This window comes from Perca flavescens, chromosome 22, assembly GCF_004354835.1.
Source record: "Perca flavescens isolate YP-PL-M2 chromosome 22, PFLA_1.0, whole genome shotgun sequence".
NCBI lineage: Eukaryota > Metazoa > Chordata > Actinopteri > Perciformes > Percidae > Perca > Perca flavescens.
This window is the reverse complement of record NC_041352.1, coordinates 25094049-25156203: the sequence shown is the minus strand read 5'-3', so window position 1 is coordinate 25156203 and position 62155 is coordinate 25094049. Positions and strand designations below refer to the sequence as shown.

The window sequence follows — 62155 nt, the reverse complement described above, 5'->3', positions numbered from 1 at the left end:
TATGCCTGTAGCCACAGATTGCAGAATAAGGTTTAACATGTAGAACATAGGGTAGCTCCTAAAACATAACATGGAGTTGTTAACTCAGTTGCCATACTAAAATAGTCCTTGCATGAGTATTTAAACATGCGGCAAGAGCAGGTTGGTCTACTTTTGCTTACTTACATATCCTAATTTGCAGTTGAAGTTACGAATGCAGGACTTTTGCATTTAATCTAGGATTTTGCCATTATGATAGTGTTGTTAGTTAAAAAATATACTTTAAATCTGAAGTAAGACACCAAACTACAAACGTTCTGGAAGTATAGTTTATTACCACATAAGCAGTACATATATTTTACCTCATCATTTCACTAAATATATTTAAATATAGTTTGTTTCTTTGTGGGTTATGACAAAGGCACTCACCAATGCGTGTAACAAGGAACAGTCATTAGGTGGGATTTTGTGCAAATCTTATAATAGTACATGTGTAACAAACATGCACATACATTGAAGATCACACAATATGTCTCTGGGAAATTTAACCACACTCTCATATGCACTCAGGATCAAAATAAACAGCTTCAAAGGATTGTCAATGGCAGTATTAACCTTGAACCTCAACACCTCAGTAGGTTAGTCAAGTCATTTGGCAATTTGAACACATGGAATATAGTAATATACACTACTACAGTAGTACTACACAGTCAGCTGAGCCTCTCGAGGGCTTGAAGAACGATGCTGTGAAATAAGCCTGTCTGCCCACTGCTCTCCTGAGTAATTAGAATCCGTCCATCAGGTCGAGGGTCTGTGGACAAGGACCAACTCTCCTTGAAGCAGACTAAACTCTGAGTCTGTCTGGGCTAAATGTGTTGTCGTCACTCTGTGTCTGGAAAACAAAAAACAAAAGATGCCATAGGTTTTGTCCAGTACGTCAAATCAAGCAGCCCTACTGATAAGCAATGTGCTTTTTATTTTCAAGACAAACAGACAATTCCAACGCGTACCTGCTGGGGCTAAACTGAGCTGACACGGCTGATAGCGGCGGCTGTGACAACATTGGTTTTTATGGGTTAGAATTTAGATCTGAGGTGGCAGTTTTCGTTTGCCTTTTCTGAGAATAGGAGCTTTTCCTTCTTTGAGAATGATCCCGGCCCGTCTCTTTAGCGTGGCGATGGGGCCCACACTTCTAAAGCAGGGGGCCAGGGCGGGAGTTGGAGGAACATGATTTCCTGACGACCAGGAGGAGGTCCGAGGTCTTGGAGGAGGGGAGTCTTCATCTGTGAAGAACCGCACTGACTTTGCTCGCTATGGGAACAGTGATCATAAAAATAGTGTAAAAACAATGCACACAGAGTACTTAACTTCAGACAAATGCATGCTAATGCCTCTCGCAAAAATCATCAGTATGACATTACCTTCTCTGTATTATTCTTGTGTGAGTCAGGTCTGACTAGAATAGAGTGAGGCCCATTGGGAGGCTGTCTGTCTTGCTGAAACGTTGCCTCATGTGAAGCAGTGAAGTCCCTGTCCTTAAAGACTGCAGCAGCAGAGGGCGCTGCTGGCTCAGTCATCCAGCCCGTGGTCTGCCAGAGTTGGACAGGATGCTGCTGTATTTCTTTCTCTGCAGGGCAGGTGAGTAGCCGGATGCCTGAACTTGTGCAAAGTGCTGTGAGTTGGACAGGGTGTTCAGATTGGAAGTATGGGAGAAATGGTTTGAGCCTGAAAAAAATTTAATAGGCATTTATTGACAACATAGTAAACTCTCTAATTTAATCAAGCAATTAGAAGGTAGATGTGGTTTTAGCACTCACCTCTATGAGGGTTAAAGATCGCCTTACAGTGTCCCAACCTTGTGAACCCCCATAAAGGGACGGTTTCCCAGCGCCAGTGGATGACATTGCATGCTGTGCTCCATTTGGCACAGATGGGACCTGTCCTGTTGAGTATATCGCTCCATCAGAGTTTACCCTATCAAGAGCAAGGACCACAGCAGGATTCTTAGCAGCTGTGGGTTTCTTTCCACCACTGTGTTGTACTGTGTGGACCCATTAGCTGCTTTGGTCTCCAGAAGTCTGGCCGAGGTTCTGCAGTGAGGCAATGAGACACTTTAGTACATACTGAAGTACCTACTTAATATTAGGGCTGTAGCGATACACTAATCTCACAATACGATACGATACACGATATTCAGCTCACGATACGATATATACCACGATATTCAGCCAACGATACGATTCGATTTGATTTATTCGATACACTTACATCATTTTCTGAAAGATTTAAAGCGGACCGGTGATTTTGGTGACATCTTGTGAGTGTTCCATTTACTTGGATTTAATTAATTGAACTGAAAACATCAATTACACAATATATGTCTCTGACTGGACAGAGAGTCTATAGCAGGGATCATCAACTACATTTTTTTCAGAATTTTCTAAGCACTCTGGCGGCCGAACTTTCAAATAAAGAAAATAAAATGAATTTATACCCTGTCGCTATTCTTGTTCGAAATTTTCACTTTCTTACTGAATTAATGCTACTATTTTTTAACATGTATTAGTGTGAGCAAACTCCTAAAAACATGGAAACTCCATAATGATAACTCTTTAACTAGAAAAGATCTCAGACTAGGAGGCAGTTCACTGAGGAGTGATGGTTAAAGTCTGTGATTATGGAAACATTATTGTAGTATGCAGCATCCTGATTGGTGGAAAATGCTTGCAGAAAGAAAGGCTGTTGTCAGGTATACATGAAAGCCTGTCAAAGAGTCTGAAGTAAAAGTTGAAGTGGAAAAGCCAGAAGCCCAGCTTTAATGATGAATGGACTGATAAGCAGGCTATGCACTCCTCCTGTGAATTTGTCAAAATGTCCAGATTCCCGCAACCTAAGATGAACAGTTAGACTACAAACCGACAGCTTTTGTTTTAGCTTGTTTGTAAAAATTATATGTGCAGAGTAGAGCTGTGTTTACGTAAAACAGCGGGTGGACTGAGCAGATTGAAATATCGCTTTCTACATGTTTATGCCGGTCTACACAGGTTAGTGCATTGATAAGTATTGACTTTCTACTCACGAAGGTTTAATTGTAGCCTATTTACAGAAAAGAGACAAGCGTGAGTTCATCTGCCCCAGCGGCCGTTGGTAACTCTGTATCGTTCCCAGTCAGGTGCTCGTGTTTTAACCTTTAACAAACACACATCTCGGCTCAGGCAAAACGCACACACATCTCGGCTCAGCTGTGTGAGTGTTTTTAACGCACACGCATCTCGGCTCATGCTGTGTGTGTGTTTTAACGGACACACATCTCGGCTCAGCCATGTGTGTGAGCTAGGTCATCGCTGTAGAGAATCCCGGCATGTGAATAGAGATGTAAATACAGGGGCTGGGTTTTTGCTCTGAATGCTTGAAATGATAAATAACAGAACACATTTTTCCTCTTTACATTTTGTGAATTCATGATTATTCTGCGGGCCAGACTAAAAGCTTTAGCGGCCGGGCCGCCAGTTGGCGTTGGCTGCTCTACAGCGACACTAGCGGCTGGCTGACCAAATCGCTCTTCCTGCAAACGTGAACGGGGTAAACACGGGGGATTTGAATGGGACTTATGTATCAATACTATGCATAAAAATCTATACTTTCTTGGTGGAAAAATATCGATTTATATCGCAGAATCGATAAAATTGCTCAGCCTTACTTAATATCACTGTTAAGTTTCTACAAACCACACACCAGCCTCAGTGTTTTATTTCTGCTTTGTGATTCATTTAAATGTGTGCATGATGACATGTTGTCCTGCCCACACTAAATTACTGTCCAAATCCAAATGTCATTTAGCTCCCTTTCTGCAGTCAGGGATCACAGCCTCTCACCTGAGCACAGGCGTGATGTAGTTGCTGGGCAGAATGCCCACTTTGCCTGTTCTGAGCGATAACCCACGCAGCCAGCCTTCTTTGAACTTTCCCGTACACTCCCACCATCTCTCCTTTCCTGAGCTCCAGCTCCTCAGGCCGCCGTGGTTTGTAGGAGTACAGGACGGCACACCCTGAGGAGTCACACAGGGGTTTGTATATGTTAGCCTACTACCACACTTTGTACAATATATATTATTGTGCTGCCTTTTTATGGGTATTTGAGTGCTTCTTGTGTCTTTTTCTATTCATATCTTGCACCTTCGATCTGACATTATCATATCATCAATATAATGTCGAAACAGTGACTCACACACTGATGGAGAGCTGCTGTGTGGAGTTTTTGCTGTCTGCAGAGGCAGAGGACATTTGGGGGTTTACCAGAGCCATAGCAATGTTGGGTGGAGTCTCACTGGTCATCTTCTTCTCACTCTGTAATGGATGGAAATCATTATATGGAATGCAAATGGTGATGCACTTATTATTTAATTACCATTATTTAAGAATTTCTTGTATTTCTGTTTGCAAACACGCTTGCCTCAAATTTCCCCTTTAAATGGATACTTCACTGATTAGCATTAAGCTTTCTATCAGTAGAAACCCGGTAGTATTTTCGAATGACCGAGCTTCCCTCTCTCATGTCCCCCTAAGACTAAATTTCTCTGTATTGTGGGTCTGGAAAAAAAGCCTCTGATGACGAAAAATCGTTTTTTGTCAAGAGGCTATGGCCTACAACCAGCTAGTTCCACATGTTTTCAACCCGCCCATAGGGGGTGGGACTGTCACTACCGATGCAAGTCGAGTGTCAGCCATCTTGAAGCTGAGCTAAACAGGCTCTCTCTTTTCAGCAGCAAACTTTTACAACAATTATGTGCATTCAAACTACCGCACATGTGTACAGATCGGAGAATATGCAGGAAACTTTATTACAGACGGAATATTCAACACAATACGCGAGCTTCGCCTTCTACGGAGACCAGCACCTCAGCCTGCGGTGTCACTCGATGCCGCTTAGCCGGGAAGGGGACATCAGCGGTGTGCGTGGCGGAAACGCAGACCCGAGGGCAGGAGTTCGGAGCTGGGTGGAAAGCTAACGCTAGCCGCCACCTGTCCCATCCATCCTGCTTGCAAGTGTCCGCTCATTCATCAACAAACTGGATTACATCCAACTTCAACGAAACTCCCAACGAGTTCAGAGACTGCTGTGTTTTGTTTTTGTGGAAAAATGGCTGAACAACAGTGTGCGGACAGCCTGATCGCACAGAATTCCGTGAAATGATCACGAATTGTTAACAGCGCGTTACGTGGTGGTGATGCAGAATGTGTGAAAAAATGTAATGTAAAGTCAATAAGAAGATGACGTAGCATTAAGAGCGACTACGGTAGCGAGTAGTATGTAAGGCCTAAATTCCGCGTAAGGAGGTTGGCTGGGGTGGTGGATGGGTCAAACACAGGACTTTCACTTTCGTCCCACATGTCAAGTTTCCTAAAGTCGCTTTCTTCTTTTCCGTCCTGTTGTTCCCGTGTGTCACGGAACCGTAAGCCCACCCATGACCTTTTCCTGAACCCAACCGTCCTGTTCTTCCCACATGTCATGGAAACGTAAGCCCACCCATGATCTCTTCCTTAACTTAAGGGGCCATGTTTATTTAATGGAATTCTTCTGTAGGCCCATCACAGAATTTTCGGCGATCCGTGTTCATTTCACGTAATTCTTCCGTGGGCCCATCACGGAATGTTTGTGATTCCGTGAAACTGCCACAGATTATAAGTTAAGGGGCTGTGTTCATTTCACGGAATTCTGTGAGATCGGGTTGGTACCAGACTCCGCTATCCAGCTACCAGGTCTGTTAGCCTTCCGAGCAGATGCTGCTCTGTCGGGTAAGAGACTTGTGGAGGTGGGCTGTGTTAACTGGACACGGACTGGTGCAGAAATGGGGTACTTTTATCCAACTACTGCTAACCGCTGGTCAAGTTTCCATCCATCCATCTTCGTCCGGCTTATCGGGGTCGGGTCACAGGGTCAACAGTTCAGCAAGGGTTAAAGTTCCCTTTCCCGCCACATAACCAGCTCCAACTGTGGGATCGGCGTTCCCAGGCCAGGTTGGGGATATAATCCTCCACCTAGTCCTGGGTCTTCCCGAGGCCTACTCCCAGCTGGATGTTCCTGAACACCTCCCTAGGGGCGCCTAGGGGCATCCTTACCAGATGCCCAAACCACCTCAACTGGCTCCTTTTGACGCAAAGGAGCAGCGGCTCTCTCCGAGCTCCTCACGGATGACCACATCCACACCCGACTACACCTCGATATCCTGTCCATAAATATTACAAACAGGATAGCCCTGGCAGAGGCCAACCCTCACCTGAAACGAGTCTGACTTACTGCCGAGAACCCGACAGCTCACTTTATCACAGAGATTGGATGGTCTCTGAAGGGAGCCCTCACCTCATACTCCGCGAGGCCCCCCACAGTATCTCCTAAGGACCCAGTCATGCCTTTTTCCAGATCCACAAAATACACGTGAGACCGGTTAAGATACCCCAGGCTCCCTCAGATCCTTGCGAGTGAAGAGCTGGTCTGTTGTTCCACGACTAGGACGGAATCTGCATTGTTCCTCTTCAACCCGAGGTTCGACTATCGGGCTCTAACCCTCCTTTCCAGCACCTTCGAGTAGACTTTTACCAGGAGGCTGAGAAGTGATACCCTGTAATTGGCACACACCCTCTGGTCCCCCCTTTTGAACAGGGGAACCACCCTGTCTGCCACTCCTTAGGTACTGTCCCAAACTTCACGCAATGTTGAAGAGGCATGGTCAAGTTTGTGACCGTTAAAATGCCAACCATTCTACATTACACGCAAATTCACGGCTGTGTTTAGTGCTAATGCTACCAATGCTAGCTGAACTTTACAGAGCCTATAATGTGGGCACTAAATGTAGCCTGTTTCGGTAATGTCGCTTTATATATAATGTCGTTTTTATATATTTTAAATGTGTAACACCACTTGAGTCACGGTGAAACGTTGTTTTGTGTATATCAGTCCTTCAGAAAAAATGCGGTTTTTTATTATGCGGCCAATGTTTTCTTAAAAATGCAATGGAATATGTGATATTTATGCAATTTTATGCAATGAAATTATGGAACTTGCAAAAAATTGCAGAACTTGCAAAATTGTGGGAACTTGCAAAAACTGCAGTTTTGATGAAAAAAGAGAAAAAAAAAGTGATTCCCCAACACCCTGCTTTTTGATGATGTTCACATCGGCGTAATTACTAAGGAATTGTCCCCGACTAAGATTACACATTAGAATCAGAATTGTCAAATCTTTCTATAGTCGACTGATAGTGAATCTGTCTGTGTGTGTGTGTGTGTGTGTGTGGTGTGTGTGTGTGTGTGGAATGGGTTGGGAGGGGCCGACACTAGTCAGCAGGAGGGTAACATGTAAACCTAGGTACTACTACTACTACTACTACTACTACTACTAGATGAACTGCTGTCAGTCTGATACTGTGGGTGGATCTATAAAAGACTAACATATTTTAAGTCCCAACATATGATATTGCTATTAAGTAAATTAAAAGCGCCATTATATATGAAAGAGGAACGTCTTTATTGGTAATAAACTTACCCGCTTTAAGTGGAAAGCCATGTTTGTTGTTGACGTGGTAGGACATGAGCTGTTGGCAATAACTTGCATTTTACTTTTTTGGATCATCTTTACCATTTGAAAGTGCATCCACACTTTAGATTTTCTTTTTTAAACATTGTTAAGTAATGTTAATCTCTAAGCCTGATGCTCCTCGTCTGTCGCGATCAGGGAAAGTGAAACTTAAATCTCTCACAGGGGTGGTTGTATTTACACACACATACGTAATTTTCTTTTATCGAACTCTTCTTTCTTTCTTTTCACGTTTTTTTTTACAGCATTATCATAATTAAAAGGCTGTATATAACTTAATACAACCAGACAAAACCAGTAGTTCTGTGTGAAATTAGACATTGAGCACCCCATATTGCCAAAATGGTATGATCTCGTTCATAATAACACCCGCGGAGATTCGACTGTGAGATTGTTGGTCAATCAGGCTCCGCAGATCGATGCATCGAATCTTAAACTATTCGGGGTCACCCCTAGTAATTACGCCATTTCATAACGTTCCCATGACAACAGGGGAAATGGCTGTTCTTGTGTGAAGTAAACGCAACATTTTTCAACTTTCTGCTAGATATATGTGACTTTGCAATATTTTGAATTCTGCAATTTATCGCGACGAAAGTGCGGTGTATTTGAAAAAAATGCAGCCCCGTGACAAATATGTAGACTTGATATGTAGGCTGATTATTGAATTATGCAATCGCGCAATCGTGGTTTTTCTGGAGGGACTGGTATATGGTTGAAATGACACAAAACACACTTGAGTTGACTTGACTACCACTGTCTATGTCTGTAACCGTAGGCGTGGCTTGGGGAGGGACTCGTAGGGAGCGGTTATGCATTCTAGGAGTTGTTGTCTTTCATCCACATGACGCAAAAATACATTTCTGGCTTTTCTATAGGTCTAGAAGGCACCAACTTCTAAAAATAAATAAATTTCTACTACATAAATGAACCAATTTATAAATATATATTAATCTTTCCAGCGGTGAAATATGCCTTTAAGGGACAAATAGAAAAAAAGTATTTTATATTAAATAATTTGGCACAGCCATGCTTTGAATGCTAATCTCAACATGATAACATGCTTATAATGCTAGTATGTGTAGGTTTAACAAGTATGTTTCCATGATCACTGTCTTTACTTTTTACCAAAATGAATGGCAATCCATTCAATAGTTGTAAAGAACTTTACTAAAGCCTAAATTGTCAAACTGCTTGGGGCGCTAGCAAAAAGTCAGGGGGATCAGTAAAGTCATTAGCATTCAGCATCTCATAGTTGAGATATTTCAGTCTCGACCAAAGTGGTGTAGTGACCAGAGATGTCTGTACTGAAAAGACAGTAACTTCAAAAGATATTCACTGATTTATTTAACGTAGACTGCTGGAAGCCCATACTAACTTCAGATAAACTTTTGGAATATATTTCTGCATCGCTACTAGGATTGTGATTTTTTTTCCCCAATCAGGAAAGAAAATGTAATGGCCAGTATGAAAGGGAGGAATGATTACAGCAAGCAAAAACTATTTCAAAAGGAAATATGTGTATTGTTTTAAGACAAAGTAAACATCATTTCATTTTCATCTTTTAAAGGTTAAATGGCATGGTACCCCACTTATGAGGTTTTTTAACACACATGTGTTCCCCAGCCTGCTCTATGTCCCCAGTGGCTTGAAATGGTGATAAAAACCAAGCCCTGGGTATCCTGGTCTGCCTTTAAGAAAATGAAAGCTCAGATGGACTGATCTGGAATCTTGCTCACTTATGAGGTCATAAGGACAAGGTTACCTCCCCTTCTCTGCTTTGCCCGCCCAGAGAATTTAGCCCAGTCTGTGAATCAGTGACTAGCAGGGGTGACACTGAGGTGTCTCACAACTGTTAACATCACAGTATGAAACTTAATCCCTAATTACTTAATTGTCAAACTGAAATGGGTCTTTTAGTGAGATCTTCATTGTTTACTTTGTATATTCTCCTCTGTTCAAACACACCCCACATACATCATGTTTTCTTATATTGTTACAGAGAGGCAGAGATAACTTTACCCCTGCCTCTTATCTCCACAGTGACGTCTACAGAGTGTTGCTGCTATTTATAGCACTACCACTCAACCTATGTAAAGCATTAATGGTGGCCAGTAGGCCCAAGGTTCACTATACAGCATGCCTGGATCCTGCAGCTATGCCACCAGGCCTCACCTGAGACCACTTTGCCTTGGGAGACCCTACCAGGAGCATTGAAGCTCAGACAACACAGCCCTCAGGTTCACAGAGACACACAAACCTCTCCACCAACATAAGGTGATGGTTCACGGAGAGGCCATGGGACCTTTTAATAAATCCAGTGTTGTGCCGATGCTCAGACAAGCAGAAGCCCCGCTGTCTACCTGGTCAAACTTTAGAACTCAGACCACAAGAATGAGTCTCGTGTTTATTGATTTGCGCGTCGCTCCCGAAGGGAAAAGTTCAACGCAATTCAACTCTTTGCGGCGGACGTGTGCATGTGGACGAAACACGACGCGACCGTTTCGCTGGGTTGCGCCCCGCTTGTCGCCATCGCCTGTCAAACCCCAGAAAGCACGAGCGTTAATCGCAGCCCTAATTCAAGCGTACAGTACAGGCCAAAAGTTTGGACACACCTTCTCATTCAATGTGTTTCTTTATTACCATGTGTGTTTCTGTCTGTGGGCTGTGTTGTTTTGTGTGTGTGTGTGTGTGTGTGTGTGTGTGTGTGTCTGTGTCTGTGTGTATGTGTGTGTCTTCAGGAAGAAGGCTGAGATTCCCTGTCCGGAGGTGGTGCTGCTGAAGAAACACATCCTGGTGATGTCGTTCATCGGCGAAGACCACGCCCCTGCTCCCAAACTCAAAGACGCCACGCTGAGCTCCGAGGACATGAAGAGCGCCTTCTACCAGGCCCTACATGTACGTAAAGCAAGCACGTCGGGGACATAGACTAATGTGTATGTAACATGTGAGGGTTTTTAGATTGTTTCTAAGATTTATATCCGTAGTCTCGAGGGCTGGGACGATATGCTTTTGTCCCGATTCGATTCTTGTCACCATTTTATATTGTGATGATTGTGAAGTTTTGAGATTTTCTTTTTCTTCTTTAACTTAGAAAAGTCCAGCACGCGGACCATTACGCAAGCAATAATTTATTTAGAAAAATACATCGTTTTCGGTCTTAGACCTTCATCGTACATTTAATAAAATCTGAATTTACCTGACCATTATAGTTTGTAAAACTACTGTGTGTGTGTGTGTGTGTGTGTGTGTGTGTGTGTGTGTGTGTGTGTGTGTGTGTGTGTGTGTAGCTGATGCAGCAGTTGTATCAGGAGTGTAATCTGGTTCATGCTGATCTCAGCGAATACAACATGCTGTGGCACAAAGGAAAGGTACGACATCTTTCTTTTCTTTAAACAGTTAACTGCTTTCTGTTCTTCATCCTGTCTTTATCCATCAACTCTTTCATTCCTTCAACGTTCCTTTAAGGCACACACTTCTTCTTTCCTCTTTGCACTAACGTGTGTGTGTGTGTGTGTCTGTGTGTGTGTGTGTGTGTGTGTGTGTGTCTTTTGTGTGTGTGTCTCTTTGTGTGTGTGTGTGTGTGTGTGTGTGTCTCTCTGTGTGTCTTTGTGTGTGTGTGTGTGTGTGTGTGTGTGTGTGCGTGTGCGCGTGCTGTAGGTGTGGTTGATTGACGTGAGTCAGTCCATCGAGCCCACCCATCCTCACGCCTTGGAGTTCCTCTTCAGAGACTGCAGGAACGTTTCCACGGTAACGGCTAGTTTTATCTTACACATGCAGCTTTAAATTAAAGATGGCTGGATGGACTTTATTTATCTCAAACTGGGACATTTACAAGTTACAAGGACATACACACATACTCACTCACATACAGAAAATACAAGAAAGATACAACAAAAATTAAAAGATAACATAATTGTGTGTGTGTGTGTGTGTGTGTCACAGTTCTTCCAGAAGAGAGGAGTGATGGAGGCTATGAGTGCGTACGAGCTTTTCAACGCTGTGAGCGGACTGAATATCCCCATTGGTGAAGAGGATGAGGCCGAGTTTATGGCTGAGGTAACACACACACAGTCGGTTGTAAAAGCCACAAACTTAGCAGAAAATAAAGCTTGACGAGAGCCTATTATACTCCATCTATCTCCATATTTGTAGTCTCGAGGTCTCCTACAATAGATTTAAATGCTTCGATGTTCAACAAACATAGTTTCTCATATGTTGGTGCAATGTTAACTAGCCGTCAGGAAGTAGATTATATATATATTATATAGCCAGTCTTTGTGTCCATGCAACAAAACAAAAAAAGTTTAACTTTGATAGTTAGTGTTAGGAAAGCTATGAACTCAATGAAAATATATTTTTTTAAGAAACACCTATAGCACCAGTTAAACTCTCTCTCTCGCTCTCTCTCTGTCTCTTTGTCTCTCTCTGTCTCTCTCTCCCTCTGTCTCTTTCTTCCTCTCTCTGTCTCTCTCTCTCCCTCTGCCCCCCCTCGCTCTCTGTCTCTCCATCTCACTCTCTCTGTCTCTCTCTCTCTCTCTTCCTCTCTCTCTCTGTCTCTTCCTCTCTCCCTGTCTCTCTCTCCCTCTGTCTCTTTCTTCCTCTCTCTCTCTGTCTCTCTCTCTCCCTCTGCCCCCCCTCTCTCTCTGTCTCTCTTTGTCTCTCTCTCTGTCTCTCTCCCTCTCTTGCTCTCTTTCTCTCTATCTGTCTCTCTCTCTCTGTCTCTTCCTCTCTCCCTTTCTCTCTATCTCCCTCTGTCTCTTTTCTTCCTCTCTCTCTCTGTCTCTCTCTCTCTCCCCCCCCCTCCTCCCTCCCTGTGTGTGACAGATTGTGGCGTTGGAGAAGAGGAACGAGGACCACGTGCAGCGCCGTGGAAAGAAAAGCTTCCCGGTAGCCTCCCGAGACGGTGACCCTCCTTTAATACCCGACGCCGATGACTAACGCCCGCCCGGCGCGCTCTCTCTTCACGATCCCACCGTGTTGAAAATGCTGTAAAAAAAATAAAAATAAAGGAGGAGACGAATAACGGAGGAGGAGGAGCCCTGGAGGACCCGGCACCTCACTCCCCCCTCCTCTCCAACCATCCAACCATCCAATCACCTGCCTCCTTTAAACAGGCTGGACGGAGCGCCTCCTCCTGGCTGCAGGAGGGAGGAGAGTCCTGAGAGGCACCATGAGGGTTTCCTCGAGTCCTCTTGCTAATATCGGCCCACACGGTATCCATTACCGTGTGTGTTTTTGTAAGAAGAAATCGCAGTAAAAACGGGCAAAAGCTTCTCGCACAGGACCCTCCTTTTATCCGGCTGGATGAAAGCTACACTCTTAGGGGTTTATTTTAAATCCTAAAATTTGTGAAGAAGCCACTGATGTCAGGCTGAAATTAGGGGGAAAATGAGGGTGAAAAGATGCAGAAGACAACAAAGACGTTATCTCTTTTTTTTTTTCTTCTTTTTTTTAGTGTGTTAAGAGAAAATTATTTTGATTCGATTTATTTTGGATTGGACAAACGACATAATCCAAAGGATAGCATGTTAAAGTGTAAACACTTATTTCCAACATGGTCCTTGGTGTTAAAACATGCAACACATAACGAAGACCTATTTCACGTCAAACACAATAACATATAATACAGATCATCCAAGGTATCAAAGCATTCTAAAATCAAAGAATAAATATATTTGGTTTAATAATTTCATCCTGTAGCTTCAGCGTGGTGTAAGACCACACAAAATCAGATTTTGAAGCTACATACTGAGAAAGGTAACAGATTAGCAGGATTATTAATGGAACCCACGCAACTTCTAGGCAGGGCTCGTCCTTCAGTAGCATTCACATTCTACTATTAGCCAGGCGTCCATGCTTACGCTAGGTAACGGAGCCCGATTAGTTCAGGTCCTACCCCCTGACCACTCTGGCTATCCTTACCCTTAACCAGCCAATCGGGCTGCTCCGTACGACGAGGCTTGCCTAGGAGTTACGTGGGATCCATAATAATGCGGATTTGACAGTTTTCACAGAACCACCTGCGCCCATCTGTGGCCCATGGGCGTGCTGCTCTTTCAGGGAGGTGTGTTCAGGTGCTTTCTGGGCGTGCTGCTCTTTCAGGGAGGTGTGTTCAGGTGCTTTCTGGGCGTGCTGCTCTTTCAGGGAGGTGTGTTCAGGTGCTTTCTGGGCGTGCTGGTCTTACAGGGAGGTGTGTTCAGGTGCATTCTGGGCGTGCTGCTCTTACAGGGCGGTGTGTTCAGGTGCATTCTGGGCGTTCTGGTCTTACAGGGAGGTGTGTTCAGGTGCATTCTGGGAGTATTGCTATCTTGAGGCAGCAGGAAGAGATTGCACCATTGTCCAACAAAAAACTAAAGTCAGTAATGCAGCATTTCATTGTTATTTTAACAGAGCATTAGTAAAATGCTCCTAGGCTCGTGTACAGCAGACACACACTATGCTTGTTACACACACAGGGACACACACACAGGGACGCACAGCAGCACACACACACACATACACACACATGCCGAAGATTACAAATAAAAATATTAGGGTGCAAATCCTCCATCATAACAGCAACGCTCCAAGGTCCAAACGCGCCTGGCTTTTAAAGGGAATGGGAGCTGATCTCTGATTGGTTGATTGCATGTTACGCCCAAAACACACCTCTGATTAATGAAGACACTAAGTACAACCCTTTAGGACCAGGCACCCAGCACACAGACCCTTTTCTCCACCGTTAAACTAGCAAAAGTGGGTTTGGACACGCCCTAAACACACCTGCGCCTGGTGCTTCATGCCGTGTGCTTAGATCGTTAAAATAAATAGGGCCCACAATGTTTACAGAAGTAAAAAATAATTTGTGTATCCGCCCTGAGATTGGTTGTTCTGTGACCAATACTGCACTCTTCAACCAAGTATTATGAAAAACAGATAAGACATGTTCTTTTTTTTTTTTTTGATTTAAGGTTAACTCCCCAGCCCTAACTATCAGATGTCAAGTCTATTTTTCTTCAATTTTTTTTTATTAATTCTCATCTTTTCGCCGTTCTACTTAAATCCATATAGGCCAATAAGATAAACATTTTTAAACTAACCGCTGAAAAGAGAAGAGGAAAAAGTTGGCGATCACACCTGAAAGCTGAGAAAGTTTACTTTCTGTCTTTTCTGTTTGTCTCTCTGTCTTATTTAAGGGTCAAATGTGGGAGGGGGGGGTCAAAGGTCACAGTTTGATTTTGGTGTGGTGAGTTTGTGGAAGCGAAAGCTAACGGGGTTATTAAAGTTAACGCTTGAGATTGAAGCGCAAAAGAAACAAATGCAAGTCAATGACAAGTAATCTCTGCATGGTGTCATGTAATGTAGAAGATGTTTGCCGTGATGAAAGATGATAAAAGTAGCTCTTAGATTGTGTAACTTTAATTCAGAAAATCTGGTGTTTTGGTGGATTTATTCTAAAGAATCGTTGTGAAACGGTCTATAGACCAGTGCTGACATTAAAAGGTTAAAATGGAAACTTTTTGTCTTTTTCGATTTGTTTTATGAAAAATATTCATAATTTATACTTTTATTAATCCCACAAGGGAAATTACAATGTTTTCACTCTGTTGTAATCATTATACACATTACACACAGGTCTGAATTATACACACTCGCTCAGTACCTATACACACACTAATGGAGAGATGTCAGAGTGAGGCGGGGGTTGCCCATGGGAAGGTGCCTTGCTCAAGAGCACCTTGGCAGTGCCCAGGAGGTGAACTGGCACCTCTTCAGTTCCCAACCCAACTCCCTACAGACTGAGCTACTGCCATGCCTCAAAATTATGATATTTGATAAGTTCAAGGTCCCATGGTTAGAAAATTTTCCCTTTGAGGTTTTTTAACATTAATATGAGTTCCCTCCAGCCTGCCTATGGTCCCCCAGTGGCTAGAAATGGTGATAGGTGTAAACCGAGCCCTGGGTATCCTGCTCGGTCTTTGATAAAATGAAAGCTCAGACGGACCAATCAGGAATCTTCTCCTTATGAGGTCATAAGGAGCAAGGTTACCTCCCCTTTCTCTGGTTTGCCCACCCAGAGAATTTGGCCCACCCATGAGAGAGAGAGAGAGAGAGACATCATGGCTTTCAAATGAACGAAGTGGCAGTTGGTCAAGACCACACACCGCCGCCCCCCCTCCACCGTGCCCCCCCCCCTTTCCTCCTGAATAGCTACAGACACAGAAATGACACATCCTAAGGAGAGCTCATTGTCGGACTGGCTCTAGTGGCTGTAATTCTGCACCAAGGCTGAATTTTGGGAAAGAGACTTCAGATACAGTATTAGGGGACCACTAAGGTCTATATAAAAGAGACTTCAGATACAGTATTAGGGGACCACTAAGGTCTATATAAAAGAGACTTGAGATACAGTATTAGGGGACCACTAAGGTCTATATAAAAGAGACTTCAGATACAGTATTAGGGGACCACTAAGGTCTATATAAAAGAGACTTGAGATACAGTATTAGGGGACCACTAAGGTCTATATAAAAGAGACTTCAGATACAGTATTAGGGGACCACTAAGGTCTATATAAAAGAGACTTCAGATACAGTATTAGGGGACAACTAAGGTCTATATAAAAGAGACTTCAGATACAGTATTAGGGGACCACTAAGGTCTATATAAAAGAGACTTCAGATACAGTATTAGGGGACCACTAAGGTCTATATAAAAGAGACTTGAGATACAGTATTAGGGGACCACTAAGGTCTATATAAAAGAGACTTCAGATACAGTATTAGGGGACAACTAAGGTCTATATAAAAGAGACTTCAGATACAGTACTAGGGGACCACTAAGGTCTATATAAAAGAGACTTCAGATACAGTATTAGGGGACCACTAAGGTCTATATAAAAGAGACTTCAGATACAGTATTAGGGGACAACTAAGGTCTATATAAAAGAGACTTCAGATACAGTATTAGGGGACCACTAAGGTCTATAAAAGCATCCAAAAGCAGCACGTCATGGGACCTTTAAACACTCAAAGGTTTGCCATATAGCACAAAGTTACTTAATGGTTTCTCTCATTTAAGGCCAGATACGGCAGACATGAACCGGTTATTTTAGGGATTTTGTGCTCTTTATCTTCTGTAACATGTCTTCTTTAAGAATAGTGCAAATAAATGTAAATGGACTGTATTTATTTGGCCACCTGCTCATCAGATCAACATTCAGACACTGTTCACACACCGATGGTGCAGCATCGGGAGCAACTCTGGGTTCAGTGTCTTGCCCAAGGGCACTTCAACATGGGACTGCAGGGCCAGGGATCGAACCACCAACCTTGGCAGGCAACCGCTCTGCCACTGAGCCACAGCTGCCCCAGAAACCATGTTATAGGATATAAGTATATATGATTATGAAGTTATAGGATGCAGAGGTTTAAAGTAGATACAATTTCTGAATTTAACAATCCATATCTTTACATATTCAAACTATTGTTCGGTCCAGATCTTTAGAAAATTGGATTTTGCTCAAAAAATGCACCAAACCACTAAAGCCGTAACACCACAGTCAAACTTTTTTTTTTTTTTTATTCACTGGCTCAATTTAGAGATGTTGGGCTCTTTATCTTCCCTAAAACGTGTTCTTTCAGACTAGTAGATTTATTTTACTTCACTTTGTCTGTTTGCACCTGTAGATTTCTTCTAAACTGACCAAAAGTTAGCATCAGATAATACCTCATTTGCATATTTAAACATAACTTTTCAGAAAACTTTTAACACAGAAAGTAATCTTCTTAATGTCAGTAATCCGCTGGGGAATTTTCATGTTGATAACTATTAGTTTAATATTGTTCATCTGTTAGTTTCTTTAAAATGTCGGAGTTTTGCTATCCATATAGGCTATTTAAAGGTTTTGGTCTCAGACTCTCTACTTCAGTAACACTTACAGACACTAAACTTTGATATATATTCTATATTCTGAAGCTTTTTACACAGGCTTTGTTCAGATATATCATTCACAGCCTCATAAATACAACATTTTAGGGAGGTTGTGCCATGCTCCCACCTTTGGCTGAGTCTCTAATCTGTCAGAGGGAGAACGAAGTTGTCACATGACTCCCAGCAGCAAAAACAAGAAGACTTCCGACCTTCCTTTCAGAATAAAAGAGTAATATCCAAAAATATAAACTGTCACCAAACTTTTAATGTTGTATAATAATTAAATTAATCAGATATTTAAGAGCCTTATTATCTGGATTATCATGGACAAAAATATATATTTGATTTGATTTTTTATTTTATTTATCTTGAACAATCAACCGTATTTTGTGAAAGAGAAAACTAAATAAAAACACAAACATAAACAAATCAATCAGACTTTACCAAAGAACAAACAAAAGGATAAGTTCTGCCCCTACCTCACAATATCATATTATTACAGAAAAAGTCAAAAACATATGCTTATACAGCAGGGGTGTCAAACTCAACTTCCCACCAAGGGCCAGACATGTTTAGTTTATTGATAGGCTTTGTGTCATATAGTGTTTTCACTTACAGACATAAACTCCTAAAGAAGTCAGGAGAAAGTTCCTCGGCCATCATAGAAAAGAAAAGCCCAAAAAACGTCGAAAAAAAATAAAAAAATTTCGACAACAGTGACAAAAACCTTGGAAAAAATGGCAAAACGTCAGAAAAGAATTAAAGTGGCAAAAGTGGAAAAAGTGACAAAAGTTTAAAAGAAATCCAAAAATTTCAGCAAAACATTGGAAAAAAGTGGCAAAAACTAGGTGGGCGAAAATGTTTTGTGAACCTAAATTGATATGCGGGCCAGATCATAATCTGCGAGGGGCCGGTTTTGGCCCACGGGCCTTGAGTTTGACACACGTGTTATACAGCATACAACGTTGTACGTAAACAACACTTAGAACCATTTGTTGTGGGGGGGGGGTTATAATAATTAAAACTGGGCCTTTACTGAATTGTTTGTTGTTTTTTGGACGCTTTCAATGTTTTTAGCACTTTTTCCGTAATTATTCGCCTGTTTGAAAAAAAATCTGACAATTTCTTTTACGTTTTTCTCGCCTTTCTGGAGGTTTGTTTTTGAAGTTTTTGTTGCTTATTTTGGGAAGTTTTTCTCACCTTTTTCAAGGTTTATTAATTGTATATTTTTTAACGTTTCTGTTTTGTCACTTTTTTTGATTTTCAATACATGCATTCATGTCCCAAGACCTACCTAGATAGCTGGAGCGGAGTCTACTGTGTAGCTACTTCGCTCTTACTCTGAAGACCCAAACCGGAAACAGGAAGTGTAATAGCCGGCTGAGAAGTGAACTGTCCCCGCTCTGCTGCTGCGGAGTCTGTCAGGACTCTGGACTGAGAATAAATCCCATATACTAATATTAAATAGTAACAGTGACAGTGACAGTGTGAGGATGAGCGAGGAACATTACCTGGAGCTGTGTGAGAACCCGGTGCAGTTTGAACATGCCTCCAGCGTCAACAACGTCTTCTTCGACGAGGCTAACAAACAGGTGAGCTAAGCTAGTTAGCATCGATGTGGCTAACTGTAGCTAAACTGAAAGAACTACTCATTAAGTAAGAAAGTATCTAAAACTTGCTCCACGTGGACGAACGAATATTATATTATGGAATAATATAATATTTCTTATGTTACTTTGAAAGGAGTCATTCTGCCTAATGAGTACTTTTACTTCTGTTACTTACTACTAAGTACAGTATGTGTGTGTGTCTCTATGTTTGTGTGTGTGTGTGTGTGTGTGTGTGTGTGTGTGTGTGTGTGTGTGTGTGTGTGTGTCTGTGTGTGTCTCTTTGTGTTTGTGTCTCTGTGTGTGTGTGTGTGTGTGTGTGTGTGTCTGTCTCTGTGTGTGTATGTGTGTGTGTGTTTCTGTGTGTCTGTCACACATTCTTTGATAATCCATTAATTTACTAAGTAAATTTTGCTTGTGTGTCTGTCTGTCTATGTCTGTGTGTGTGTGTGTGTGTGTGTGTGTGTGTGTGTGTTTGTGTGTGTCACATTTTTTTGATAATCCATTAATTTACTACGAAGTACATTTTGCTGATGATACTTTTCCTAAGTAACATTTTTAATACACTTTTACTCGTAATGGAGTACTTGTAGACTGTGTAATTGTTATTGCTTTTTGTATTGTTATGTAGTTATGTTGTGTAATATGCTCTTAGACCTTTTATTATTGTCATGGTTGGTGGTTTTTGCTTCCCTTTAGGGGTGGGGGAAAAAATCGATACAGCATAGTATCGCGATATTTTTCGTGGCAATACGGTATCGATACACAGATGCCAAGTATCGATCTTTTATGACATATGTGTTGGTCAGTCTGTCTGCTTGACAATCACATTTTGCAGCAATACAATTTAAGTGAGATGACCAAACAGCGAAATTTATCTTTTTAGATAAAACAGATGTTGACAAAATTGTCCTTATCGGGACATCATTTGAAATTGGGGAAAATCTGAAGTTGGAAAAAAAGGTAATCTTTGTTGTCGGTCTGGCTCAGGTTAAAATCTTTGTGAAACATGAACACACACAAACAATAAACGCCCCAGAACTTTCTTTTATTCTCCAGTTTGACAGTCAGTTATAACGGAAAAATAACATAAATAAACTACTTTAACGTAGATTTTCTTTAGGGCTTTATTACGTGGTATCAGATCGGTGCATAAACTCCAGTACTTCCTGATACCGATACCAGCGTTTTAGGCAGTATCGAAAAGAGAGGACGAAATGAGGTAGCCAAGAGATCAAAGAAGACTCTCCTGACCCCCTATTTAAGAAGGAAAGGGCTGAAGGAGGGACAGAAGGAGGGACAGAAGGAGGGACAGAAGGAGGGACAGAAGGAGGGACAGAACGACTTCCGGTTCAAGCGAAGATATATCAAATAAGAGATTTTGCATCTGCTCGGGAAAGGGAAGTTTGGGGTCCCCCTTGCTGGAGCTGCTGCCCCTGCAACCCGAGCCCGGAGAAGAATAGAAACGATAAAGATAACTTTTTCCCTTTTTTATTCTGTCGATGCTGATGTGGTTTTCTGATTTTTTTTGTTTTTTTTCTGGCTGCAGGTGTTTGCCGTGCGTTCAGGTGGAGCCACGGGGGTGGTGGTCAAAGGTCCGGACGACAAGAGCAGTGTTTCCTTCAGGTACATCAGCCTGTGTAGTAGGTCTGGGCGATATGGAGGAAATCAAATACCAAGATGTTTTTGATCAAATACCTCCATATTGATACCGCAACGATATTGTAGTGTTGACAATTGGTGCTTTCACAAAATATTTACACAATGAGATTTTGATAACTAATCATCAGTAATGTGGATATAATGACTAAGTGGGTAAGGCAAATAATAGAACAGCTATAACAGTCTGGTAAGTTCAGAAAAGTACATCACTACTGTAATGCAGCCTTTAAAACCAGGAAAAGACAACACTTAAGCCATATTACGATATCCAAAATCTAAGACAATATCTAGTCTCATATCACGATATATCGATAGATTGCCCAGTTCTACTCTGTAGGGAATTAGTGATGTTGTTGACCTTTTTATTATTGGCAATTTTGAATCTGCATCCGAGGTGTTAAATGTGAAAACAATAATCCCGTATATTGTGTGTGTGTGTGTGTGTGTGTGTGTGTGTGTGTGTGTGTGTGTGTGTGTGTGTGTGTGTGTGTGTGTGTGTGTGTGTGTGTGTGTGTGTGTGTGTGCTCGTTTTCCTTCTCAGAATGGACGATAAAGGAGAAGTGAAGTGTATCAAGTTCTCCATCGGAAATAAGATCTTGGCGGTTCAGAGGACTTCGAAATCTGTGGTGAGAACTAGACACTGACACTGTCTGGTCAGTAGCGATGTAACAATACACTCAACTCATGGTTTGATATGATTTTACGTTCACAATACGATTTTCTCAGGATTGTTTATAACAGAAAGAGCTGCAGACAAATGACTGAAACATATTCCTTTCTTTTTATAAAAAACAGATGTGCCCTTTTATCAAAAGTGACACTGAAATTGTATTTTATCTTAAATAATAATAATAATAATAATAATAATTAAAAAAATATTTAAAGGTGCAATATGTAATATTGTGTGTAATACTGGCAGCTAGCGGTTAAAATAGTTACTGCACTACCAATTCAAAATACTGGAGAGTCGTCTCCCCCGCCCCCTCCTGCCCAGACTCGAAGTTCACGGAGGTTGCCAGGCTTAGACCGCAGCATTCACAACAATGTAGCTAGACGCTTTTCTCACATAGCCAGACGTTACTCCACAGCACAGCAGAGTAGCTAACGTTACATGCTAGTCTCACATAGCCAGACGTTACTCCACAGCACAGCAGAGTAGCTAACGTTAGATGCTAGTCTCACATAGCCAGACGTTACTCCACAGCACAGCGGAGTAGCTAACGTTAGATGCTAGTCTCACATAGCCAGACGTTACTCCACAGCACAGCGGAGTAGCTAACGTTAGATGCTAGTCTCACATAGCCAGACATTACTCCACAGCACAGCCGAGTAGCTAACAGTAGATGCTGGCTATATTGACAGTCATAAAAGCCCGTGCTCACGTGGAGCTCTGTAACCAACTGACAGACACACTTTTTCGTCTTAAAATTACAGTATGAACCGCTAAAAACACAACAACCTCACCGTCCTCTCCACACGCCAGTCAGGCACACTTCCTCGGCTTAGAATTACAATACGAAACGCTAAAAATACCACTACCTTGCCGACGGAACACACTTCATTGGCTTAGAATTACGGCAACAATCGCTAAACACACTGCAAACTCATAGTCCTCTCTTTCCGATTTACAGCCCCCCTCTCGTGGCTTAAAATAACTCATCGTTGTCGACCGCTGAAGAGGCTACACGCTGTAAACAGCCATGGGCTGCCCGGTAACGTTAACAGTTAGCAGGGTTAGCATGGCGGCGTTAGCCAGGACCAGTCGGGATCACTTTACTCGGGTACTCTAGCTATATAATTCAATGTGAGTACACAAATGTTGAAATGACAAATAATGCCCATCCCTAGTAGCTGTGATAAATTAGCCTGAAGCTAATGCTTACCGGTTCAGGAGAAAATAAGCCAACTCTGCGTCCTTGTGGGCTCTAAGCTGTCTCAATCTTTCAAATACATCTCCAATATTTACCAGGGGGTTGTTACGTCTCTGGTCACGCAACTGTTAGAAACATGATGTTTTCTTTTTTTTATGTCATGTAGAATCTATCTCCGTTGATCCTGTTTGTTTGTTTGCTGCTTTCATGGCTGTACTACCGTTACAGCTGTAGCGCGCTGGGTTTACGTTTTTACAGGTATATCTGGCAACCCGGCCTGGCTGTCAAACTGGGCCGTTGATAACAACACACAGATCAAAACATAAACATAAATCACGTCACGGAATGTAAAGTTCAAAAAGAAAAAATACTGAAATTAGCATTGTTGTCAGAAAAGATAGTATTTCAGTTTAACATGTTTCCTTAATATCTGATGAGGCATTGGTGTCATTTTTGGATTTATTACAGTACAAATATTACATATTGGACCTTTAAGATACATTTTTTATTATTTTTCCAATTTAAACTTACCAAACAGACAAACACACTTGTGTTTTATCCCAGAACTCATGCACCTGTTCACACTCCCAGACCTCGTGTAGGAAAGGTCCAGTTTGTTCAGGTTGACAGAACGTGCAATAGGGAGAAGGACTGACTTTAGAGACGTATCTCTTCTGAGGAGTCCAGTATGTCCTAGGACATATGTTGAAGTGGATCTGCTGGTGATTTGGGTTCTTGGAACAGTAGGAAATGTTGTCCCAAAACTGTCTCCCAATTAATTTTGTTCCCCTCCGAGCTCAACTCTCAGCGCTCCCATTTCTTTGGTAACAAATCCCACATTAAAAATAACAAAATAAAAGTAACGAAAATCTCTTCATATAAATAAACTTAGAACAAGTGGTGACGTCTAAAGTAGATTACGCCCTAGGCCGTTTGACTCACAAGGTAACTGTACATTTGGGAACTGCAGTGCTAGTTGTATTTTACGAATGGAGGAATAAATCATTGCAATACAATCTTGAGCGCGGCACAGTGTGTTTATGCGTCTCTCAGCGGTTAGTCCCTCGCGGTCCTTCGTGTTTTTTTCTGTAAATAGGCTCCAGTTAAACCTTCGTGAGTAGAAAGTCAATACTTATCAATGCACTCACCTGTGTAGACCGGCATCAACATGTAGAAAGCGATATTTCAATCTGCTCAGTCCACCGCGCTGTTTTACGCAAACACAGCTCTACTCTGCAAATAGCGAATTTTTACAAACAAGCTAAAACAAAAGCTGTCAGTTTGTAGTCTAACTGTTTATCTTAGGTTGCCGGGAATCTGGACATTTTGACAAATTCTTGTAAACCTCACTGCTGGCTGAACAAACCAAACTCTCCGCTAGATCGGACAATCTGGAGCTACTTAATATGCACGTGAATGACGCGATCGTTATGTTCAGTGATGATGATGATGGTTGTATTATTTTGCAACAACATCGTTTCATTGCAAATGAGGCATAGGCCTACATGACGAGTGCATAGCCTGCTTATCAGTCCATTCATCATTAAAGCTGGGCTTTTGGCTTTTCCACTTCAACTTTTTGCTTCAGCGTCTTTGACAGTGACATGTTTACCTGACAACAGCCATTTGTTTCTGCAAGCATTTTCCACCAATCAGGATGCTGGATACTACAATAATGTTTCCATAATCACAGACTTTAACCATCACTCCTCAGTGAACTGCCTCGTAGTCTGAGATAGGGCTGGGCGATATATCGATATTAATATCGATATCGTGATATGAGACTAGATATCGTCTTAGATTTTGGATATCGTAATATCGTGATATGACATAAGTGTCTTTTCCTGGTTTTAAAGGCTGCATTACAGTGAAGTGATGTACTTTTCTGAACTTACCAGACTGTTCTAGCTGTTCTATTATTAATGATTATTTATCTAAAATCTAAGTGTGAAGATATTTTGCGAGAGCACCAACTGTCAACTCTAGAATATATCGCCGCAATATCGATATTGAGGTATTTGGTCAAGAATATCGTGATATCTGGTTTTCTCTATATCGCCCAGCCCTATATAAGAAAATATGGGATGTAGAAATAAGCGCTGAAAATGTGTAGAAGAAAAATTTAACAATTTAAAACGTTGGAAAAAAACTAAAACAAACTGAAAAAAAAGGCGTCGAAAAGGTTGACGGGAAGACAACACAAGGGTTAATCAGAATTTATGTTTACATTTTATTGTTATTTGAACATTTGAGCATTGAACCAGGTGAAGAAACCTTTTTATTATTTATTCATTTGATTTTGCAACTGTTCACTGAAATAGCCAGTTTCTATGAAACTACATGTGACCTGTCATATTTGGCTTTGACTTTGACAGAACATTTGCTCTCACTTTGCGGAAAAAATATCGGGATATATATCGTATATCGATATTCAGCTAAGATATATCGGGATATGATTTTCGGTCCATATCGCCCAGCCCTAGTCTGAGATCTTTTTCTAGTTAAAGAGCCAGTTATCATTAGGGAGTTTCCATGTTTTTTAGGAGTTTGCCCACACTAATACATGTAAAAAAAAAAAAAAAAATAGCATTAATTCAGTAACAAAGTGAAAAAGAATAGGCGTATTAGGTATAAATTCATTTTATTTTATTTTATTTGAAAGTCTGGCTGCCAGAGTGCTTAGAAAAATTCTGAAAAAAATGTAGTTGATGATCCCTGCTGTAGACTCTCTGTCCAGTCAGAGACATATATTGTGTAATTGATGTTTTCAGTTCAATTAATTAAATCCAAGTAAATGGAACACTCACAAGATGTCACCAAAATCACTCGGTCCCCTTTAAATCTTTCAGAAAATGATGTAAGTGTATCGAATCGTATCGTTGGCTGAATATCGTGATATATATCGTATCGTGAGCTGTGTATCGTATCGTGAGATTAGTGTATCGCTACAGCCCTAGGCAGCACTTTGTTGGACTGCTTACAGCCGCAACATTTGGTCTGAACTGGGCTTTACTGTTATGCGTTATAAAGCTAAGACATACAGTGTGTGTGGTTAATTGTGCAGCTTTAATCTTGTGCTGTTGTCCGGAGAAAAACTCTGACCTGAACTATTGATTTTATGTTCTCTGCAGGACTTCATCAACTTCATACCCGACTATCCACACATAGAGTTCACCCAGGAATGCAAGGTATGCTTCAGTGTCTTTTGTCTCTTTATTTTGAAAAAGTATTTCCACCCTTTTTCCTCTTGATTCTAATTTCTACATAAATTGATTGAGATGTGAGGAGAAATGTAGAAGTTTAAGAGTGACAACTGATTAAGAATATGAGTAAAGTTGAGCTCTGTGATGCCACTCGAAAGGCTTTTTTTATTCTGTAAATTAACGGTATTTTGTGTGTTTTGTCCCGCAGACGAAGAACGCGATTGTTTTGGGTTTCTGTTGGACCAACTGGAATGAGATTGTCTTCATCACAGACCAGGGAATAGAGTTCTACCAGGTAACTTTTATTAATTAGTGTGTTTAACCCTCCTGTTGTCCTCAGTTCAAATTTGACCCATTTTCAAAAAATGTTTTAACCAAATTAAAAAATAATAACGTGTATTGTTCCGTACATCGCTCGTCACAAAAAAAGATCTGTTCACTACTTTCATTGAATTTGGCTGTTTTTACTCAATTTTATAGCATTTGAAAAACAAAAATTGATAAAAGGACGTTGAAAAAATCGACAAACATGTAGGAAAATGCTTAAAAATCACGTAAAACACCACAGAAACGTCAAAGGCGCAGAAAAAGAATCAACAAGAACATCGTAAAAAGTGAAAAAAAACATGGAAAAAGATTCAAAAACATAGAGAAAATGTGACAAAAAATGTCAAAGTGACACAAACGTGGAAAAAAATGACAAAAACATCAGGGGGAAAACGACAAAAACGTTTGAAAAATGTTTTTCGAAAAAGAGAACGTTTTTAAATTTGTTACATTTTGACCCTGTTGGTCCAAAAAGTTCCTCAGAACACACCAACAAGACGAGAAGAGACGTAATACGTCTCCATAGCAGCAGGCGGCGCTACTCTGTATTGTTGCCCAAGAAATGAAAACCGGCAGCTGATTGGACGAACGCGTCACATGGGGTTCGTTTTCTCTGGAAATTCAAAGCCAGACTGTCATGGCGGCTCGTTCAGAATACGATATCTCATCTTGGACTAAAATAGTTCACCGAAAAAACGTGTTTCTGAGAACATTTTAAGAGCGAAATAGGCCGTGTAGGCTGTTGCTGAATCTGTCTTCATTTCAGATCGACAAAGGTTCAGTTTAACAGATCTTCATCAGATTTTGAGAGATTCTACTAGGGCTGTAACCTGACTCCGCCAGATGGATCGCTTCGCATTTGCTCGGCATATCCATCTGGGAACTTTCCGTTGGAGAACTTTTGGGAAGGGGCGGAAATACTGGTTAGCTGATTGGATGAACCATCTGTCTATCACCTATGTTGGTGATAGACGGGCCAAATCAACCAATCAGATCCACGGTTTATGAAAAATACAACCACAAGCCCGCCCCTGCTGCTGCAGGCAAAGCATAGCTCGTTAGCTCAGCATGCAAACATGTCGGTAAAGGAGATTTGCCGTTTGTGTAACGAGAATTTAGGAATAAAAGGCAACATTTCAGGTTCCCGGACCATATTCCAAAAGAAGGATCCAAGAGAAAAAAAGCATTAGCGAGCGGCTAACAGAATTAGGGCTACCGCCGTCTGAAAATCCTGGTTAGCTGATTGGATAAACCATCTGTCTATCACCACCTAAACCCACCTCAAAACCAACGCTGATTGGCCCGGTCGTTTGGCTAACGGCTCCAAATTTTCTCTGCCTCAAGATGCCAGACTGATCTGCGAGTGGAAAACTGGAGCTCGCCAGATCAGGACGGTCTCACGAGGCTACTAGGGCTGCACAATTAATCGAATTTTAATCACAATCACGATTTTGGCTTCCCAAGATCAAATTTGCGTGATTGAGCGATACTTAAAATGCGTGATTATCATTTTGGCCATAATCATGCAGCCCTAGATTCTAGTCACCTCATCCTGCTTCCCATTTCCTGGTGAGTCCCGACTGCCCCCCCCTCCGACTGAACATGTCAGGTCGGCCAAAATGAACGCCGACAGCCCCCAGACTGACGACGGCACGGGACACACCGAGCAGACTCGAGTCACCGACCTCGCCAGACTGTCAGACGGCCGATAATCTCCTTGGTGTGTCAGCACCTTTTTAAAATGTGAATATTTTCTGGTGGTTAACGATCTGAGGACAGCAACGGTTTGGTTCTCTGGAGGGGGGGGTTGTGTGTTGTGCGTCACGGGGTCAACAGTAATTCTACAGAGTTGTGTTTGGTTTGTCTCTTCTCTCAGGTGTTTCCAGACAAACGCAGTCTGAAGCTGCTGAAGAGTCAGAGCATCAACGTGAACTGGTACCAGTACTGTCCCGAGACCACCGTCATCCTGCTGTCCACCACCGTGCAGGGAAACATCCTGCAGCCCTTCGCCTTCAGGGTGAGCACTAGGGCTGCCTCCTCTTAGTCGATTAGTCGACTAATCGGTCGTTTTTGGTCTTAGTGAATCCTTTGAAACCTTGGATGATCTGTATTATATGTTATTGTGTGTGACGTGAAATAGGTCTTCGTTATCTGTTGCACGTTTTAACACCAAGGACCATGTTGGAAATAAGTGTTTAGCACACACGCATTATCTAACGCTACGTTATTTTGAGATGTTTTCACCCTTGTGTTGCCCTCCCAGGTGCCCCGCCACACAAAACTGTTTTTACTTGCGTTTTTTTGAAATATGTTAGGTCCAAATGTGTATGTGCTGCCTCATCTGTCAGCTCTAGCCACTGAACAGAAATAAGCAGAGAAATCAGACCAATCACAAAAGCTGGTCAGTCTGACATCATGGTGCCTGAGCTCATTACTATTCATGAGCTCGCCCAGTTGGGCTGTGTAGAAACTTTGAAAAACGGGTCGAGTTTGACCCCGAAGGACAACAGGAGAGGGTACATGTTTAGATTTGATATTGTACGCACACATTCTTTCTTTTATAATCTTCTCTATCTCTAGTCAAACAGAAAAAAAACATTTATTTATCCAACAAAACCTTAAAATAATCTGACTTAGAAGATCCTTTTGTTGTTTTTTAAGAATGGAACCATGTGCAAGATGTCCAAGTTTGAGATCGAGCTGCCGGTCGTCCCCAAACCTGCCAAACTCAGCCTGTCGGAGAGGGACATCGCCATGGCAACCATGTAAGTCAGAAATTCTCAAACTTTCTTTTCTTTTATTTAAAGATTTATTTTTTTATTCAAACTGCAGCTTTGTTTAAAACATCAACACGACGGACATAGAGGGTGGGAGAGAGGGGGAGAGAGATAAATATATAAATTAATATAAAAATAAAGAAATGAATGAGTTGGTTTAGGTTTTTATTTTAAAAATTATTAAGTTCAACTTCAAGTAACAACTACTTTATTTATTTCCGGGACTTTTATTTAAATATTCCACATTTATTCATTTTTACATTTGTTTACATATTTATTGCCTGATTTATTTATTTCAGGATTCATTCTGTAGCCTTGTGTCTTTATTTATTTATTTATTAATTTAATATTATCTTAACTGGTCTTCCACAGTACTCAGTGTTGCTCATTTGTTGTCTCTCTTTCTTTAATTGTCTTCTTTAATATTAAAATATCTCCAAATATTAAAGCTAGTTATTAATCTCTCTCTCTCTCTCTCTCCCTCTCTTTCTTGCTCTCTCTCTCTCTGTCTCTCTCCCTTTCTCTCTGTCTCTCTCTCCCTCTCTTTCTTGCTCTCTCTCTCTCTCTCTGTCTCTCTCTCTCTCTCTTTCTTGCTCTCTCTCTCTCTCTGTCTGTCTCTCTCTCTCTCTCCCTCTCTTTCTTGCTCTCTCTCCCTCTCTCTGTCTCTCTCTCTCTCTCCGTCTCTCTCCCTCTCTCTCTCTCTCTCTCTCTCTCTCTCCCTCTCTTTCTTGCTCTCTCTCTCTTTCTGTGTCTCTCTGTCTCTCTCTCTCTCTCTCTCTCTCTCTCTCTCTGTCTCTCTCTCTGTCTCTCTCTCTCTCTGTCTCTCTCCGTCTCTCTCTCTCTCCCCCTCTCTTTCTTGCTCTCTCTCTCTTTCTCTGTCTCTCTGTCTCTCTCTCTCCGTCTCTCTCTCTCTCTCTCTCTCCGTCTCTCTCTCTCTCTCTCTCTCTGTCTCTCTCCGTCTCTCTCTCTCTCTCTCTGTCTCTCTCTCTCTGTCTCTCTCTCCATCTCTCTCTCTCTCTCTCTCTTTCTCTGTCTCTCTGTCTCTCTCTCTCCGTTTCTCTCTCTCTGTCTCTCTCCGTCTCTCTCTCTCTCTCTCTCTCTCTCTCTCTCTCTCTCTCTCTCTCTCTCTCTCTCTCTCTCTCTCTCTCTCTCTCTCTCTCTCTCCGTCTCTCTCTGTCTCTCTCCGTCTCTCTCTGTCTCTCTCTCTCTCTCTCTCTCTCTCTGTCTCTCCCCCTCTCTTTCTTGCTCTCTCTCTGTCTGTAGTTACGGTCAGCTGTTTGTGATGTATCTGAAGCATCACTCAAGAACGGCCAACAGTCCCAGTGCAGAAGTGGTGCTCTATCACTTACCAAGGTACATACACACACACACACACACACACACACACACACACACACACACACACACACACACACACATACATACGTACACACACACACACACACACAGACATACACACACACATTCACACACAGACACATACGTACACAGACACACGCACACACACACACAGACAGACACATACAGACACACACACACAAACACACACAGACACACAAACACACACACAGAAATATATGTACCGTATGTACCGGAGTATAAGTCGCATCAGTCAAAAAATGCGTCATGAAGAGAAAAAAAACATATATAAGTCGCACCGGACTATAAGTCGCATTTATTTAGATTATAAGTACAAGAGTTATTCAACTACACAATAGCACACAGAACAATACGCTGAATACGGTAGGTGTATGTTAACGTAACACATTAACAGTTATTGAACTACACAATAGCACACAGAACAACTAGCTAGCAGGGCGTGGAGCATGGAGGTATTAAAAGGCGTGGAGACGTAGCTGCACCGTGAACGAGCCCCTCCCGACTCCTTCCTCCACCTCTGGCCGTCTAGCTTTCAGCCCTCGAATTAGCCGATTAGCTTTCTTTGTTTTCTTCATTGCAGTAAGAGTCACCTTTTCTCCAGTCTCCCTCATAAGTTTCTCCCTCATTTCAAACTCTCTTTCTGCTGCTCGATTACCGTTTTCGGGGCTGCATATTTTACTACCTGCAGTTTGTTATCTCTTTTCTTTCTCAGTTGTCTTTACGAGCAGCGTTCTAGTTGTCACAAGCCTAGAGCGCCCTCTCGCGGCTGTAGACGGTAATGTTTTCATGTAAAAACATGTTAAATTATATATATTTTGATATATAGGTCGCACCTGACTATAAGTCGCAGGACCAGCCAAAGTAGGAAAAAAAGTGCGACTTATAGTCCGGAAAATACGGTATTTATTTATTTATTTTTAATTCAATATTGGTGCTAAAACAAAACGGTAGTGACTTTACAGATACAACGATGATAGAAAACAGAGATAAAACGCAAAAAAAAGAACTTAACATAAACCAAACAAGGATGAAAGTATAGTCGTAATAATAATAATAATAATAATAATAATAATAATAATAATAATAATATCTGCACGTACTGGGGGGGCTGTAATGATGTAACTTGGATCAGGGTGGATGTTCCACGTGTTAACTGGAGATCTAATGTCCCTCTCTGTGTGTTCAGGGAGGGAGCGTGTAAGAAGACGCACGTGTTGAAGCTGAACACGACAGGGAAGTTTGCTCTGAACATCGTGGACAACCTGGTGGTGGTTCATCACCAGAGCACCCAGGTCTGATCTCCTGCTCATTCATATTCATGTTGGTCAATGCTTCTGGCATGCTGCTGCTCACTCTGGCATTCACACTTTTACTGCAATAAACCACTGGGTTTAATTAGTGTGTGTGGGTGTGTGTCTGTCTGTCTGTCTGTGGGTGGGTGTGTGTGTGTATGTATCTGTCTGTGTGTGTGTGTGTGTGTGTGTGTGTCTGTGTGTGTGTGTGTGTGTGTGTCTGTGTGTGTCTGTCTGTCTGTCTGTCTGTCTGTCTGTCTGTCTGTCTGTCTGTCTGTCTGTCTGTCTGTCTGTGTGTGTGTTTGTGTGTGTGTGTCTGTGTGTCTGTGTTTGTTGGTGTGTGTGTGTGTGTGTCTGTCTGTGTGTCTGTCTGTCTGTCTGTCTGTGTGTGTGTGTGTCTGTGTCTGTGTGTGTGTGTGTGTGTGTGTGTGTCTGTCTGTCTGTCTGTCTGTCTGTCTGTCTGTCTGTGTTTGTGTGTGTGTGTCTGTCTGTGTGTGTGTGTGTGTGTGTGTGTGTGTCTGTCTGTCTGTCTGTCTGTCTGTCTGTCTGTCTGTGTGTGTGTGTGTGTGTGTGTGTGTGTGTGTGTGTGTGTGTGTGTGTGTGTGTCTGTCTGTCTGTCTGTCTGTCTGTGTGTGTGCGTGTGTGTGCGTGTCTGTGTGTGTGTCTCTCCAGACGTCTCTGATTTTTGACATCAAGCTGAAAGAACCAGATAGTGCCGTGAACATGCACCAACCTGTCCTACCTGCCCGATCCATACACCCCTACAGGATACCGCTGGCAGGTACACACACACTCACACACACACACACACACACACACACACACACACACACACACAACACACACACACACACACACACAGTGTATGTATGTTCATGTTTCTTTCTCTCTGCAGGTCCAGCAGTCGTTCCCTCTCAGCCTCCTGTACCATGTCAGCTCTGTATCCTTTTAGCTCTAAAACGAGAACATTTACTTAAGGAGGTACTTGTACTTTAACTTACTTCATGCAAGTAGATACTTCTACTCCCCTACATGTATCTGACAGCTTTAGTTTCTCAAATTAAAAAATTTATTAAAATTAAATTAAGTTTGTAAAGGAAACTCCCCAACAGTTTATACAAGTACATATAGTACAATAGTTGATTGGCAGAAAATGTATTTGAACCTATTTTGGTATTTATTTATTGTCTCACATTGATCTTTAACCGACACTTCAGACTCTTCCTCCTGGAGTGTTTTCCAACCCGACATCATCATCAGTGCCAGTGAAGGTGTGGAGAACACACACCAACATGCTTAAACGCACACACACTCACACCCACCCCCACCAGTGCTTCCCTTTTAAATATACAATGGGAGCTAGTGTTAATCTTGTCAGACGAGACGAGATTAAATATGTTCGTCAACGACCTTTTTTTTCCATGACTAAGACGAGACAACGACGAGACTGCGCCAATGTCCAAAAACGCTGACTAAGACTAAATTAACATGCATTATTGTTGACGAAAAAAGACGAGACTAAAATGTTTTGCATAAAATAAAAACTAAGATAAAATCTTTCTTCGTTTTCGTCTACAATCGTCTCTACTTTTTCATCATGAGATAGAATAGTCAGTTGTTACCGAGACCCGGTGCTACGGCACCGACAGGTGCCCTAACCACCGTTATCTACCGGACCGATTAGCCTGCGCTTCTCTCTGATGCTCCTAAACGCACGTTAGAGTCAACCGAAACATCGCTGCACAGGGCGCTAGTTAACACTACACTTGGCAGCAGGTAACGTTAGCATACCGTTAGCTAGTTAACACTACACTTGGCAGCAGGTAACGTTAGCATACCGTTAGCTAGTTAACACTACACTTGGCAGCAGGTAACTTTAGCATACCGTTAGCTAGTTAACACTACACTTGGCAGCAGGTAACTTTAGCATACCGTTAGATAGTTAACACTACACTTGGCAACCGGTAACTTTAGCATACCGTTAGCTAGTTAACACTACACTTGGCAGCAGGTAACGTTAGCATACCGTTAGCTAGTTAACACTACACTTGGCAGCAGGTAACGTTAGCATACCGTTAGCTAGTTAACACTACACTTGGCAGCAGGTAACGTTAGCATACCGTTAGCTAGCAGTTGGAGTAAACACGGTTACAATGCTGACAACTACGGTGGAAAGGTTTGTCTCTATTTCCAACACGAGACGTACGACAGTCTGCAGCTGCTGTTTGTCTGAAAAACAACACATGTTGCGTTCACTTGAAATACGCCTCGCCAGTTTCGTGCTGCATTTATTTTAGTGTAAAATATCCCTTTCCCATGCAGTGGTTGTTTTTGTTGTTTACTGGTGAAATAAGGAAGAGGCTCAATATTTATATAACTTTATATAATTTATTTATTTTTATAGCTATTTGACTGAAATGGTTATCAGAAATAATTTATTTAAAAAAAAAAAAGACTAAAATGTTTTGACTAAAACTAGACTAAAATGACGAGAATTTTAGTCAACTAAAACTTGACTAACAAGATTTTTTGGCACAAGACTAAGACTAAATTAAAAATAGGTGACAAAATTAACACTAATGGGAGCCCCCACCAGACCAGAATTATTTTGTTGTAATGCCAAAAATAATGGCAAATATCCATTGTGTTTCCCCTGTATTCATTCTGCACCGCCGTGAGCCCATGAACGGGGCAACTGTCTGTGGTTAGTTCATCTGTCTGTAACAGCAGGACAGTCAGGTGTCTGTTATCTAAACCGCTAAAGTCAGTTAAAACTAGTGATGGCCTGATACCATTTTTTGCTTCCCGATACAGATTCTGATACCTGAACTTGCGTATTGGCTGATACCGAGTACCGATCCGATACCAGTGTGTCCTATATTTTATTATGTTTTAACAGCTGTATACTACTATCCCTGTATGGATGTGATATGATGTATAACAGCTGTATACTACTATCCCTGTATGGATGTGATATGATGTATAACAGCTGTATACTACTATCCCTGTATGGATGTGATATGATTTCTATCTTTGTTGTCTGTCTGGCTCAGGTTAAACTCTTTGTGAAACATGAACAAACACAAACAATGAATGCCCCAGAACTTTCTTTTATTCTCCAGTTTGACAGTCAGTTATAACGGAAAAAGAACATAAATAAACTACTTTAATGTAGATTTTCTTCAGGGCTTAATTACATGGTATCAGATCGGTGCATAAACTCCAGTACTTCCCGATACCGATACCAGCGTTTTAGGCAGTATCAGAGTATGGAACGTCTCTAGTTGAAACGTCGATAGCCTACCGGTTACAAACAGGCGCGGTAGTAAAGGAAACAGTAACGTGTTGGTGGATTCTGTGTTTGTAGCCGAGTGGGAGCAGAGAACATTCGGTTAGTCAGTGATGCTGTTCTGCCCTCGTTGTTCTCCGTGAAGTTTGCTGGAAGTGATGTAATGTAGCATTAAAAAGAAGAGTGAGCATTGCGCCGGAAAAACAATAGCCTTTTAAATGCTACATTACTTGGATGAAAATAAGGAGATTAACAGGCGAACCAACTTTAAAAGTGACGTTTTTTATTTGATCAGTGCTGTGCAGTAGATCCAATTAATGGATTGCGAAAAGTTAATAAAAAATCAGTCTGACATCATACTGCCTGAGCTCATTACTATTCATGAGCTCGCCCAGTTGCACTGGGTAAAGGATGCTGAGAGCCAGGCTCCCATTGGCTAGCTGTTAGCCAATCAGAGTCAAGCAGCTTAGCTTGTTGAATACTATTGAGAACTGGCAGAAATTGAGCTGAGTCTTCCTGCAGGCTTTTTTTACCATGCTAGAATGGCTTGAAACAAGGTAACCAAGGCATTTTTTCTGGGGGAACGCATATTATAAAACCTTGTAAAGTGAAATTTTCATGCCATGGGACCTTTTAAATGCTGTAAAATATAACATCTGGAATTCTATGATATTGCAAAGAATGTTGAATTACAGTGCTGTGCAGTAGATCCAATTAATGGATTGCGAAAAGTAACTGATAAACATATAAATAAACTTGTGAAAAAGTGTTAAATGAGCAGACTGATCTCATTAAGTGGCGTATGTATGACAAGCCAATTCATATGCCATTATTGGCGTGTTATCAAGACGCATACTCGCTTTTTAGCGTGTTTATCAACGCCGTTTGGCCTCCATTGACTTACATTACCTTGCGATTGCGTGTGAATTTACGCCGTAGTGAGTAGTATGAAAGGGCGAACAGATAACAGAATCCACGCCACTTGGCTTAAGAAAGTGGCCGTAGTCATGATATCACGTTGAAATGAGAACAGAATTTGATGTGGTACAAATGTATCTTGTTGTTTGAAATAACCAATTTATGACCAAGCAGCAGAGTAGCAGAAGTGTAAAAGATGTGAAGATTTCCAGCTGGTGTGCAAAAACAGATGTGTTTTCTCCTCTTTCCACCACGATGAATGTGTGTTTATTTAGTCCACAGTGTGTGTGGAGCAACATGGGGCTGGTCTGGTGTTTGTGGTCAGGTTTTTTAAACTAATAATTGCAGTAAAAACTCTTTAAAACTACCTGGAGTTCAGAGTTATAGGACTTTATAGAGATCTACAGATATTTTGATTATTCTGTTCTTTAAACACCTGTAACTTAGAATGTGTCTCTCTCTGTGTGTCAGGTTACCTGTGGTACTTGCAGGTGAAGTTGCCTCCAGCTGTCAACCTGCTGCAGGACAAAGGCAAACTGATGGACTTCCTGTTACGGCGGAGAGACTGCAAGATGGTCATCCTGTCTGTCTGCTCACAGAGTACGTCTGTCCGTCTGTCTTTTAGGGCTGAAACTAACGATTATTTAAATTGTCGATTTAATCTGTGGATTATTTTCTGGATTAATGGATTAGTTGTTTGGTCTCAAATGTCTCGTTTTGTCCACAACTCAAAAAATATTCAGTTTACTGTCACAGAGGAGAGAAGAAACTAGAACAATATTCACATTTAACAAGCTGACATCCGAATCAGCTCTAGGCGCTGCAGATGTTGTCCTGTGTGTCTGATTTTAAAAATGTCTTCATTTTAGCAAACTTCTCACAGAACATGTCAGTCATGATGTTTATGATGTTATTTAGATTCATTCATTCGAAAATATATGATGTTAATTGTCTCAAAATTTAGTTAAGATGAGTCAGATTGTGTATTTGATTGTGGGGATGGGGAAGACAAATTTTTTTAAATGTGTTGTATGTCCTAGATGTTTAGAAACTCTGCTTCAGGTTTCTACAGAATTCAGGGTTAGAAAAATAACTGAAATTTGATCTGAAAACAGCTTAAAGCAACACAAAGTGAAAAATTGAGGATAAGATATACTTTATTGTCCCTGAAGGGAGATTTCTTTTGCGCTCTGTCCGTTCCGCAGCTTTACAAAGACAACACAACATACAGAAAATAGGCATCTCTCAGCACATAATCTCATGCAACACAGAACATGCTTCCATATACATTAGACAGGTACGTATATAGTAAGCACATTAACTACTGCTTTCATTGGCAGTTTCTAATTGAACGACCCTGTCGGCTGCATTCTCCCCAATAAGTGGAGCACAGCCCTTGCACAATGAGATATTGCACAACTAACATATTTCCCAACCCCAATAGACCTTTTTCACGGCAGACATGTTGTCATGTCATAGTAGGAAAAGCACAGGTGTATTCAAAACCATTAATGATGGCTGCATTCCACTTAGGAGAGGCCCTGGTATTAAACCATTAATGATGGCTGCATTCCACTTAGGAGAGGTCCTGGTATTAAACCATTACTGATGGCTGCATTCCACTTAGGAGAGGCCCTGGTATTAAACCATTAATGATGGCTGCATTCCACTTAGGAGAGGTCCTGGTATTAAACCATTACTGATGGCTGCATTCCACTTAGGAGAGGCCCTGGTATTAAACCATTACTGATGGCTGCATTCCACTTAGGAGAGGTCCTGGTATTAAACCATTAATGATGGCTGCATTCCACTTAGGAGAGGCCCTGGTATTAAACCATTACTGATGGCTGCATTCCACTTAGGAGAGACCCTGGTATTAAACCATTAATGATGGCTGCATTCCACTTAGGAGAGACCCTGGTATTAAACCATTACTGATGGCTGCATTCCACTTAGGAGAGGTCCTGGTATTAAACCATTAATGATGGCTGCATTCCACTTAGGAGAGGCCCTGGTATTAAACCATTACTGATGGCTGCATTCCACTTAGGAGAGACCCTGGTATTAAACCATTAATGATGGCTGCATTCCACTTAGGAGAGACCCTGGTATTAAACCATTAATGATGGCTGCATTCCACTTAGGAGACCCTGGTATTAAACCATTACTGATGGCTGCATTCCACTTAGGAGAGACCCTGGTATTAAACCATTACTGATGGCTGCATTCCACTTAGGAGAGACCCTGGTATTAAACCATTAATGATGGCTGCATTCCACTTAGGAGAGGCCCTGGTATTAAACCATTACTGATGGCTGCATTCCACTTAGGAGAGACCCTGGTATTAAACCATTAATGATGGCTGCATTCCACTTAGGAGAGACCCTGGTATTAAACCATTACTGATGGCTGCATTCCACTTAGGAGAGACCCTGGTATTAAACCATTAATGATGGCTGCATTCCACTTAGGAGAGGCCCTGGTATTAAACCATTACTGATGGCTGCATTCCACTTAGGAGAGGTCCTGGTATTAAACCATTAATTATGGTTGCATTCCACTTAGGAGAGGCCCTGGTATTAAACCATTACTGATGGCTGCATTCCACTTAGGAGAGGCCCTGGTATTAAACCATTACTGATGGCTGCATTCCACTTAGGAGAGACCCTGGTATTAAACCATTAATGATGGCTGCATTCCACTTAGGAGAGACCCTGGTATTAAACCATTACTGATGGTTGCATTCCACTTAGGAGAGGTCCTGGTATTGTGTATGCTGACTCACTAAAATATCTTACTGTGACACTTGATGGAATTGAGCCATTGTTAAAGTTATCAATTTCAGCTGTGCTTTTTTTCTACTATGAAAAGTAAACATGTCTGCTGTGAAAAAGCTCCATTGCCTACGTATTGCACAAATGACACAAATGAGGAGTTACCAGAGTCAGTTTTAAGCAGCAATAACAGAGACCAAAAAAAAAAAAAAAAAAAAATGGTGCTCCTACACTGAACTGCGTATGTTGCAATTAAACTAAAATAATCAGTTGTTTCCCCTCAGTTCTGGAGGGCGGGGAGAAGGGAAGTCTTCCTGTTGTGGCGACGGTGTTTGACAAGCTGAACCAGGTGTATAAAGAGTACCTGGAGGCAGAGCAGACCTACACCGCGGTGAGTTTATTAAACGCTTCTGAACCTCCGTACGACGTTCCCCTCCCACGTCTCCACAGACGTTTGTGTGTTTTATTTACGGTGTTTCGTGTTTGTAGGCGATGGAGTCCGGTCCGAGTCGAGGCAGCGCAGCACACAAACGTCCAGTCAGAACGCAGGCGGTCATCGACCAATCAGACATGTACACGCACGTCCTGTCATCCTTCACAGAGAGGAAGGTACATATTCAAACACACACACACATATACGCACACACACACACACACACATATGCACGCACACACAGACACACACACACACACACACACACACACACACACACACACACATATGCACGCACACACACACACACACACACACGCACACACACACATACGCACACATACACACACATACACATACGCACATAAGTAAAACGGGTACACATACACACACAAACACACACAGACAAACAAATACACACACACACACACATACGCACACACACATACACGCACACACACGCAGACATGCACACATACACACACCCACAGACACACAGAAAAACACATACGCACACACACACATACACGCACACACACACGTACACACACACATACACACACACACACACAGACAAACACACACACACACAAACACACACACACACGCATACACACACATACACACACATTCACGCACACACACGCAGACACACGCAGACACACACACATACGCACACACACACACACACAGACAAACACACACACACATTCACACGCGCACACACACACACACATACGCACACATACGCAAACACACACATATACACACACATACACACACACACATACATACGCACGCACACACACACACACACTTGTGAGGCTAAATGACTGTAAGAAAATGTTGTTTGTTAAATCTATTTATATGAAGTATTTTACAAAAGTTTATTTTACAAAAGTCTGCTTGGAAATACAGTTGCACGTTTACAAGGTAAGCCGCCAATTTAATGTCAACGCAAAGCCGGCTATCTCTAGTAGAATCGTTTCTTTATTGGAATCTTTTAGAGGATTTGGTTTCAAATCCGATTATCGGTTCCCAATTTTAATATGCGCAAGTTTTGGTTTGGAATCAGAATCGTTAAAATCCAAACGATGCCCAACCCTACTTTCCACGCATGAAAATTTTGCTTTTTTTGAACCTCCTGATTGGATCGTTTTTAAAAGGGGTTGGATTCAGATTCAAATAATTTCACTTCTTGAATGAGATATTTTACAAAAAGAGTTGTTGTCCTCTTTCAGGAAACACAAGCTTTTAAAAATAATATTACGATGAGAAAGAACTTTAAAATACAGGTGACAGTTCAAACCAATTTGCTTTTCAGAGAATTTAATAAAGGACAGAAACAAGATAACCTAAAAGATATACATTTAATCTGTGTGTCTCTCTGTGTGCCTGTGTGTGTCTCTGTATGTGTGTGTGTGTGTGTGTGTGTGTGTGTGTGTCTCTGTGTATGTGTGTGTCTGTGTGTCTCTGTATGTGTGTGTCTGTGTGTGTGTGTGTGTGTGTGTGTGTGTGTGTGTCTGTGTGTGTGTGTGCCTCTGTATGTGTGTGTGTCTGTGTGTGTCTCTGTATGTGTGTGTGTCACTGTGTGTGTGTGTGTGTCTGTGTGTCTGTGTGTTTGTGTGTGTGTGTGTGTGTGTCTGTGTGTCTGTGTGTCTCTGTATGTGTGTGTGCCTGTGTGTGTCTCTGTATGTGTGTGTGTGTGTCTGTCTGTCTGTCTGTCTGTCTCTGTGTCTCTGTCTCTGTGTGTGTGTGTGTGTGTGTGTGTGTGTGTGTGTGTGTGTGTGTGTGTGTGTCTGTGTGTGTGTGTGTGTCTGTGTCTGTGTCTGTGTCTGTGTGTGTGTGTGTGTGTGTGTGTGTGTGTGTCTCTGTCTCTGTCTCTGTCTCTGTGTGTGTGTCTGTGTCTGTGTGTCTGTGTGTGTGTGTGTATGTCTGTGTGTGTGTGTGTGTGTGTGTGTGTGTGTGTGTGTGTGTGTGTGTGTGTGTGTGTGTGTGTGTGTGTGTGTGTGTGTGTGTGTGTGTGTGTGTGTGTGTGTGTGTGTGTGTGTTGCAGGGCGTCTCCCATAAATTCATCATCGCCGTGCTGATGGAGTATATCCGCTCTCTGAACCAGTTCCAGATCACCGTGCAGGTAAAACCGAGCAGAGTTGAGGCTCTCTCACTTCAGCTCGCCCAGTAAGAGCGTGCGCCCCATGTTGGCCGTGTTCGAATCCGACCTGCTGCCCTTTGCTGTGTGTCATCCCCCCATCTCGCTCCCTTTCAAGTCTATCCTCTGTCACTTCATAATGAAGGTAAAAGCCACAAAAAATAATCTTTAAAAAAATAAAAATAAAAGAAAAATGAGCAGAGTGACACCTCTCCGTTCACACAGAAGATCTTTTCTTTTTGATTTTAAAGCAGGATTCTAATGAAATTAGGGCTGGGAAATATATCGATATTATATCTATATCGTGATATGAGACTAGATATCGTCTTAGATTTTGAATATCGTAATATGACCATAAGTGTCTTCTCCTGGTTTTAAAGGCTGCATTACAGTGAAGTGATGAACTTTTCTGAACTTACCAGACTGTTGTAACTGTTCTATTATTTGCCTTTCCCCACTTAGTCATTGTATCCACATTACTGATGATTATTTTCTAAAATCTAAATGTGAAGATATTTTGTTGAAGCACCAATTGTCAACCCTAGAATATCGCCGCAATATCGATATCGAGGTATTTGGTCAAGAATATCATCATTTCTGATTTTCTCCATATCTCCCAGCCCTAAATGAAATATTATTTAAGTATAGAAAAATCAATGTTTGAAGAAAAAGCAACAATTCAACCAGGTGTGGCAGGACATATATGAAGCCTTGTATGGTGACTGAGAGAAAAGTATGAGTACGAGCATGCATGACTGTGGTTTAAGATTATGTGGAGTAGAGCAGTGTTTTTCAACCTTTTTTGAGCCACGGCACATTTTTTACATTAAAAAAAATCCCACGGCAAATACCACCAACCAAAAATTTTACAAAATGACACATTGTAGCCTAATAAGATCACAATCTGCATTTTTCCTTTTAAAAAAAATGTATCCATCACTGTTGCAGGCTTACATCGATGATCTCGGCCCTACTGCTTACACCAGGTGGCAGTAATTCTATTGTCTTAAATTAACAAGGTCATTATTGCACTATACTGCCACCTACTTTAATTTCTCTGCCAGTCCTCACATTGCAGGCACAGATGCGCAACAATGGCAAGTTATTTGCAGTAACTCAATGGACCAATTAAGTAAAATCTGATAATTTCACACTGCACACAGGACGATCTCTCACGGCACACTCACTGGAGTAGAGGAATACTGTTACTAGTAGAAGTTGTACTCTGATTGGAGTATGAAATTACACAGTATGCTGGTGTATGTATTACTTCTTGATGGAAATAATGAAAAAATTATTATAAAAGAATGAAGCAGCATTCTCTTTACATCAATCTGCTACAGTATCACATGAAATGTAGATGAGAAAACACGACAAACGTTACATTTTCCCCTGCTTGTGTTGTCTAACTGTAGCGTTTGTGTGTTTTCAGCATTACCTGTATGAGTTGGTGATAAAGACGTTGGTGCAGCACAACCTCTTCTACATGCTGCACCAGTTCCTGCAGTATCACGTCCTCAGCGACTCCAAACCACTGGTGAGTTCAAACAGAAACCATTTGTGGCCTTTCCCACTTATGCAAAAAAAACACTGGACAATTCTTTTTCCCCTTTTATGTTATATTGTATTTATTGTTTTAAATATACTATATATATATATATATATGCACACAAAAACGTACAACAGATAAATCCCACCCAAAACAAACAGCAGACTGTGCATTCAAACTAAGTTCAAAGAAGTATGGGAAAAAAAACATGTATATACACTACCGGTAAAAACAATTTTGGGGTCACTTAGAAATTTCCATTCCACTCCAGCTGATCTGAGTGGGTGGCTGATCTTTGATGCAATATTCTCATTGCCCATTATCAGCAACCATTCAAATGCATTTACATCCAAATCTCCAATCTGTCCCAAATTCTGTTTGTGTGTGTGTGTGTGTGTGTGTGTGTGTGTGTGTGTGTGTGTGTGTGTGTGTGTGTGTGTGTGTGTGTGTGTGTGTGTGTGTGTGTGTGTGTGTGTGTGTGTGTGTGTGTGTGTGTGTGTGTGTGTGTGCGCGCATATCTCTAGAACCGTTAGTCCGATGGATTTCAAACTTGACGTTGTTTGGATAAGAAATGCAAAAGATATTGTTAAATATATATATAGGTAAAAGAAGCACACATTGGCTTTTGCCGCTCTAGCCACTGGCCACTCCCCCTCTGGAACAGAGACAGGGAGCAGCGGAGCTTTGGCAGCTAAAATGTGACACCTCAGACCCACAAGCAATCGGCCTGTTCCAAACAGGCACTGCACTAGTCCTTCTAAAAGGCTAACTGAGAAAACATTCTGTCTGTAATGCAGTGGAATCAAAGTGACCCTATATATATATATATATATATATATATATATATATATATATATATATATATATATATATATATACATACATACATACATACATACATACAGTACAGGCCAAAAGTTTGGACACACCTTCTCATTCAATGTGTTTCTTTATTTTCATGACTATTTACATTGTAGATTCTCACTGAAGGCATCAAAACTATGAATGAACACATATGGAATTATGTACTTAACAAAAAAGTGTGAAATAACTGAAAACATGTCTTATATTTTAGATTCTTCAAAGTAGCCACCCTTTGCTTTTTTTGATAACTCTGCAAACCCTTGGTGTTCTCTCAATGAGCTTCATGAGGTAGTCACCTGAAATGGTTTTACCTTCACAGGTGTGCTTTGTCAGGGTTAATTAGTGGGATTATTTCCCTTATTAATAAAAAAGCAAAGGGTGGCTACTTTGAAGAATCTAAAATATAAGACATGTTTTCAGTTATTTCACACTTTTTTGTTAAGTACATAATTCCATATCATTCATAGTTTTGATGCCTTCAGTGAGAATATACAATGTAAATAGTCATGAAAATAAAAAGAAAACGCATTGAATGAAGGTGTGTCCAAACTTTTGGCCTGTACTATATATATATTTATAGTATGGTTTAACAGATACAATGATGAGGATAATGTAAACTGTTTCAACGTTTCTTTTTAATAGTTCTTCCTTTTTGTTCAGGCGTGTTTGCTTCTGTCTCTGGAGAGTACGTACCCTCCTGCACACCAGCTGTCACTGGACATGTTGAAGGTATCAAACACACACACACACACACAGGCTTTAGATGATGGCAGAGTTCTTAAAAGTGTCTTTATTTTCACTTTATTTTGTGTTTTTAGCGTCTGTCCACGGCCAACGATGAGATCGTGGAGGTTCTGCTGTCGAAGCAGCAGGTTCTGGGCGCGCTCAGATTCATCCGCAGTGTCGGTATGTCCGTGTTTAATTTATCCACCAGGATACAATCTGTTAAAGGTCCCATGGCATGAAAATGTCACTTTATGAGTTTTTTAACATTAATTTGCGTTCCCCCAGCCTGCCTATGGTCCCCAGTGGCTAGAAATGGTGATAGGTGTAAACCGAGCCCTGGGTATCCTGCTCTGCCTTTGAGAAAATGAAAGCTCAGATGGGCCAATCAGGAATCTTCTCCTTATGAGGTCATAAGGAGCAAGGTTACCTCCCCTTTCTCTGCTTTGCCCACCCAGAGAATTCGGCCCACCCGGATTTTAGTTTAAAAATTATGGAAATTATTGTCGTGGGATAAATACGTCGATAACAGCTTCAGAATTTCGATGTTGATAAATTTCCGGTTAATCGTCCAGCCCTAACTTCTATACTATGACGTCTGACTTTTTTTTTCCGACACGCTATCTCTGCTGTTTTGGTGATTGACTAACCCTAAAGTTTCATTGGGCGCAGGTGGCCATGACAACGTGTCATCCAGGAAGTTTTTGGACGCAGCGCGGCAGACCGGAGACCAGATGTTGTTCTACACCGTGTTCAGGTCGTTCCAGCAGAGAAACCAGCGGCTGAGAGGGAGTCCCAGCTTCAACCCTGGTGAGAGAAAGCACACGGGAGAATTTAAGTAGCTGACATCTTTTTTTTTTTTTTTTTTTTTTTTTTTAAGTGAAATCCACTGACTGTCTCCCTCTTCTTCAGGAGAGCACTGTGAGGAGCATGTGGTTCACTTCAAGCAGCTGTTTGGGGATCAGGCTCTTATGAAACCCTCCACCGTGTGAACCTCCTAGGACCAAAACTCTCCGACTGTAAACTTGCCTGGTCTGACTGCCTCTCCACCAGTTTAGACACACAGGAAGATCAAGAGAAAACCTGATGGGGTGACCAATCAACATGGAGAACAGATAATCATGGGTTACATGCACACTCGTATATCATTTCTATTATCCTGTTTCATGTTTGCACAAATAAACATCATATCCTGGTCATATAGTGAGACCTGGACCTGATCCAGGTCTCTGACGCATGCAGTGGGTCATCAGTAAGAAAATCATACAATAAATAATTAAGTCTAATTGACTTATTTATGTAGAATACAAGATTTCCAAAGCTTATTTTGAGTTGAGTTGAGAAATCTGATTATGAAATGATGTATTATTATAAACACATAAGTGTACTTGTAAAAAACTGTAGAAATTACATATATTATCTGCTGTTTTATGGTTAAAATCGAAAGTTATTTATCGTGAAAAAGACTGGGAAAACAAATGGAAACATTCCCAAGAAGTAGTAATAATTTACAATCCCAGAATATTAAGATTATCTACGCAATATTTAAAATGTATGTATATGAATTTTGTTCTCAATGTCCGGTGATTGATTGCAATGTTTGCATACTCACTGTAAGCAGCTCAGGTGATGAGTCACTGTTATGTCACCTATGGTGGGCGGGACCAGAGGGTGAATGTTGAGATGCCTGTATGAATATTTATTAAGTATGATGAATTATATTATTGTAACTAACAGTCACCACTTTATAGAGCTTTTTAGAATCAACGGCACTGAACTGTATGAAGTAAATATGTTTTAATGCGCTGTTAAATGCTATTAAAAGTATAAATATATGAATGAATAATTGATTAAAGTGCAAGTGTTTGCAAAATTGTCTGTGGTGTCTGTAGCATATGGAAAAGTAAAAAAAGTCATATAGTATCTCAAAAGTCATAGTATGTCGAAAAAAGTAGAAAAGAAGTCATAGTATAGTATGTCGAAAAAAGTTTAAAAAAATCATAGTATAGTATGTCAAAAAAAGTCATAGTACATTATGTTGAAAAAAGTCATAGTATGTCGAAATCATAGTATAGTATGTCGAAAAAATAGAAAAGTAATAGAGTATGTCAAAAAAAGTCATTGTATTGTATGTCGAAAAAAGTCATAGTATAGTTTGTCGAAATCATGGTATAGTATGTCAAAAAAATAAAAAAGTGATAGAGTATGTCGAAAAAGTACGAAAAAAGTCATAGTACAGTATGTCGAAAAAAGTCCAAAAAGCTGTTAATTGCTACTAAAAGTATAAATTTATGAATAATTAATTGATTAAGGTGCAGGTATTTGCTAAAGTATCTGTGGTGTCTGTAGCATATCGAAAAGTCCAAAAAGTCCTAATATAGTATGTCGAAACAATTTAAAAAGTCATAGAGTAGTATGTCGAAAAAAGTACAAAAAGCTGTTAAATGCTACTAAGGTATATAAGGTATAAATTTATGAATAATTAATTGATTAAAGTGCAGGTATTTGCAAAAGTATCTGTGGTGTCTATAGCATATGGAAAAGTCAAAAAAGTCGAAGTCGGATGTTGAAAAAAAGTACAAAAGAAGTAATAGCATAGTATGTCGAAAAAAGTCATAGTATACTATGTCAAAATCATAGTATAGTATGTCGAAAAAATAAAAAAGTAATAGTATAGTATGTCGAAAAAATTCATAGTACAGTATGTCGAAAAAAGTACAAAAGAAGTAATAGTATAGTATGTTGAAAAAAGTCATAGTATAGTATGTTGAAAAAAAGTACAAAAGAAATCATAGTACAATATGTTGAAAAAAGTAAAATAAAAGTCATAGTATAGTATATTAAAAAAAGTCAGTATACAAAAAAGTCATAGGATGATAGGACCAGGCTAGTGTACCAGAGTCTGGTAGGACCAGGCTAATGTACCAGAGTCTGATAGGACCAGGCTAATGTACCAGAGTCTGGTAGGACCAGGCTAATGTACCAGAGTCTGATAGGACCAGGCTAATGTACCAGAGTCTGGTAGGACCAGGCTAGTGTACCAGAGTCTGGTAGAACCAGGCTAATGTACCAGAGTCTGGTAGGACCAGGCTACTTTTGTCCTACTCCAAGCTAGAAAATATGTATAGTATGTTGAAAAAAGTCAAAAGAAATCATAGTACAATATGTTGAAAAAAGTAAAATAAAAGTCATAGTATAGTATATTAAAAAAAGTCAGTATAGTATGTTGAAAAAAGTACAAAATAAGTCATAGTATAGTATGATGAAAAAAGTACAAAAGAAGTCATAGTATAGTATGTCGAGAAAAGTACAAAAGAAGTCATAGTATAGTATGATGAAATAAGTACAAAATAAGTCATAGTATAGTATGTCGAAAAAAGTACAAAATAAGTCATAGTACAGTATGTCGAAAAAAGTACAAAATAAGTCATAGTATAGTATCATGAAAAAAGTACAAAAGAAGTCACAGTATAGTATGTCGAAAAAAGTACAAAAGAAGTCATAGTATAGTATGACGAAGAAAGTACAAAAGAAGTCATAGTGTAGTATGTCGAGAAAAATACAAAAGAAGTCATAGTATAGTATGATGAAAAAATGTAAAAAGTCAAACTATAGTATGTAGAAAAAAGTACAAAAAAGTCATAGTATAGTATGATGAAAAAAGTACAAAAGAAGTCATAGTATAGTATGTCGAAAAAAGTAGAAAAGAAGTCATAGTATAGTATGTCGAAAAAAGTACAAAATAAGTCATAGTATAGTATCATGAAAAAAGTACAAAAGAAGTCACAGTATAGTATGTCGAAAAAAGTACAAAAGAAGTCATAGTATAGTATGACGAAGAAAGTACAAAAGAAGTCATAGTGTAGTATGTCGAGAAAAGTACAAAAGAAGTCATAGTATAGTATGATGAAAAAATGTAAAAAGTCATACTATAGTATGTAGAAAAAAGTACAAAAAAGTCATAGTATAGTATGATGAAAAAAGTACAAAAGAAGTCATAGTATAGTATGTCGACAAAAGTACAAAAAAAGTCATAGTATAGTATGATGAAAAAAGTACAAAAGAAGTCATAGTATAGTATGATGAAAAAAGTTCAAAAGAAGTCATAGTATAGTATGTCGATAAAAATTTAAAAGTCATAGTATAGTATGTCGAAAAAAGTACAAAAGAAGTCATAGTACAGTATGTTGAAAAAAGTACAAAATGAGTCATAGTATAGTATGTCGAAAAAAGTAGAAAAGAAGTCATAGTATAGTATGTCGAAAAAAGTACAAAATGAGTCATAGTATAGTATGTCGAAAAAAGTAGAAAAGAAGTCATAGTATAGTATGTCGAAAAAAGTAGAAAAGAAGTCATAGTATAGTATGTCGAAAAAAGTACAAAATGAGTCATAGTATAGTATGTCGAAAAAAGTAGAAAAGAAGTCATAGTATAGTATGTCAAAAAAAGTACAAAATGAGTCATAGTATAGCATGTCGAAAAAAGTAGAAAAGTCATAGTATAGGATGTAGAAAAAAGTACAAAATAAGTCATAGTATAGTATCATGAAAAAAGTACAAAAGAAGTCATAGTATAGTATGTCGATAAAAATTTAAAAGTCATAGTATAGTATGTCGAAACAAGTACAAAAGAAGTCATAGTACAGTATGTCGAAAAAAGTATAAAATGAGTCATAGTATAGTATGTCGAAAAAAGTAGAAAAGAAGTCATAGTATAGTATGTCAAAAAACGTACAAAAGAAGTCATAGTATAGTATGTCGAAAAAATTAAAAAGTCATAGTATAGTATGTAGAAAAAATTACAAAATAAGTCATAGTATAGTATCATGAAAAAAGTACAAAAGAAGTCATAGTATAGTAAGTCGAAAAAAGTACAAAAGAAGTCATAGTATACTATGTATAACTCTTCAAACCCTTGGTGTTCTGTCAATGAGCTTCATGAGGTAGTCACCTGAAATGGTTTTACCTTCACAGGTGTGCTTTGTCAGGGTTAATTAGTGGAATTTGTTCCCTCATTAATAAAAAAGCAAAGGGTGGCTACTTTGAAGAATCTAAAATATAAGACATGTTATTTCACACTTTTTTGTTAAGTACGTAATTCCATATGTGTTCATACATAGTTTTGATGACTTTTGTGAGAATCTACAACGTAAATAGACATGAAAATAAAAAGGAAACGCATTGAATTAGAAAGGGGTGTCCAAACTTTTGGCCTGTACTGTATGTCGAAAAAAGTCCAAAAGAAGTCATAGTATAGTATGTGGAAAAAATTTAAAAAGTCATACTATAGTATGTTGAAAAAATTTAAAAAGTCATAGTATAGTATGTCGAAAAAAGTACAAAAGAAGTCACAGTATAGTATGTCGAAAAACGTACAAAAGAAGTCATAGTATAGTATGTCAAAAAAAGTACAAAAGAAGTCATAATATAGTATCTCATAAAAAGAACAAAAGAAGTCATATTATAGTATGTCAAAAAATGTCATAGTATAGTATGTCGAAAAAAGTACAAAAGAATTCATAGTATAGTATGTCGAAAAAAATACAAAAGAAGTCATAGTATAGTATGTCGAAAAAAGTACAAAATGAGTCATAGTATAGTATGTAGAAAAAAGTACAAAATAAATCATAGTATAGTATCATGAAAAAAGTACAAAAGAAGTCACAGTATAGTAAGTCGAAAAAAGTACAAAAGAAGTCATAGTATAGTATGTCGAGAAAAGTACAAAAGAAGTCATAGTATAGTATGACGAAAAAAGTACAAAAGAAGTCATAGTGTAGTATGTCGAGAAAAGTACAAAAGAAGTCATAGTATAGTATGACGAAAAAAGTACAAAAGAAGTCATAGTATAGTATGATGAAAAAAGTACAAAAGAAGTCATAGTATAGAATGTCGAAAAAAATTTAAAAAGTCATAGTATAGTATGTAGAAAAAAGTACAAAAGAAGTCATAGTATAGTATGATGAAAAAAGTACAAAAGAAGTCATAGTATAGTATGTCGATAAAAATTTAAAAGTCATAGTATAGTATGTCAAAAAAAGTACAAAAGAAGTCATAGTACAGTATGTCGAAAAAAGTACAAAATGAGTCATAGTATAGGATGTCAAAAAAAGTAGAAAAGAAGTCATAATATAGTATGTCGAAAAAAGTACAAAAGAAGTCATAGTATAGTATGTCTAAAAAATTTTAAGTCATAGTATAGTATGTAGAAAAAAGTGCAAAATAAGTCATAGTATAGTATGATGAAAAAATTACAAAAGAAGTCATAGTATAGTATGTCGAGAAAAGTACAAAAGAAGTCATAGTATAGTATGTTGATAAAAATGTAAAAGTCATAGTATAGTATGTCGAAAAAAGTACAAAAGAAGTTATAGTACAGTATGTCGAAAAAAGTACAAAATGAGTCATAGTATAGTATGTCGAAAAAAGTAGAAAAGAAGTCATAGTATAGTATGTCGAAAAAAGTACAAAAGAAGTCATAGTATAGTATGTCGAAAAAATTTAAAAAGTCATAGTATAGTATGTAGAAAAAAGTATAAAATAAGTCATAGTATAGTATCATGAAAAAAGTACAAAAGAAGTCATAGTATAGTAAGTCAAAAAAAGTACAAAAGAAGTCATAGTATACTATGTATAACTCTTCAAACCCTTGGTGTTCTGTCAATGAGCTTCATGAGGTAGTCACCTGAAATGGTTTTCACTTCACAGGTGGGCTTTGTCAGGGTTAATTAGTGGAATTTGTTCCCTCATTAATAAAAAAGCAAAGGGTGGCTACTTTGAAGAATCTAAAATATAAGACATGTTATTTCACACTTTTTTGTTAAGTACGTAATTCCATATGTCTTCATACATAGTTTTGATGACTTTTGTGAGAATCTACAATGTAAATAGACATGAAAATAAAAAGGAAACGCATTGAATTAGAAAGGGGTGTCCAAACTGTTGGCCTGTACTGTATGTCGAAAAAAGTCCAAAAGAAGTCATAGTATAGTATGTCGAAAAAATTTAAAAGTCATAGTATAGTATGTTGAAAAAAGTACAAAATAAGTCATAGTATAGTATCATGAAAAAAGTACAAAAGAAGTCACAGTATAGTATGTCGAAAAAAGTACAAAAGAAGTCATAGTATAGTATGACGAAGAAAGTACAAAAGAAGTCATAGTGTAGTATGTCGAGAAAAGTACAAAAGAAGTCATAGTATAGTATGATGAAAAAATGTAAAAAGTCATACTATAGTATGTAGAAAAAAGTACAAAAAAGTCATAGTATAGTATGATGAAAAAAGTACAAAAGAAGTCATAGTATAGTATGTCGACAAAAGTACAAAAAAAGTCATAGTATAGTATGATGAAAAAAGTACAAAAGAAGTCATAGTATAGTATGATGAAAAAAGTTCAAAAGAAGTCATAGTATAGTATGTCGATAAAAATTTAAAAGTCATAGTATAGTATGTCGAAAAAAGTACAAAAGAAGTCATAGTACAGTATGTTGAAAAAAGTACAAAATGAGTCATAGTATAGTATGTCGAAAAAAGTAGAAAAGAAGTCATAGTATAGTATGTCGAAAAAAGTACAAAATGAGTCATAGTATAGTATGTCGAAAAAAAAGAAAAGAAGTCATAGTATAGTATGTCGAAAAAAGTAGAAAAGAAGTCATAGTATAGTATGTCGAAAAAAGTACAAAATGAGTCATAGTATAGTATGTCGAAAAAAGTAGAAAAGAAGTCATAGTATAGTATGTCAAAAAAAGTACAAAATGAGTCATAGTATAGCATGTCGAAAAAAGTAGAAAAGTCATAGTATAGGATGTAGAAAAAAGTACAAAATAAGTCATAGTATAGTATCATGAAAAAAGTACAAAAGAAGTCATAGTATAGTATGTCGATAAAAATTTAAAAGTCATAGTATAGTATGTCGAAACAAGTACAAAAGAAGTCATAGTACAGTATGTCGAAAAAAGTATAAAATGAGTCATAGTATAGTATGTCGAAAAAAGTAGAAAAGAAGTCATAGTATAGTATGTCAAAAAACGTACAAAAGAAGTCATAGTATAGTATGTCGAAAAAATTAAAAAAGTCATAGTATAGTATGTAGAAAAAATTACAAAATAAGTCATAGTATAGTATCATGAAAAAAGTACAAAAGAAGTCATAGTATAGTAAGTCGAAAAAAGTACAAAAGAAGTCATAGTATACTATGTATAACTCTTCAAACCCTTGGTTTTCTGTCAATGAGCTTCATGAGGTAGTCACCTGAAATGGTTTTACCTTCACAGGTGTGCTTTGTCAGGGTTAATTAGTGGAATTTGTTCCCTCATTAATAAAAAAGCAAAGGGTGGCTACTTTGAAGAATCTAAAATATAAGACATGTTATTTCACACTTTTTTGTTAAGTACGTAATTCCATATGTGTTCATACATAGTTTTGATGACTTTTGTGAGAATCTACAACGTAAATAGACATGAAAATAAAAAGGAAACGCATTGAATTAGAAAGGGGTGTCCAAACTTTTGGCCTGTACTGTATGTCGAAAAAAGTCCAAAAGAAGTCATAGTATAGTATGTGGAAAAAATTTAAAAAGTCATACTATAGTATGTTGAAAAAATTTAAAAAGTCATAGTATAGTATGTCGAAAAAAGTACAAAAGAAGTCACAGTATAGTATGTCGAAAAACGTACAAAAGAAGTCATAGTATAGTATGTCAAAAAAAGTACAAAAGAAGTCATAATATAGTATCTCATAAAAAGAACAAAAGAAGTCATATTATAGTATGTCAAAAAATGTCATAGTATAGTATGTCGAAAAAAGTACAAAAGAATTCATAGTATAGTATGTCGAAAAAAATACAAAAAGAAGTCATAGTATAGTATGTCGAAAAAAAAGTACAAAATGAGTCATAGTATAGTATGTAGAAAAAAGTACAAAATAAATCATAGTATAGTATCATGAAAAAAGTACAAAAGAAGTCATAGTATAGTATGTCAAAAAAAGTACAAAATGAGTCATAGTATAGCATGTCGAAAAAAGTAGAAAAGTCATAGTATAGGATGTAGAAAAAAGTACAAAATAAGTCATAGTATCAGTATCATGAAAAAGTACAAAAGAAGTCATAGTATAGTAAGTCGAAAAAAGTACAAAAGAAGTCATAGTATAGTATGACGAAGAAAGTACAAAAGAAGTCACAGTATAGTATGTCGAAAAAAGTACAAAAGAAGTCATAGTATAGTATGACGAAGAAAGTACAAAAGAAGTCATAGTGTAGTATGTCGAGAAAAATACAAAAGAAGTCATAGTATAGTATGATGAAAAAATGTAAAAAGTCATACTATAGTATGTAGAAAAAAGTACAAAAAAGTCATAGTATAGTATGATGAAAAAAGTACAAAAGAAGTCATAGTATAGTATGTCGAAAAAAGTAGAAAAGAAGTCATAGTATAGTATGTCGAAAAAAGTACAAAATAAGTCTTAGTATAGTATCATGAAAAAAGTACAAAAGAAGTCACAGTATAGTATGTCGAAAAAAGTACAAAAGAAGTCATAGTATAGTATGACGAAGAAAGTACAAAAGAAGTCATAGTGTAGTATGTCGAGAAAAGTACAAAAGAAGTCATAGTATAGTATGATGAAAAAATGTAAAAAGTCATACTATAGTATGTAGAAAAAAAAAAAACAAAAAAAGTCATAGTATAGTATGACGAAAAAAGTACAAAAGAAGTCATAGTATAGTATGTCGACAAAAGTACAAAAAAGTCATAGTATAGTATGATGAAAAAAGTACAAAAGAAGTCATAGTATAGTATGATGAAAAAAGTACAAAAGAAGTCATAGTATAGTATGTCGATAAAAATTTAAAAGTCATAGTATAGTATGTCGAAAAAAGTACAAAAGAAGTCATAGTACAGTATGTTGAAAAAAGTACAAAATGAGTCATAGTATAGTATGTCGAAAAAAGTAGAAAAGAAGTCATAGTATAGTATGTCGAAAAAAGTAGAAAAGAAGTCATAGTATAGTATGTCGAAAAAAGTACAAAATGAGTCATAGTATAGTATGTCGAAAAAAGTAGAAAAGAAGTCATAGTATAGTATGTCAAAAAAAGTACAAAATGAGTCATAGTATAGCATGTCGAAAAAAGTAGAAAAGTCATAGTATAGGATGTAGAAAAAAGTACAAAATAAGTCATAGTATAGTATCATGAAAAAAGTACAAAAGAAGTCATAGTATAGTAAGTCGAAAAAAGTACAAAAGAAGTCATAGTATAGTATGTCGAGAAAAGAACAAAAGAAGTCATAGTATAGTATGTCGAGAAAAGTACAAAAGAAGTCATAGTATAGTTTGATGAAAAAAGTACAAAAGAAGTCATAGTATAGTATGTCAAAAAAAGTACAAAAGAAGTCATAGTACAGTATGTCGAAAAAAGTACAAAATGAGTCATAGTATAGTATGTCGAAAAAAGTAGAAAAGAAGTCATAGTATAGTATGTCGAAAAAAGTACAAAAGAAGTCATAGTATAGTATGTCAAAAAAATGTAAAGTCATAGTATAGTATGTAGAAAAAAGTAAAAAATAAGTCATAGTATAGTATGATGAAAAAAGTACAAAATAAGTCATAGTATAGTATGATGAAAAAAGTACAAAAGAAGTCATAGTATAGTATGTCGAGAAAAGTACAAAAGAAGTCATAGTGTAGTATGTTGAAAAAAGTACAAAAGAAGTCATAGTATAGTATGATGAAAAAAGTACAAAAGAAGTCATAGTATAGTATGTTGATAAAAATGTAAGTCATAGTATAGTATGTCGAAAAAAGTACAAAAGAAGTCATAGTACAGTATGTCGAAAAAAGTACAAAATGAGTCATAGTATAGTATGTCGAAAAAAGCAGAAAAGAAGTCATAGTATAGTATGTCGAAAAAAGTAGAAAGAAGTCATAGTATAGTATGTCGAAAAAATTTAAAGTCATAGTATAGTATGTAGAAAAAAGTACAAAATAAGTCATAGTATAGTATGATGAAAAAAGTACAAAAGAAGTCATAGTATAGTACGTCGAGAAAAGTACAAAAGAAGTCATAGTATAATATGTTGATAAAAATGTAAGTCATAGTATAGTATGTCGATAAAAGTAAAAAAGAAGTCATAGTATAGTATGTCGAAAAAAGTACAAAAGAAGTCATAGTATAGTATGATGAAAAAAGTAGAAAAGAAGTCATAGTATAGCATGTCGATAAAAATTTAAAAGTCATAGTATAGTATGTCGAAAAAAGTACAAAAGAAGTCATAGTACAGTATGTCGAAAAAAGTACAAAATGAGTCATAGTATAGTATGTCGAAAAAAGTAGAAAAGAAGTCATAGTACAGTATGTCGAGAAAAGTACAAAAGAAGTCATAGTATAGTATGATGAAAAAAGTACAAAAGAAGTCATAGTATAGTATGATGAAAAAAGTAGAAAAGAAGTCATAGTATAGCATGTCGATAAAAATTTAAAAGTCATAGTATAGTATGTCGAAAAAAGTACAAAAGAAGTCATAGTACAGTATGTCGAAAAAAGTACAAAATGAGTCATAGTATAGTATGTCGAAAAAAGTAGAAAAGAAGTCATAGTATAGTATGTCAAAAAAAGTACAAAAGAAGTCATAGTGTAGTATGTCGAAAAAATTTAAAGTCATAGTATAGTATGTAGAAAAAAGTACAAAATAAGTCATAGTATAGTATGATGAAAAAAGTACAAAATAAGTCATAGTATAGTATGATGAAAAAAGTACAAAAGAAGTCATAGTATAGTATGTCGAGAAAAGTACAAAAGAAGTCATAGTACAGTATGTCGAGAAAAGTACAAAAGAAGTCATAGTATAGTATGATGAAAAAAGTACAAAAGAAGTCATAGTATAGTATGATGAAAAAAGTAGAAAAGAAGTCATAGTATAGCATGTCGATAAAAATTTAAAAGTCATAGTATAGTATGTCGAAAAAAGTACAAAAGAAGTCATAGTACAGTATGTCGAAAAAAGTACAAAATGAGTCATAGTATAGTATGTCGAAAAAAGTAGAAAAGAAGTCATAGTATAGTATGTCAAAAAAAGTACAAAAGAAGTCATAGTGTAGTATGTCGAAAAAATTTAAAGTCATAGTATAGTATGTAGAAAAAAGTACAAAATAAGTCATAGTATAGTATGATGAAAAAAGTACAAAATAAGTCATAGTATAGTATGATGAAAAAAGTACAAAAGAAGTCATAGTATAGTATGTCGAGAAAAGTACAAAAGAAGTCATAGTATAGTATGATGAAAAAAGTATAAAAGAAGTCATAGTATAGTATGATGAAAAAAGTACAAAAGAAGTCATAGTATAGTATGTTGATAAAAATTTAAGTCATAGTATAGTATGTCGAAAAAAGTACAAAAGAAGTCATAGTACAGTATGTCGAAAAAAGTACAAAATGAGTCATAGTATAGTATGTCGAAAAAAGTAGAAAAGAAGTCATAGTATAGTATGTTGAAAAAAGTACAAAATAAGTCATCGTATAGTATCATGAAAAAAGTACAAAAGAAGTCACAGTATAGTATGTCGAAAAAAGTACAAAAGAAGTCATAGTATAGTATGTCGAGAAAAGTACAAAAGAAGCCATAGTATAGTATGACGAAAAAAGTACAAAAGAAGTCATAGTGTAGTATGTCGAGAAAAGTACAAACGAAGTCATAGTATAGTATGATGAAAAAAGTACAAAAGAAGTCATAGTATAGAATGTCGAAAAAATTTAAAAAGTCATTGTATAGTATGTAGAAAAAAGTACAAAAAAGTCATAGTATAGTATGATGAAAAAAGTACAAAAGAAGTCATAGTATAGTATGTCGAGAAAAGTACAAAAAAAGTCATAGTATAGTATGATGAAAAAAGTACAAAAGAAGTCTTAGTATAGTATGATGAAAAAAGTACAAAAGAAGTCATAGTACAGTATGTCGAAAAAAGTACAAAATGAGTCATAGTATAGTATGTAGAAAAAATTTAAAAAGTCATAGTATAGTATGTAGAAAAAAGTATAAAATAAGTCATAGTATAGTATCATGAAAAAAGTACAAAAGAAGTCATAGTATAGTAAGTCAAAAAAAGTACAAAAGAAGTCATAGTATACTATGTATAACTCTTCAAACCCTTGGTGTTCTGTCAATGACCTTCATGAGGTAGTCACCTGAAATGGTTTTCACTTCACAGGTGTGCTTTGTCACGGTTAATTAGTGGAATTTGTTCCCTTATTAATAAAAAAGCAAAGGGTGGCTACTTTGAAGAATCTAAAATATAAGACATGTTATTTCACACTTTTTTGTTAAGTACATAATTCCATATGTGTTCATACATAGTTTTGATGACTTCAGTGAGAATCTACAACGTAAATAGACATGAAAATAAAAAGGAAACGCATTGAATTAGAAAGGGGTGTCCAAACTTTTGGCCTGTACTGTATGTCGAAAAAAGTCCAAAAGAAGTCATATTATAGTATGTCGAAAAAATTTAAAAAGTCATAGTATAGTATGTCGAAAAAATTTAAAAAGTCATAGTATAGTGTGTCGAAAAAAGTACAAAAGAAGTCACAGTATAGTATGTCGAAAAACGTACAAAAGAAGTCATAGTATAGTATGTCAAAAAAAGTACAAAAGAAGTCATAGTATAGTATCTCATAAAAAGAACAAAAGAAGTCATATTAAAGTATGTCGAAAAATGTCATAGTATTGTATGTCGAAAAAAGTACAAAAGAAGTCATAGTATAGTATGTCGAAAAAAATACAAAAGAAGTCATAGTATAGTATGTCGAAAAAATTTAAAAAGTCATAGTATAGTATGTCGATAAAAGTACAAAAAAAGTCATAGTATAGTATGTCGAAAAAAATACAAAAGAAGTCATAGTATAGTATGTCGAAAAAAGTACAAAAGAAGTCATAGTATAGTTGTCATAAAAAGTTTTAAAGAAGTCATAGTATAGTATGTCGAAAAAAGTCATAAAAAAATTATAGTATAGTATGTCGAAAAAAGTGCAAAAGAAGTCATAGTATAGTATGTCGAAAAAAGTCATAAAAATATTATAGTATAGTATGTCGAAAAAAGTGCAAAAGAAGTCATAGTATAGTATGTCGAAAAATTAATTGTATACTATGTCGAAATCATAGTATAGTATGTCGAAATCATAGTATAGTATATTGAAAAAAAAAAAAAAAGTAATAGTATAGTGTGTCAAAAAAGTACAAAAAAAGTCATAGTACTGTATTTCGAAAAAAGTCCAAAAAGCTGTTATTTGCTACTAAAAGTATAAATATATGAATAATTAATTGATTAAGGTGCAGGTGATTGCTAAAGTATCTGTGGTGTCTGTAGCATATCGAAAAAAGTACAAAAGAAGTCATAGTATAGTATGTCGAAAAAAGTACAAAAGAAGTCATAGTATAGTATGTCGAAAAAAGTCATAGTATAGTATGTCGAAATCATAGTATAGTATGTCGAAATCATAGTATAGTATGTCGAAAAAATTAAAAAGTAATAGTATAGTATGTCAAAAAAGTACAAAAAAAGTCATAGTACCATATGTCGAAAAAAGTCCAAAAAGCTGTTACATGCTACTAAAAGTATAAATTTATGAATAATGAATTGATTAAAGTGCAGGTGTTTGCTGAAGTATCTGTGGTGTCTGTAGCATATCGAAAAGTAAAAAAGTCATAGTATAGTATGTCGAAAAAAGTCCAAAAGAAGTCATAGTATAGTATGTCGTAAAAAGTTTAAAAAAGTCATAGTATAGTATGTTGAGAAAAGTACAAAAGAAGTCATAGTATAGTATGTCGAAAAAAGTACAAAAGAAGTCATAGTATAGTATGTCGAGAAAAGTACAAAAGAAGTCATAGTGTATTATGTCGAAATCATAGTATAGTATGTTGAAATCATAGTATAGTATGTCGAAAAAATAAGAAAGTAATAGTATAGTATGTCAAAAAAGTACAAAAAAAGTCATAGTACTGTATGTCGAAAAAAGTACAAAAGAAGTCATAGTATAGTATCTTGAAAACGTCATAGTATAGTAAGTCGAAAAAAGTACAAAAGAAGTCATAGTATAGTATGTCGAAAAAAGTCCAAAAGAAGTCATAGTATAGTATGTCGTAAAAAGTTTAAAAAAGTCATAGTATAGTATGTTGAGGAAAGTACAAAAAAAGTCATAGTACTGTATGTCGAAAAAAGTACAAAAGAAGTCATAGTATAGTATGTCGAAAAAAGTCCAAAAGAAGTCATAGTATAGTATGTCGTAAAAAGTTTAAAAAAGTCATAGTATAGTATGTTGAGGAAAGTACAAAAGAAGTCATAGTATAGTATGTCGAGAAAAGTACAAAAGAAGTCATAGTGTATTATGTCGAAATCATAGTATAGTATGTTGAAATCATAGCATAGTATGTCGAAAAAATAAGAAATTAATAGTATAGTATGTCAAAAAAGTACAAAAAAAGTCATAGTACTGTATGTCGAAAAAAGTACAAAAGAAGTCATAGTATAGTATCTTGAAAACGTCATAGTATAGTAAGTCGAAAAAAGTACAAAAGAAGTCATAGTATAGTATGTCAAAAAAAAATGTAAAAAAAAAAATCATAGTATAGTATGTCAAATTTTTTTTTTAAAAGTCATAGTATAGTATGTCGAAAAAAGTACCAAAAAAAACATAGTATAGTAGGTCAAAAAAAGTTATAAAAAAGTCATAGTATAGTATGTCGAAAAAAGTACAAAAAAAGTCATAGTATCGTATGTCGAAAAAAAAGTCATAGTATAGTATGTCGAAAAGTACCAGGCTAATGTACCAGAGTCTGGTAGGACCAGGCTAGTGGACCACAGTCTGGTAGGACCAGGCTAATGTACCAGAGTCTGGTAGGACCAGGCTAGTGGACCACAGTCTGGTAGGACCAGGCTAATGTACCAGAGTCTGGTAGGACCAGGCTAGTGGACCACAGTCTGGTAGGACCAGGCTACTTTTGTCCTACTCCAAGTTAGAAAATATGAAGACAACATTGAAAGGTTCCACCACTAAATTCCACAAAATATACATAAAATATCCTTTTCTTGAACATCTGAAATCAATTCAGTTACCATCTGCCAATCTGTAATCTGTACTGTACACTTCCAGATGTCTGTAGTTTATGTGTGCTATAAGTAAGTGGGAATAACATTTAATGAACACTTCCTGCAGGATCGGGAACACTTCCTGTAGGATCGGGAACACTTCCTGTAGAATCGGGAACACTTCCTGCAGGATTGTGACCACTTCCTGCAGGATTGTGACCACTTCCTGCAGGATTGTGAACACTTCCTGTAGGATCGTGACCACTTCCTGCGCGATCGTGAAACACTTCCTTTAGGATCGGGAACAAATCCTGCAGGATCGTGAACACTTCCTGCAGGATCGGGAACACTTCCTGTAGGATCGGGAACGCTTCCTGCAGGATCGGGAACACTTCCTGTAGGATCGGGAACGCTTCCTGCAGGATCGGGAACACTTCCTGCAGGATCGGGAACACTTCCTACAGGATCATGTCATTCACACAGACCTCTTTTTGGTTGGTTTTGCTTGGTTTTGTTTTTATTTTCCATGTGTGAGTCTTTAATTGTAATCTGTACTGTGTCTATAAGTGTTTGTCAACATATTATACTATGACTTTTTTTAAACTTTTTTTCGACATACTATACTATGACATTTTTGGACATACTATACTATAACTTTTTTCAGAGTGTCTATTTGCACCCCCCCAGTACGAATAGCCTCGGCCCCACAGCTGAGCTATTCACACCCTGTTACGTAACAACAAAAACACGTTGCTCACGTGCATATATATACAGGCTTGCGTGCACAGAAATCATGGCGGACGTTCATCTTCCATAACTGCAGAAACTGGCATATTAGGAAAGTTTTGTCTCTAAAGTTTATAACAATTGAATTTCTAGCGGAAAAAATGGATACTACAGTTGCGCTTTCTGACTTCAGTGAAAGCATACAACCGTCAGTTTGTTAGTTAGCACCGACTTACATGAGCTGTTTAGGATTAATTATTAATGTTAACTAGCATTTTAGTTAGCAATAATTAGCCATGTTATCTCCTTACATATACCTACGCTCTCCGTCTGTGTAAGATTGGAAATGATTGAGATTTCTCTTGGCACAGCTACCAGAAGACTTATAACTTTCAGACACGTTGCTCACATCACATTTATGTTGTCTCTCTCAGTTGGAGACTGCGCAGTAAAGCTGGCGATCACCGGAAAAGTGCTTCTAATAGCCTTCACTGGTCTCCGTCCAGAGCAACGGGGTCTATTGGTCCATTATAAATATGTCAATGGTTAGAACACTGAGCTTTGGCCTGGGAGTCTGGAGTTTGACTCTCTGGTGAGGTGATCTTGTTCATTTTGGATTGGATAATTTCCATGCAATTGCACAAGTCAGGGCCCTCAAACGCAATTTTCTTTTGCAGTGGTAGGGGAAGACTCATGAATATGCCTGCTCTGGTTGGGTTGGTTAGGTTAAGGCAAGAGAAGTGGGATTGGTTATGGTTAGGGTAAGAATGTCAGGGCGATAATATTCCAAAAAGGTGTAATACATGAGTGGTATGGATAACTGTGTGTACATATATGCCAAGGTACTGTAAATGCACAGGGGTGCAAATAGCATACATTGATATTTGTATCAGAGTATTAATAGAACACATTGCTGTGTGCACCGGCGGGGTACGAATAGCATTCATTTCTAATTGCACCAGGGTACGAATAGCATACATTGCTAATTGTACCAGGGGTGCAAATAGCCTCACCCAACTTTTTTTCGACATACTATACTATGACTTTTTT

General features: G+C 38.3%; 2 protein-coding genes across 2 annotated transcripts; both read left to right on the top strand.

Moving 5' to 3' along the window:
- Nucleotides 1–10427: 10427 nt before the first annotated feature.
- On the top strand, nt 10428–13178 carry LOC114548957 (serine/threonine-protein kinase RIO3-like). The gene is made up of 5 exons (XM_028569010.1): nt 10428–10470; nt 10863–10943; nt 11233–11322; nt 11518–11631; nt 12400–13178. Exons 1-5 carry the CDS (start codon nt 10441–10443, stop codon nt 12511–12513), a joined length of 429 nt encoding a protein of 142 aa, XP_028424811.1. The 5' UTR covers nt 10428–10440; the 3' UTR covers nt 12514–13178.
- Nucleotides 13179–18807: 5629 nt separating this feature from the next.
- rmc1 (regulator of MON1-CCZ1) lies at nt 18808–46160 on the top strand. The gene is made up of 21 exons (XM_028569007.1): nt 18808–19079; nt 20644–20720; nt 21298–21382; nt 25759–25815; nt 26039–26125; nt 28034–28174; nt 28819–28922; nt 30198–30287; nt 31501–31606; nt 32279–32387; nt 32502–32546; nt 32824–32877; nt 36285–36413; nt 38872–38978; nt 39077–39196; nt 41077–41154; nt 42602–42706; nt 44243–44311; nt 44401–44488; nt 44978–45115; nt 45218–46160. Exons 1-21 carry the CDS (start codon nt 18981–18983, stop codon nt 45295–45297), a joined length of 1968 nt encoding a protein of 655 aa, XP_028424808.1. The 5' UTR covers nt 18808–18980; the 3' UTR covers nt 45298–46160.
- Nucleotides 46161–62155: the final 15995 nt, after the last annotated feature.

Bases quoted from the DNA above. Each gene is read 5' to 3' on its own strand.
- LOC114548957 (XM_028569010.1), top strand. From the start codon at position 10,441: ATGAAGAGCGCCTTCTACCAGGCCCTACAT. The intron at 10,944-11,232 runs GTACGACATCTT...CGCGTGCTGTAG, and splicing joins TGCTGTGGCACAAAGGAAAG to GTGTGGTTGATTGACGTGAG. The intron at 11,632-12,399 runs GTAACACACACA...TGTGTGTGACAG, and splicing joins AGGCCGAGTTTATGGCTGAG to ATTGTGGCGTTGGAGAAGAG.
- rmc1 (XM_028569007.1), top strand. From the start codon at position 18,981: ATGAGCGAGGAACATTACCTGGAGCTGTGTGAGAACCCGGTGCAGTTT. The intron at 32,388-32,501 runs GTACACACACAC...TTCTCTCTGCAG, and splicing joins CTACAGGATACCGCTGGCAG to GTCCAGCAGTCGTTCCCTCT. The intron at 42,707-44,242 runs GTGAGTTCAAAC...CTTTTTGTTCAG, and splicing joins TCAGCGACTCCAAACCACTG to GCGTGTTTGCTTCTGTCTCT.